The sequence below is a fragment of the Caloenas nicobarica genome, chromosome 3 (assembly GCF_036013445.1).
Source record: "Caloenas nicobarica isolate bCalNic1 chromosome 3, bCalNic1.hap1, whole genome shotgun sequence".
NCBI classification, from domain to species: domain Eukaryota; kingdom Metazoa; phylum Chordata; class Aves; order Columbiformes; family Columbidae; genus Caloenas; species Caloenas nicobarica.
Genome location: NC_088247.1, coordinates 74,283,137 through 74,355,225, shown reverse-complemented (window position 1 = coordinate 74,355,225; position 72,089 = coordinate 74,283,137). Strand labels below are relative to the sequence as shown.

The 72,089-nt window shown below is 42.1% G+C and overlaps 1 long non-coding RNA gene across 1 annotated transcript; it reads left to right on the top strand.

The window, feature by feature from the left end:
* The first annotated feature begins 33,229 nt into the window (after window positions 1–33,229).
* Window positions 33,230–34,938, top strand: LOC135986750 (uncharacterized). Its single transcript, XR_010605920.1, has 2 exons — window positions 33,230–33,397; window positions 33,560–34,938. It is a non-coding gene; the product is annotated as an uncharacterized LOC135986750 (long non-coding RNA).
* The last annotated feature ends 37,151 nt before the right edge of the window (window positions 34,939–72,089 follow it).

The following is a 72,089-nucleotide window of genomic DNA, read 5'->3' as shown; positions in this document are numbered from 1 at the left end:
AACATTGCTGATGTGAAGTACCAGTCCACTGGCTCTTTTACCTTGAGTTCTTGACTGTTGTGGAAATATCTCCTTGGAAGCTATTGTTGATTACAGACTTTCTGAAGCTGGAGCTAGCTCAGAACTGGTTTATAAAGCAATTTCTTAATTGAAATAACTGAATATCTACTCTAATATCCCAGATTGGGAAGAACTTGAGCCTAATATGTGCAGTTGGGACAAATTATGAAGTGGATTTGTAATTCCATCTTTGGGGCTTACTGCCATGAAAACAATAAAGTTGTTCTTTGGAAACTTAAGATGCTCAAATGAATTTCACGCATGAGGCTGAACGTTGTTTTCACACAAAGCATGGTAAAACTTCCTTAATTTAATTTCTCAAGTGTCCTTTATGTGGAATCCTTCCCTGGTAATGCCATTTTCAAGGCAAAATAAGCAAAGCCTCTTGCAGGCACAAGCACTGAGTCAAAGTCAAGGCAGAGGTAGAACACTATTCCAATATTGTCCTGTTGCTACTGTGGGCACTGTCCCCATTACATTACTGTGTTACACTAGACTAAGTATAAGTATCCTTAATTGTCACAGCGTAGTACAGCAGGTACAGGAAAAAGCAGCTATTGTGAATTCAGTCAGGTGGTGAAGATTCATTTCCAGCACTATAGACTTTGATGGACTTGCACATGGCAAGGTAGTGTACCAACTTCGAGACTCTAGGATAACTCGACTGCCTAGATCTGAATTTCCTACAAAATTGCATTTTTCTACTCTAGGGAGAACAAAAGGAATGCTTGTGGTTTCAAATTAGAATTGTCTTTTCTTAGCACACCTTGGCCCAGAGAGCAGATACAATCTATATTGGTTTTGGTCTCCTCTCATGTTAGTGAATGAATGGGCAAGACTGTTCCAGGTGTGACTCAACCTCAATTAACTTTAGTGATCAGGGATTATGCTGGTCCATTGAGTTTCTCTCAGGTTTGGTGGGCTGCCAAAATGAATCATGGCACTCTAAGGGCTTCTTACAAGTAAGGCTTGAACTTAAATTCATGTATTCATGTATCTTTCTTTAACTGGCAAACCACCGTTGCTTACATTGGCACCCACAAAGTGTTCCTCTCCACAGCTTTCTTGAAAAAAAAATATATCCGTCAATTTCTTATTGCTCTACTTATTGGGAGAAATGTTCAGCTTGAGTTTTCCAAGTTTACTCCTATGCTCACATTCCCCTTCCAGAATAATGACCTTCATGGTTAGCTCACTTTGTGATTTCTTTTGATAAATTCAGCCCTGGTTAAGTGTTAAGCCTAATTTATATTATAATAAATATACTCGATATTGGAAGCTAAGCAGTTTCAGACCACTGTAAGTCTTGGAGAGACACTTGAAAATCCCAGGGTCTGAAGGCACAATACGAAGTCCTGGCAAAGCACTGGTTTAGGAAGGCCAAATGACCTGGTAGAACTCATTTGGCTCTCTTGTTACTCTTGGGCTGGCACAAGGAGGAAAGGAGAAGGGGAGAACAGCAACTAAGTTAACGTCCCTGGAGGCTGAAGTCTTCCTTTGACAGAAAAAACAGTAGGTGCTGCAGCGCAAGCTTTCTTGCTTGATATGTTGCCACAAGGGCACCCTCAAACTCGCTGTCAAGGGAGCTCTCTAGAGGAGAAAATACTTGCTTCTGCACCTGTGACATTGCTGCTTACCTTGTCAGTGACGACTGCAAACTCAACCAGTTCTGAGCTGGAGGTGACTTCCTTAGTCTGAGCTGTGCACCTAATGTTGCTCCTGACATAGATATGGGCCTTGGAAAACACACTACCTCCTCATCTAACAAAAACCCAACAAGAACAACAACAAAAAATAATCCCAAACCACTGCAGATTTCCTTCTGCTGGTGGTATCTCTTCCCTAGGAAAATTGAAAACAATCTTCTGACACGGCTGTTGTTGGGGGCATGTTAATGTTTGGTTTGTATTAGTGTTTGAGCTTGGGCCAGTATTCTTATTATCCTTCCTTTGTCCTGATGTCCTAAATCTCATACTTCATTCAAGATGCACGTCACTATCTGAGTACTGGTCTCACCGCCACAGTCACAAGGTTTACTTTGTTGTGATTAGATAGTTGTAACTAGTATAATTCCTGTACTTTCTTATGTAAAACCTGTTCAGAGCTTCACAGTTCTTGTCTCTTCTTGGAGAAGTGTGTATATGGAGTTGTGTGGCCTTTGTTTATTGGGTGATGGTAGGGAACAGCTGGGCTCCAACTGCAATTTTGTATAGTTCCCCATCTGTAGAGTCAGAATTCCTGAGTGTAAAAAGTCTGGCTGCTGCTGGAGCTAGCACGTGCGTGTGTTTATGTGCACTGAGAGCAGGCGCAGGCTGAAGCCAGAAGGAGATGTACAGAGAAGCTGAAGGAACGAGCCTGCAGCCTTACTGCAATATCCTGCAGTCCCAGAGGCCATGACAACTGGCTGCAGGAGCTGGGGGTCATCCAAAATGGAGGGCACAGCTGATGTTTCAAAGCCCTCAAGTACACATGCAGCAAGTCTTCTTAGTCCTCAGACCCTCAGCTGACGGTGTGTTTAAATCTATGCTTGCAGACGTGGATGTGGTTATTCAGCAGCACTTGGTTCATGGACAGAGCTCCAAGGTACCTCCACAGAGCAGGGCACCATGCAGCCTTGCTCACTTTCTCCTCATGAGGTTGCGGGCATGACATGCTGTGTGTAGTCCCACCTTGCTGTGGAGGCTACACATTTGCTGGGCCTCTGGAGATGTAGAGGAAGGTTGGAACCGGCTCTGCTTACAATGCAAGGGAGAGCATACTGCAGTAATGACACACTGTCTCCTTTTTAGTCTTTCTAATCAGAGATGGGGTACAGCCTGAACAACGGCAATCAGGTTTATTCACACTATCTCCATCAGCACACTTTAGTCCTCTTCAGTTCTGGATCAAGGAGGTATTTTCAGCGTTGTTTTTCATTGTAATCTGCACATTCAAAGCTGTTTTTTTCAGACCATGTAACCAAACCTGCCAAAATAAAAAAGCTCTGCTAAGAAACCAAACTTAAGGAATTAAAGGAAATAAGCTTTTGTTCGGGAAGGCTCCAGAGAGAATGAGAGGAAATGTAAATAGTACATATATCCTCTCTGTCCCACTTTTATGTTCCTTCACCAGCAAGCAGGGGCTTGCTCGCTTTCTCCTGAAGTGGATATCCATAGACTCTTTCCTCAGCCAGGATTTCCTGATTCACAGATGCTGTTGGTAGACAAAAGGCAGCTAGATGTCTCCACTCCACTGCAGTTCTCACCAGATCTTTTTATGGGTATTTGTTCATTTTAATTCACTCTTTTTCCTAATCCAGCAGATGTGAGGGAGAACTGCACCAAATGAAGGTTAAGCCTCCCCCTGGAATTTATGTTGTTTTCTCTTTCTTCTTCTGTAAAACTGACGTTTTGTCCAACAACCTACAGCCTCCTTGTGACGCAAAGACATTGTATGATTTGTTAGAGTTATTTTTGAGATCTGTGTGCAAATCATATAGATGCAAATGCATGCAACAGAGGAAACGGAACTTTTCTCAAGGGAAATGTTACCTAAGAGGTGTGAGAGTAGGCTAATCTATGCTCACTGGTCAAGGTGCCCTGAATTCAGAGTTAGAGGAACCATTAGGATAACATCTGACTTCCTGAATAGTGGAACCCAGAGAATCTCAACCAGAAACTCCTGCAGCAAGATTTTAATCTCTAATAAAATATCCAACCAATCTTGAGTTAAAGACTCCAGACAGAGTGAACTGTGTGCTGGAGAAGCGGTTCCAATGTTTAATTAGTTATTCTAAAACACAGGAGATTTTGTTTAGCTTCATTTTTCAGACACTGGATCCTAGTCTGACTCTTTAATGTGTTACGCTCCTTATCGTTTATAGTGTTGCGGTGTGTTTGTGGTTTGGGTTTTTTTGTTTGTTTTGTTGTTGTTGTTTAGTTTTGAGGCTTTTGTTTTGTTTGTTTGTTTTTGTGGTTTTTTGTTGTTTTTTTGTTTGTTTGTGTGTGGGGGGGTTGTTGGTGGTTGTTGTTGTTGTTGTTTGTTTTTGGTGGGGTTTTTTGGGTTTTTTTACATCAGTGTCACATGGAAATAAGTCCAAAAGATTTATGGAAGCTAGTTACCTCAAGATGGTTCTCCTTCAACATATGCATTTTATAAACTGAAACAAAACAAAAATAAATAAAGTATTTTTTATGGGGCCTATAAGGCTGTTTCTATAAGAATATGGTAACTGGCATTGATCGTGTTACTCTCCTAAAATGTTACAGTTGTGCCAGTTGAGCTATAGTAACCATGTGTACGTGCTCTTAGTCATAGAATCGTTTCGGTTTGAAGAGACCCTCAGCATCATAGACTCCAACCATAACGCAACTCTAGCACTAAGCTGTGTCCCCAAGAATCTCATCTAAATGCTTTTTAAACACCTCCAGGGATGGTGACTCCACCATTTCCCTGGGCAGCCTGTTCCAATGCCTGACAACCCCTTCCATGAATAATTTTTTCCTAATATCCAATCTGAACCTCCCCTGGTGCAACTTGAGGCTATTTCCTCTTGTCCTATCAGTTACTACTCGGGAGAAGAGACCAACACCCTGCATGCTACAACCTCCTTTCAGGTAGTTGTAGACAGCGATAGGGTCTCCCCTCAGCCTCCTTTTCTCCAGGCTAAACAGCCCCAGTTCCCTCAACCGCTCCTCATGACACTTGTGCTCCAGACCCCTCATCAGCTTTGTCATTCTCCTCTGCACTCTCTCTAGTACCTCAATGTCCTCCTTACGATGAGGGGCCCAAAACTGAACACAGGATTCAAGGTGGGGCCTCACCAGTGCCAAGTACAGTGGCACAATCACTTCTCTCAATAGCAAATGAGAAGGTATACTGGCTATGTTGGCCTGCCATGAGAAAGAGGTAAGATAAATCCAGTTATTTTCCATTTGTTGTAGTCTCTACGTATTCACACGACAATTAAGGCAACTTCAAGGGCATATAATAATTGATGACCCTGTGTCTGCTCCTTTGATTTTCCAGTTTTGCCTAGGATCAGTGTCAAACTGAATGACCAATGGCTACATCCTGTTTATTTTTTATTATTATTATTTTTAAAAAATATTGGCTCTACAGTAGCTTTTTTCCAGTAATCTGGAACTTCCAACTGACTTTCCATTGACTTCAGTGCATTTTGGATCAGGTCTTAAAACGAACATCTGGTTGCAAATTCATTAGCCAAAGCCTTAGGGCAGCCTCTGTGAACCAAATGCCTTCAGACTTTTGCTTTGATACTCTTTGAATGTCTTACTGTAAAAAATTCGGTGGTCTTGGGAACTGGTAACGCAGAAGCTCCAGCAGCAACGTCAGTGCGGTGTTGACAACGTGCTCACCTGCTGTTCTCTGATCCTGTTATTTCCTCTTCAGAAGTACAGCTCAACATATTTCTGGCTATTCCGCCCAATACACAGGATTTACAGCTCAGCTGAGTGAATGTTGGTATTGGAAGGTTACCTTCTTAAATTCTCTCCTTTCCCTTTCCATTTAGTCAAGAAATAGTGCTGCATTTTTCTATAATGATTCCAGGCTCTCAGTAGGTGTTAGAAGGAGAGTTCCCCTACTCTCCCCCAGCCAACAGGTTAGCAGCAGGCATTGGCACCATCGTTTTTATGTAACCATTGAGTCCTCTTTTAGAACTTGGAAGGGATCTAAGTGGTATTTTAAGCTTTGAGGGCTCATTTCATCTGCAGAGGAGATATGCAGCTTTCTAAAATTCAAAATAAACAGGAGTCAACCTCAGCTATGTATGTTTGTATTTATTATAAATACATGGGCATATAAAACCAGGGAAAGTAAAACCTGACCCACTTCATCTATCCTGTTTTAATTTGCTTCCAGTAGTTTACACAAGCAGGAAAATACATGAGGACACAGGGGAAAACATGCTTCTAAAGAGGTTGCATTAGTCTGGGGAAAAAAGTATAAATAAAATCCCAATGCATATTAAGAAAGGCAAATTTGATAGTTCATTTAGCAAAGACATCAGTGCCTGTAGACACAGAATTTTTACAGCTCTGCTGGATTCCACCCTTTGAAAGTTTTTGCTGTTGTTGTTGAAACCATTAATTTATAAATGCTATTCTTGTCATTTTTTTACACTTTTTCTATTTAATCAGTTTAAAGTATATGCAGATTATCTAGATTCCTCCTGGTGTGGATTTTTCTGACTAGCAGTGCATTTATGGTTAAACAAGTGAGGCATTTGGACTGTAGTCATTTTGATTTATAGCAGCAGGAACAAAGCGAGAGAGTACAGACGTCAGTGCTGCTGCTGCTGATCTGGCAACAGAGACTTCCTAATGTACAAATTACGTCTTTCACCACACAATTCCCTCTCTACCCTAACTAGAGACAGGGAGGAATGCTTATTTAACGCAGTGCGTGCAATCTATACAAAGGTGTATGTACAGTACTGAGTGGATATTATATCACTCATTTTAGGCGTACAGCTTATATTTCACTCTGCTTTCGCATTTTAAAATGAATTTTCCATAATGGCAAGTATGTAGTAATTCAGTTTTCTTGCCTCTTATAGACAGCACAGTCATGTGTGAGTTAAAGTCACTTGTGGAGGCGGCTGTGGTGCATTACCCATACAGGCACCTGTCCATAAGATTCTGTAGTGAAATTATTAATTCATTGTCTCTAGAGCACCAAATCACCCTGGTGTTTTGTCTACATCTGGCCCTGGAGGCCTTTGAATAACTACCCCGTGGGCGAATCATAGAAGACTAGAAGGGACCTCAAGGATCATCTGGTCCAAACTTTCTCGGCAAAAGCACAGATGGCCCAGCGCTCTGTCCAGATGAATCTTAAGTGCCCAATGTTGAGGAATCCACCACCTCGCTGGGGAGATTGTTCCAATGGCTGATTGTTCTTGCTGTGAAAATTTTTTCTCGTGTCCAGTCAGAATCTCCCTGAAAGGTTCCAGATGTTCATGCTCAGTTCCCTGCATGATTGAGTGGAAAGAGGACTGTTTTAATAATTAATATTGAACATGGGTGGTGGAGGAAATCAAGACTCCAGAGAAGAATCTTGTCTCAGTGGTGGGATTTCAAACTCCAGGGCCGAGTGTAACTGTCTATACCTACTTCTCTTCTGTATGTAAAGATCCTGCCAGTTTTCCCTTCCAAAGGGCACGAAGTATTCCACTGACGAAAAAGCAGACTCGACTCATCTGGATAAAAGAAAATCTTCTGGTAGTCATCACGCCCAGGGACCAGGCTCTGGTTAATAGGTGGCTGCACTTCATTAGTGGCTGGAGTGATTCCTGTGCATATAGCACCACAGCCTGTATATCTGCTAAGCCCTTAAAGCACTTCAGGATGAAAATAGCTCAATGCAAAATAAAGGCCTCTATTTAGCACTGCAATCTGCAGCCAAAGACTTGGAGCAACTCCCAAGGCAAAGCAAAGATTGACTTGTTTCAAACCTGCTTCTCTGAAGGCAGATCCAGCAAGTGCAGTGACATACTCTGTGCCAAGGCAGGGAGCTACTCCCTGCCCATGAGGTGGACATCACTCTCCTCTGCTGCCCTGGCAGGAAAGAGCGACTGTTTCTGCACAGGCAGCAGGTCCCTTCCCACCCTGTGGGCATTGTTGCGCATTTAGTGTCGTCTGGCATAGGCTGGCAGTGGGTATCCTTGCTCTCACAAGGTCAGCTTTTAATGTGAGGAAATAAACAGTAAAGACACCCTTATTAATACGTACTAGTGCATGTATTTATCCCGTCTCCATTTAAGGTGCTTGGGTACTGAGAGCTGAATCATTCATAACACAAATAACATGCACAAATGCACCCCGAGGTCCATTTTGCTGCATTGAAATAAAATAGTAAAAAAATTTACAAGAAAGTGCAGTCACGGTGGTAGAATGTAAATGACTGTGGGTGAAAGCGGGCCCTTTGCTATCCCTGGGACTCTTTTTTTCCTCATGCGTCCTGTGACGAGGGCGGGTTGCTGAGCTGCTTGAGTTGTATCTGGTGCAGCAAGCCCAGGCTTGGGCAATTCCTGGAAAACCTCTGTCCTACGTGGCTTTGTGGCCTGTTAAATAGATATTTATTGAGGAGAATCCCCACTGACACGATGAAGTGAAATACAGGGTGTTTCAAAGAGATGGACCCAATTTCAAATGGCAACTGATTTAAAATTGGGTCCACCTTTTTGAAACACCCTGTAGAGCTGAACAAAGAGGTAATGTAAATGCAGTTTTATGCATAAGTTGGATATTAAAATGCATAAGCGCATTCCTGTTGTTCTAAGGATCCCTATTGCCATCCGGCTTTGGTTTTATGATACTGGGTTTATGTTTCCCTTCTTTGTGTAAAAAAAGAATGCAAATAACAATAAGTTCCAAATGCACAGTGAAGCCCTTGCTGTGCACAAGTTACTCAGTTGTTAGATTCCTTTTTCTCTGCAGCAACCTAGTTTGTGGTCTAATTGCTTGCCCTTTTATTTTTTTTCCTTGCATTTTGAAGCAAAATGGTTATTCAAAGTAGTTGGCGCTACAGGACTGAACTGTTTCTGAAACTGTTGCTTTTTGCATGGACAGAAGGAAAAAAAATAAAAAGATTTGCTGCCATACAATTATTAATATACCAGTCCTGAGCTGGAAGGGATCAGGGGTAGGTGCAGCTGGAGGATTTAAAGATGGCTGTGCCTCATACCACTGGGACTTGGATGGCACCAGGCTCGTTTGCAGTCTAAATTAATATAGTCTTTAGGCTGCTCTAATTTACCCAGCCAATCCCTGACCTCAATGGACCTTTATCTGCTGAGGAGTTGCCAGGAGGTGGAAGCTCGTTCCGGGTTCCTTGCATGGCGGCAGCAGGGAGGTGCCGGGTCTGTTCCAGCTGCTCAATGTCACCGAGGATTCCTGTATGGGATGGCAGCGCTGCGCTGTGCCGGCAGCACAAGCCAGCCTGCGAGCAGCTTGGCACTGCTGCAGTTAAGCTGAATTGAAAGGGGGCAGGGTTTGGCCAGAGCGTAGCTGCACGCTCTGCCAGCCAAATCCAGTGACGCTTGAATTCACTGATTCCCACTGACTTTAATAGGACCCGGGATATTGTCCTCTCTGCCGAGCTAAGCACAGAGAGATTCTGAAGTAGGGCAAGGCCTGACCCCACAAAAATCTGGGGAGCTTTGCCATCAAATTCTCTGGAGGAAAATGAGTGGAAGAAGACAGTTGAGCAGAAAATGTAAATAAATGCATTTTGGGTTTAACTGTGGCCTCAAGACTTCCCTCTGACCTTGATGAGCAGGAGAGGGACACAGATGGGAGGCTGGGGTTATGTGTGCAACTGAGGACATGCACAGAGCAACCATTTCATAAGCCACTATCCTTCAGAGTCCAGGACTTGACGATTAACGGGGTGGCGGTGGGGAACCAGCGGGAAGAGGAGAAATAACGGTGGGTGTGCAGATAATGCAAAAAATGCTGAACGAGTAGGCTATTGGAGAGGAAAAAAGAAAAAAAAAAAAGGTTGCTTTTTCTGGGAGAGAGGGAAATCCGTTATGATATAGTAAGCTGAGAGCGTGCTGGGTATGGCCTCCCGCTGCCAGCGTCCCTCAGCGCTGCGGTGGCAGGAGACGGGGTGGGCAGCACCTCAGGCGACCCACGCCCGCCTGTGACACGGGGCCCGCGTGAAATAAATTAAAAATTGCTATGCACCAAGATTGTTATTTTAAAAAATAAAAAGGGGGGAGGATGGAACACACAAAGGAACCGTTAACCGTAAACGCGCCAATGGCACCCGCCAGCCGGCCTGATTTATAAGCGGGATCATAAGGGGAAAAAAAAAAAAAATCCCATTAAGGCGTCTCATTGAGAAAAAAGAAAAAAAAAAAAGCCACGGGAGAAAGGAGGCGGGGGTGGGGGTGGGGAGCGCCGGGCCCCGGTGCGTGTCACTGAGGCAGCATTGACGCAAGCAGCTCTGACGTCAGCAGCCGCCGCGGCGGGGACGGCGCGAGGCTGAATGGGAGCGGCGGGCGCGCGCGGAGCGGGCGGGGGGGCCGCGGGGGGCGGGAGCGCCGCGCGGTGAACGCGCTCGGCTCGAGGCCCGGAGCGCGCGCGCGCGCGCGCGCGCGGGGCGGCGGTTGGTGGTTGCAGCCGCTGCTGCGGCGCTCATCGGTGTGCGCGGCACGGAGCGGCGGGCGGGCCGGGCGCTGAGCGGGGAGCGTGTGTGTGCGGAGGGGAAAGAGCCAACCCGGAGGGCCAGGCTCCGTCTCCCTGCCCTGTCCAGCGCCTCGGTGGGGTGGGTCGCCTCAGAGCTTGGTGCGGGAAGGGAATTTTTTTGCCCTCCCTCCCCCCCCCCCGCCCCTCTCCCGTCAAGGGCAGGGGCTGTGTCCTTCCCGCCTTGTCCCCGCTCTGCCTGTGTGTGTGGCCCTGTTGGCTCACGGGTTACCTCAGCATTTGCCACCATTGACCTGAACGGTGCAGGCTGACGGCTGTGGGTCAGAAGTGCTGATTTTCTAGTAGTTACTGCTTTGCAACTTAGGAAGCAGAGGTTGGCACATGGTACTGAAAATCACCCACTTGTCCCTTCAGGTTGTTTCTTGCAGATCATAGGAAGCTGGGGGACTGTGGCCCTTGGGGAGGACAAATTCATCTTTCCTGCAAATTCCTCAAGGCTTTTCGCATATGGTCTCTCTAAGATGCAAAAGAAAATGACGAGTGTACTGCTGATAATACAAACACTTAGGGTTTGCTTGTCTTTGCAGCTTTTTTTCTCAATGAAGAAAGGAGAACATGAGTCCCATTCTCAGGCTTTTCTCTGCAACTACAATGTAATCATTTGTCTTCAGGACCCCAAGACTTCTTATAAAACAGTGAAAGGTGGCAACAGTGATTTTTTTTGCCGTGATTCCCTGCCTTTGGTGTTCCAGCTGCTGTTAGGCAACCCTGAAAATATCTCCTTGTCTGCGTGACTGATACTGTGCTGTTCCCGAGCAGTACTTAGAAAGGACCTCACTTTTTAGGGTCATCAGTCCGGTAATTTCCAGCTCTGCGTTTACTACAACCTTTTTATCAAAAGGACAGTACAGGAAAGAGTTTTTCCCCTCTGTCAAGCAGGATGATTTCTGAAGGGGAGCAAAAATGTATTGCACAGGCCCTGACTGAAAGATCAGAGGCTGATACAGTGGCAGAATCTGTGGAAGGAAACTGAAAAGAAGGCTGCTGGTGGCTGTGTCCCAGCCAGTGTTAAACCATCTAGAATGTTATTTTTTCTTCAAGCAAGCAGCACATTGGTAGGAGCACCACATGAGCATATGGCATCTGGTTGTACTCTCACATCTATCAGTGCAATTTGTGGGCATCTTTTGGTCAAATAAGTGGAGAAGGAGAGGAGAATCCTTCCTTTCCTCCTCTCTGCATTCCACAGAACGGTCTCAGTCCTGTATTCTAGGTCCTCATTCTACTAAATTTGGGAAAGCAAAGTTTCTGGAAGAGAAATTCTGACTTTTGTAGAGTTTTCAAATCGGAAGTGCTATCTGTAACACCTCTGAGGCTTGTAACGATGAGTGAGGGTGTTTGTTGCTGTTCCTGGTTTATATTTTCACTGTTACACAGATGTAAGTAGTGAAGCAGTGCAAATTGCACTAGTGTAGCAGGTCCCTTAGCCAGAGATAGTTTACTTGGATGGTCATACAGAATGGTTGGGGTTGCAAGGGACCTCTGGAGATCATCTAGTCCAACCCACCTGCTAAAGCAGGTTCATCTAGAGCAGATCACATAGGAATGTGTCCAGGTGGGTTTTGAATGTCTCCAGAGAAGGAGACTCCACAACCTCTCTGGGCAGCCTGTTCCAGGGCTCTGGCACCCTCAAAGTAAAGAAGTTTCTCCTCATATTCAGATGGAACCTCCTGTGCTTCAGTCTGTGCCTGTTGCCCCTCATCCTGTCGTTGGGCACCACTGAAAGGAGTCTGGTCCCATCCTTTTGACACCCACCCTTGAGATATTTATAAACATTAATGAGATCCCCTCTCAGCCTTCTCTTCTCCAGGCTGAACAGACCCAGCTCTCTCAGTCTCTCCTCACAAGAAAGGTGCTCCAGACCCCTAATCATCTTAGAAAAATAAGTGGTGGCAAAACATTTTGATTTGAAGATAAACCACGGAACAGTATGTTTAAAAAAGCCTGAATCTGTTTCCATTAAATTCACTGGTGAATATGCAAGTGAGAAGAGCTGACAGAGCAGAATTACAGGTTCAGGTGGGCAAGGACCTCAGAAGGTGTCCAGTCCAAACTCCTGCTCAAAGCAGGGTCAATTGAGATGAGACCAGGTTGCTCAGCTCAACCTGTCCTCTTCTCTCATGTGTAGTAGTTCCAGAGTACATCTAGCACAGCTGCCACTGGTCGTAGGTTTGAACGGTAGGAGCCAGATTCTTCCTTCTCTTACACTAGTTTTACAGTTTCTGGAAGTGGATGCAGTTCCTCCTGCTCTACACTGGTACAAGGGAGAGGAGAAACCAGTGCTGTTGAGTCAAAATGCACCTTAAAGCAAAAACTCCTCTTCGTGTTGGTCACTGAATTGCATTTTAAAGACTAAAAATACTTCGTTATAACTAGTCCTTTAAAGTTACAGTGTATTTTGACACTATCCTACATTTAGTATGTATTTTGGTTTTCCTTCTGTTACCACATATATTCAGATGGAAGTATGAACAATTATTCTCTGAGAGCCAAAATAGTAAGGGTAGATGATTTGCTGTAGAGCAGAATTCATAGTAGGAGTTGCACATGTTTCTGATAGCACTTGATTTTATTGAGTTCCTTAAGTAAAGGGTTAAAAATCATTGGAAATATAGAGTAGAACATATCTTGCAGAAACAAGCAGTTAGAATTGATTTTTTTCTCCTCGCACAGAAAATGGCGAAGAAACAAAAAAACCTGTAGGTTGGACACCACGGTGGGGTTTTAGAAGCGTAGCTCCTGTGAGCCACTTGGATGTTTGAGGAGATGTAGCTTGAAAGCAGAATGAAAGCTGAATGAACAGTAACTGGAAATCGTGTGATTTTCAGAATACTGGAATTACCCATTTAGACTAAAATATTGCCCTGCCATACAATCTCAAATGAAGGGTTTTTGACTGAAAACCAAGAAGAAACTGATTTTCAGTTGCTTATGCTTATTCCTGTGAAAATTATATTTAATAAAACATGGGTTTTACCCAGATGAATTTGAGGGAGTTTTGCCCTCACCTGCTCAAAACATTTGAGTCCAAGAGACACTGAGGCAGACTCTGTGCTACAAAACATGGAGGCCAGAGGAAGAGGGGAGGCGGAGCAGGTAAACTGCCTTGGTCGTGCCCAGGTGCAACAGCTGCCCAGATAAAAAGCAGAGTCCTGCAGGCCTGGGCTGGCCTGCGCTGCCACGAGATGCCTCCCGGGCCCACCCCAGCCCACTGCCCAGCCTGCTGCTGTGCTGGGAGTGGGCAGCAGAGCCGTGCGTTGCTGGCACTGCCCGCAGGGCAGCTCCCTGTCTACCACAGACTCTGCCAGTATCCCCCAGGGGCCTAGGGCGGGCCTCCATGTCTTGTGGTGAAGTACAGGCTTTGGTCTGGAAAGGAGGCTATAAGAAAGAGGGGTGTAGAACTAAATAAATCAAGCAAATAAAACAGGTCTTGACTGGGAGAAAGTATCTTGGAAAATGGCAGGGACAAAGCCCAGAACAGCAATGTTTGAGGACATGAGACCTTTGCAGGCTCCTTTCTCCCATTCCAGCCCTTCTGGTTTCCCAAGGTACCACAAACTGTTTTTCAAGCATATAGTGTTTCCTATACCCCCATCATGGAAACTCTCAGTACTGACCTTCTTCTAATGCTATCTTTAAGTACCTAGAAACTTGTGAGCGGAAGTGTGTGTCTTTTACAAAATGTAACATAGTTACAGTTTCATATCACACTGATGCCAGGGACATTGACAACGCAGGTGCACGTTTTCTCAACTGGGTATGTAACAGTGGATTTTCCTTCCCAGGAGCAAGGGAGTTGTGAAATTCCTGCCATAGAAATAGAGGAAGAGAGAAAAGAGCTGGAGCAGAGACAGGGTAATGGGGGGAAAGTGCTGGAGAATGAGAGTTGCTGCCACTAGGAGATGGGGGAAGTTTCTGTACACTCCGCTCTCCATCTTGAGCGGCAGCTGCTGCCCTGAACACTTCCATCCTTCCCAGCAGTGAAGTGTGTGAAAATCCAATCAATAAATCTGCAGTTCTAAAAACTGGTAAAAGCTCAAACTGTGCAAAATAAGCCACCATATTTTTACAATTAAAAATGCTACTATACAGTGATAGCTAAGGTTTATGAGGAAACATGGATCAGGACTTGGCAGCCATATGTGTTGAACAAATATGAGGTGTTTGTAGAAGTGGGAAGGAAAACTGGACAAAATAACTTTATACTGGGAGGTGAGAACACCCAATTCCCTCTAACCTGATGAAGCAAATTCAGCAAGGCCTCTCTAGATTAATATACCAATCTTCATCTGTCTATGAAAATGCAAAGATGAATATTGTGAGAGTAGGCATTTCATGCTGAAAGAAAAGTACTAAAAAACCCAAAAAACAGAGACATGACTTTGTATATTGAAATTGACTTAGTACCACACCTTTCTCGTAGTGCTGAATTTCATATGAAAATTTTAAATGTGTCTTTCACCCCACTCCTTTGTATTGTTAAATTATGAGATCAAAACAGTGGTAATTTTAGTTGTATATGAAATTGGGAACTGTGTCGGTCCTCCAAGTTCTCTTTGCGCTATGTGTCAACTTGTATGTAGTGTCAGTGCAGTGGGGCTACTTGATCATTATTACTACTGCAAATTAGCTTGTGTGGTGGAAAAATGACAGATATGGTGGTAAGTTCTGGGTTTTGGTTTTAAATTGGGAAAGCGGGTGAAGAAAAAGTGTATGCGAGAGAGAGATTTCAGTTCTAAACCTGCAATAAACTGTCTCCATGGCCTTGCTTGGATCACTTAGTTGAAGACACTGTGGTTTTCAGTCATATCAAATAGTATCTTACTGTGCAAGAATTCCCACCGAAAGCAGTGGAACTAGCCGGGGATTAAGGCAGTAATCAACGTGAATAAAGATGATAGAACAGAGTCTTCACCTCTCTGCTGCTGTTTCCCAATTTATAAAATGAGGATAATAAAATTTACCAACTGTTCTGGGTGTTGTAAGGATACATTAGCTCATGCTAGCAAATCACTTTGAAGACAAAACCAAATGCTATACAAACGCTAAGTATTTTGTCAAGATGTGCAGGAGTGTATTCACAGTTCAGGGAGACATCCCAAAATAACTGCTTTGAGTGGGGAGAGGGCTTCTGGAAGAACTAGGCTTTAATGATACAAATGTCTACAATATCTGGAACACTGTGTTAAAAGTCACTTCATAAAGACATACAAAGAAAAAATTACAAACTGCTCAGGAAAATAGTATAGTACTGCATGAAAGAGAATTGATTTCCTCATTGTGCTGTTCTTTAAGTATTGGTGACATATTACGGGGTCAAATAGTTCTAAACTAAGTCAGACGTGAGAAAAAAGTAAGGGAAAGTAAACTTACAATGTATGACATCTCTTGGTGTTACAACTTTCGCATTTGGTTATTTGCTGTGTCTGTGCAGTGTGAATTGTACAGAGGTGGGTTTGTCCTAACAAGTGGTATTTCTATCTCCTCTGAACTTTTAATTTTATATCCCTTTAAAATATGCTGCATTCAGACCAACTAGTCACTGAAAACCACCACGAATGGTCCTTTGTGAACGTGATTGACAGGCTAGGCTGGTAATACTTTAAAAAATAAAGCAAAAAGTAAAGTGTTTGCAAACTGAGCTATATTTATTGAAGGTCTTTTGCCTGATGATTTCAGTTGTTGACTCATGTGAGGCAAATACCCAGTCCAAATCCATAAGCCTACAAACATTTCAAGTCCATCTCTGAGTACAACTGTGTTTAGTACGGCTTTAACTCCAGGTTGCAAAGTCAGCTTCTGGAATCCCATAGCAAGAGATCACCGAGCATGATATAAAGGTTTCTATTTACCTTCACAAGTTTTAGACCCAGAATCTTCTTTTCTTCTAATAAAAAGACTTTGGACTTGATATACTGAATACCACCCTAAGTTTGGTGACGTAAGTCCACCAAAAGAAAACAGTTCATGTAATCCTATCCCAAAGAAGTTACCAAAGTCACTGAAAGTGGGTAGCATTTAAATGAGTAACAGCACAGAAATTAGTTAATTTCAGAGCGTTAATGATGAACTAATAGCTGATTCTATTTGTATACCATATTAGACTTTTTTCCTTGAGGCCTGAGTCATTGCTGGTATGGAACATGGAAACTGGTGCTTCCTTCCCTTTTTGTCTCCCTCCTCTCCTGTTGCATGTGTCAAAGAGTTTAATTATGGAGAAGGTAGCTCCTTGAGATGGTCCAAATCTTGTTTTTTGTAGTGGGAAGGAATTTTTAAAAGAGTGCTTCGGAGTAATTAGATGGAAAGCTTTCCTTTGGCAACAGCTAATAGAGAGGATGGAATAAAATCCCAATGGCAGTTAGACTTAGAGTACAGCCTCTGAGATTATTGTTTATGGAATTATCCTGTTCACTCCTTATCCTCTCCCCAGGAGATGATCTATTCTGTGTTTTCATCCCTGATTTCCATGATACTGTAATAAAAACACAATCTGTCAGCATGGTAATAATTTAGTGGAAACTCTTGTGTAAAGGCAGATCTTGATGGGAACTTCCTAGAATGCGGATGTGTCATAATGCAGTATCTTATACTGTGATAGATGTATTGTGACTTATCTGTGCTGGATAGGTGAAAAAAATACATTTAGAAATGTAGTAGTACTTAAGATAAAATGAAATACAACATAGCATAGGATTACCCCTAAGGCTTATCTAAATTTTAAGGTATCTCTCTGAAGGAAAGGGATGTGCTACTAGGTCCTGGAAAACTCCACAAATCATTCACAAAAATAACCATCTTGCTAAATCACACTGTGTAAGAAAGCAAGCATCTTGTGCTGACGATCTGAAAATCTCCTCCTTTACTTTGCAGCTAAATCTGACCAAAGCCTTGTGTGGGAGATTATGATAACAGATATATCAAAGGCCATCACAAATGCCACACTGAACATCCATGCCAGCAAGAGAGTCTTTATGCCTCCTCTCCATGCATGGCACTCCTGTCTCCTGTCTTTCCCTTCTTACCAAGCTAAACTTTGAAAAGAGAAAGAACCCAGCACCTTGTGAGTGCTTCCAGCACACAGTGAACCTGATTTCGGCTTGCAGTGATACCACTTACATCACCAGATCTAAAATTGTTCCAGCAAGGAACTGGCTTAATGGTTTGGGCAACTAGCCACTTGCTACATGTAATCATTTGGAGGCCGAACAAGCCATGCCCCAGACCTGGCAGGATGCAGAAGGAAAAATCTGGACACTTAAGTGCAGGACTGGGGATAAAGAAAGAGGGCAGAAAGCAACATTCATGGTAGACCTCAGGGAATGCACCCAGCCACACAAGCTGGTTTGAGGTGGCCTTCTCAGCCACCCAGCACTGCAGACCCCTCTATGGCTCAACAACAGACTTAAGGCACCCTTGGGTTCCAGGCTGCTGCATCCACCTGCAGCTTTGGGATACCATGTCCTGCACAGTCCATGCCAGGGTGCTCTGCCCACTGAGGTGGGGTGGAGCTTGAGAGGGAACAGGCACTTGTTCAGAGAGCTCCTGTTTGTACCCACTGGGAAGAGCCCATGGCCAGGCCAGTGCAAGCGGCCGTGTCCCCGCTGTCCCCTTCTCCGGCAAAGGCACGGCGTGGAGAAGGGGCTGCTCGTTTTTCTCCTCGCCCGGCTGCAGCCCAGCCCGGAGGCACCGCAGCGGCAGCGCGGACACGCGTGGGCCGGAGCAGCCGGGCGAGGCGCTGCCCTCCCCCGCGGCGGGACCGGGCGCGCTGCCCGCAACGGGAGCGCGGCGCGGTGCCGGCGTGCCCGCTGCCGCCCGGGAGCCGTGTGCTGCTGGCAGGCACAGCGGGGTTATTTAACACCCGGGCTGTCATTTCTAGGACAGCGGCTCACGGGAGGGGGCGGGGAAGGGGCCCCCCCCGCCGCGTCTGCAGGGCCCGCGGGGATTGGCAGCCCCGAGGTGCGGCCACCCCCCGCCGCCTCCGCGCCCAGCAACCCCCGCCCCCGCTTGGCAGGGCTCGGGAGCGCGGCAGCGGTCCCCATATGCGGTCAAAACCTTGGCAGGGGGAGCGTGACCCCACAGGGAAAGGAGCCGACTGCTTCGCATCGGCTTTTTCTTTCTTTTTTTTTTCCCCCCTCTTTTCTTTGTAAGCACCTTCCAGTGCTGGAGAAAAAATATCGTTGCAGCCTGTACAGCCGTAAATTGTTACTTAAGAAGATCTAGCCATACACCAGAAACACTTCAGCATGTACCCGAGCCTAAATATATTTGGAAAGATGGGGGGAGGGCACTTTTACCCGGCTTTCATCAATGCCTGCTTGATGAGAGACAGAAATAATTAAGAAAAAAAAAAAATCCCTCCCCTCCCCCCGCCTGAGCAATCATAATACATTGAAATTTCCCAAAGTCTAGTCAGCTGCAAAAAATAAATGTTTCTGGAGCTAGAGGATCATGTTGCAGAAGCGTGTGACTGCAAGACCTAGATTCCTTTCCCTGCTCCCCCGTCTCTTTCCTTAGGTGTTTTTTAGCATTATTATTTGTTTTGGGAGGGGAAAAATCATCTTCGCTTCAGTCTCTTGCTAGAGGTCCAGACTGCTTACGTCTGAGCGCCCCTTATCATTTCAGTGAATGGCAATTGCAGCCTTGGTGCTGTTATAGCAATGAAGCTACAGACGTCATTGCCTCCTGTTGGACGTGAGATGTGTCCAAGCATCAGCCCCTTTTGCTTAAGAAAAACTCTTTAACTTCCACGCAGCCGACAGGCAGGCTTTTCTAAGATCCTGTGGACCCAACATTGTATTGATAGAGTTATATCTTTTTATTTATATATACATACACACATACACAGGTGTATGTGTATGTGTGTTTGTACGTACGTATATAGAGAGACAGAAATAGCTAAATTAAAGCTGCAGCTATTTTGCAAGCTCCTCTAAAAATTCCTATTCGTCAGAGTAGCTCTGTGCATCGTTTTGTTAAATACAGCCCGGCGGGAAAGCCATCATCAATCAATTTCGGGTAACAAGGAAGACTTGTTGAGCACCCTGTTCTCCAGACCCCGGGAAGATGCTGGGCTGCTGGAGCGTGGAAGAGCCAGGATTGTGCCCTGAACTTCACCCACTTGGCAGCCGCTATTCCTAAACCATTTCCCCTCTCCCCTGCCTCTTTGCCTCCCGGACTGAGAATCTGCTCTTTAAAGTTGATCTGAAGGGGAAAGCAGAGACGAGCTTGTGCATAGTTTGGAGGGTAAGTTGTGTCCTCATCCTCTCCTCCCGCCCCCTCTCCCGCGAATAAATACCCACTAGCGAGCCTTGAGATGCGCCAGGAAAGGGGGCAGGTGGCAGGGTGGGGACGGGATGGGACGGGACTCCCCGGGGGAGCGGCACACCTTGCACCCAGGACCGAAAGGGTTACAGAGCGAGCGAGAAAGACCGACCGACTGCGGGGGTACTGACTTCACAGCGGAGTTTGCGAGGTGCGAGTTATCCGTGAATATTCCCAGTCGGCTGCCGAGCCCGCAGCACCGCTCCGCCGCCGCCGCTCCCGCAGGTGCCGGGCGGGGTGGCTGCAACCCCCGCCGAACCGCCCCCGCGGGCCGCGCCGCTCCCCTGCCCGCCGCCCCCGGCCCCTCACCCGGCCGCGGCAGCCTCCGGGGAGCCGAGGATCCCCGGCTCCCAGACCACATGACCCCTGCAGGGAATTTAGCCTCCCTGCACCTGCAGGCTCTTGTCATCCCTCCTCCTCTGCTCCTGCTTTTCTTTTTCATCCGCTCATCCCCCCCCGCTCTTCCCCTCCCGACACCCCAATCCATTCAGCTTTTACCTTTTTTTTTCCTTTTTTTTTTTTTTAACCAGAAGGAATCTTAACAGGGGAAAATAATATCAATCGGCACCCTCCTTCCTCCCCCCTCCCCCCCAATAAAAATAATAATTAAAAAGCACTGCCCGCTAACATTTGTAAAAACAACAGAGGACTATCACCTCTCCCTTTAATTTTCACTCACATACTCAGATGAATGAGCAAGGAAGGGGGAGACCTCAGTAGCCCCTTTAGATGTGGGGCTGAATTGATGGGATTGTGATTTGTAGGATTTCTCCACTTAGTCCCTGCCTCCTACTTGCTCTCCAGCCACTCCAAAGTCTCTTCCCCTCTCTTTAAGCAGCGATTTCTTTCAATCTCTCTCTCTCCCTCACACTCTCCCTCTCTCTCCACATACACTCATCTCCCCGGAGAGAGAGAGAGAGAGGAGAAACTCAACTCCCAAATACCGACCAGATGTCGAAGAAACGCAAAGCCCTGGAGGGTGGTGGAGCCCGGCTCCCCCCTGAGGACCCCAGAGCCTGTTTTGGGGCCGGCGAGGAGCAAGGTAGGGCGGTGGAGGCCTGCAGGTGGCTGGGCGGTTGGCAGCTGGGAGCCCACCGCAGGGGCGCGTCAGCATGGCTGGCCTCCTGCAGCCCACCGACACTGGGGTGACTTTGGCATTTAGGCCAGGCTGCTCTCACCACCAGGCTGGAAACTGCAAGGCTGTTCCCACCGTACAGACACTGAACTTCTGACAGGGGAAGGGCTAAGGGGGGCAAGGGGAAGGGAAGAGGGAATGGGGTGTGGGAGGGTGGCCGAGGGGGGCTGCAGGGCTGCTGAGCAGTCCAGGCTCCCTTCCTCGCTGCAGTTTGTCACTGGCATGGGCATAGCCACACTGCCTCATTGATTTGTAGCTTGTGTAAATCTCTGTTCGCAGGGTGCTCCTAGCTTGGGCAGCGAAGGAGCTATAGGCACCTAATACATATGTTGTGGTTTTGCGTGGGTCCAGTTTCCTTCAGCCAGCCCCTGTCCCTGGTGCGATTTCGGTTGCGTCATGTTGAGGCTTCCAACGCTGCACTTGCAGCGCACTTTGCATCCAGCTAAAGTTGGTTTTTCCCCAGCCTTGGTGCTTTGCTGTAATTTTCAAGCTCCAAGTATTTGTGGTGAAAGCTGCTCTGTACTTTTTGACAAGATAATATCAATGTAGCAGCCGAGTGGTGTAAAATCAGCAATGCACACAAGTGTGAGGGAGTTCTGCAGCCGAATTTCTTCTTCTTGTTCAGCCAGCCCAGTGGGTTCCCTTCCTTTGTGTTTATTTTAACTAAGTGGGCCCAGATGAACCAAGCTGAGCTACAGGGCTCTGAGCTTGTGGCTGTGATGCAGAGAGGAGAGGAAAATACCGTTTGGATTCAGAGCAGTGTTACAGGCTGTTGTGAATGGATGTGGAGGCTACGGTGGGAGATGGTGGGTGTGTGGTGGGTTCGGGTAATGATATGAATATGTCTCTGTGAGTGCTCGAATTCAGAATCGTGGTGCTTTTGCCTGGGCAGGTGTACACAGAGCAGAGAGGGATGGAATGACTGTGTTCTCCAACATGGAGTCTGTGGACCTTTTTGTAGAGGATGTGAAGGATCACAATGTCACAAGTCACCCAGATCATGAAATTTGCTTGCCACCATGGATGTTTTTGCTTTTTGCAGGGAAATGTCCCCAGCACAGTGGTTAGTGTGCTCTTCTGGTTTCATTAGACAGGAGCACTCGTCATGATTCACTATCTCAAAAGATTTGGTTTAGGGTTTATGTGGTTGTTGGTTTTAAACTGCTTGATTCTCCCACAAGAAAATAAGATCCATGTTCATATTTTCTTATCATTTCTCTGCTTAAGACCAATCTTGACATGGGAGGGACATTTTCAAACCCCGTGAATGACTTTATTTGCATGACAGTATTCAATGTTTTTGCAGTGTGGAATTTTGCTATTACTAACCTGGAAAATCTTATCTCTTTGTCAGCAATGGAGGAGGATAAACACAGAAAGGGCATTCAGCACAGACCTGAAAGTTGGCTATAGATTACATGTAGTTTTAATTTAAATGTATGCCAATAGTGGGTGTAGGAGCACCTTACATGTTATTGTGATGCAGTGGTGTGTGCCTGTTTTTGGTATGTTTTTTCTATTATTATTTTTTAAATTTTTATTTTATTTTAACTCCACAATAGTATTTCCTATAACACTTCTGGTTATGTAACAAGGAACAGAAAACAAAATATAACTTTAAAACAGGATTGTTTTTTATTTATTTCAGTGTGTACAAAACAAATGAAATGGGAAGTGAAAAAAAATGGAATAAAGCATTGATGTGTATTTAAAGAGAGTAAATAAGGTATGATTTTCCTGGTAAGGGGACACAAGGTATTTTGTAAATCCAAATGATTGAAAACCTATGCTTGCACCTAGGTGATCCAGGCTTGTGTCGTCTGTGACACAGTAGATGATGAAATTGAATTTAAAATGTAGTTTTATTTCTGAGCTCAAATTTATTTTTGTGAACTTCTATTCTGTTTATTTTCTCCCTCCTATTTTACAGGAAGAAATGTTGCTTGTTAATTACATTGTCTGTGACTACGTAACTGTAGAAACCATTAAGAGTGTGCAATGTATCACAATGTTGTAGGGAGTGTATTTTTGTGTGAGATGGTGGATATGAAGCTTTCTTAAGGCATGAGATGTGCAGGTAATTTTGGGGGGTTAATCTGAAGTATTTTACTATGTAGCACTGTGCTCTTACAGCAGGTTTACCACCTCCGTGGAGAAGGCATACTTGCTAGTTTGGAGGGAGAGTGTGTAATACTTGCCCAGAAGTATGGAAAAGCCATGTAACTCCTGGGTTACAGTGTTAAAATGTGCGTGCACTGGGAGCGGGGAGGCGGGGAAGGGGAAATGGGCATTAGTAAACGAAGGGAAGAAAAATAGAGAGCTCAGATTTCTGGAGGCTGCCAAATCCTGTGTTCCTGCACAAGTCGAATGCAGAAGCCCTGCTGTCCTCAGCTAACGAGGTGACTTCTTTTGCTGACGAGCGCGAGCTGAGATCTGGGTCTACCATCTTACATCTCCGTGTCACCTGGTCAGCCGAGGGCATGCTTTGCCAACAGATGACTCTTAGACCCTTTTGAGGGTCTGCATTTCTGTTTTTAAGTCTTCAGAGAGTGCAGACTAATCCTTAGCTGCTCCAAACTGTGTTGGATATTTGGCCAACTGAAGTGTGTGCTTGCAGAGTTTCATTCAGCTCTTGTTTATCCTCACTTGGCAAAGCTGTGGGTGGACAGACACTATGTAGGCCACGATACAGATTTTTCAAACTTCGCTGGTGTGGTTTTGTTTTTTTCTCTCCTTCAAAGTATTTTATGAAGGACTCTGTAATCCATACTGGAACCTTGTATTTTATTACGGGGTCTGATGCTTTATGTTTCAAGCCTCACTGGTGTGAAGAGGAGATGAGTGATGAGAGTACTCAGCATCTCCCACCGTCTCAACAGTGAGAGCCTGAACCTGTCTGTCTAACTCAAGGCATTTCACTGCTTCACCTTATTAAGAGATGAGCTCCTTAAGTTTCTTCCCATAATCTGTGGAGACACAGTGGCCTTTCTGGGGAGAATTCAGATTTTTCCATGGGCTGAATTGCCTCTTGGAGGTGGCCCTTACTTTCCATTGACTGTGCGTGGAGTCTAGGGCTAACTACACTGGTTTACTTGTATCAGTCTGACAGAAACTTCAGCAAAACTGATAGAGTCTTACTGAAGAAACCAGATGTGGTCTTTTGGTGTGATACCCAGCAGGGAGAAGGTGGGATTTGTCTGTTGAAATGCAGCTCTCTGGACTCCCTTTATAGTCAGGAAGCGGAACACATCTGGGGAGCAATTCATATCTCTTCCTGAAGTGAAAGTCTACATTTGGTCAGCAGAATCAGATCTGAGAAGTGCTGTTTCTGCCAACTGAATATACAGGTAGTCCAAACGCCCAGCATGGTTGTAGACAACTGTATTTCAGTGGATGACTCCTGCCTTTTGACCAGATCTTTCAGGCTTCAGTGCAAGTCAAATGACAAAGATATTTTTCAGCTGCATTTGAAGCAGAGGTCTTGCCTTCTGGGGATAAGCCTTTTGCTCAAAATTGTAGCACAAAAAACCTAAAGAAGGATCCTGTTTTCTGTGAATCGCTGTTTTCTATGAATGTATTGAAAGCTAGTGTGGAAGATGTAAAAATGGAGGGTGTTGGTTTAAAAACAAACAAATAAAATGTGGACACTTCTCAGGACCAAATGCAAGATATCATTGTGCCTAAATTATTCAGTAATGCTACTTACAATTATCCAGCAGTTCCTGGATATAGTATAATACACTATTATGAAAAATTTCTTGCAGAGATTTTTGAGAATGATAGATTCAGGGAAGAAAGAATCTCTACATTCTCATTGGCCTGCTCTTTCTCTGTTTGGATTGCGTATGAAGATAAATAAATGCATTTCTTCTTCCACCTCCCCTGTGGTCCAGTTGTTCAGAGTGCGGAATGGTCTCCATTGTCACAAATATGAGTGATAGTTGAGAGTTTTCTGCGCTCTACAAAATTGGTCTCTAAAGAGAGAACTGTTGCAAAACTCTTCTAGAGGCAAAGTTGAACTTCTGTCTGCCCAAGTGTAAATTTAAGATGTGATTCTTCAAATTCAGTGGGACCGGCCACATGCATAAAAGTTAATCATGTGCATAAGGAAGTATTTGCAGGATTTTGAGGGTCTTTTAGTTATTATTAATGGAAGCCCTCTTGAGGATCACTTCTATGCAAAAGATACTTCCCTAGTAATTACTAGGGGGAGCAGTTAATACTAAACTATTCGCTCTGACTAATACTAGATGATTTGTGTGAGTGCTTAGCATTCACATGTGTCTTGAAATCTGATATTAAGATGTGATTATTATTAATTCTTAACTTGTGATCATCAGACACTGGAGAACAAGTTCTCTCCTGTTATTCAAGGCTTACATTGATGTAATGGAAATCAGAATTGAACCCAACTTCCGCATTACAGTTTTCCCCCCATACTTGGTCTTCATCAATACAATTAAAGGTACAGTCTTTGCTCCCTTTGTTTTATCATGCGAGTGACTATTGGAATTCCTTTGAGGTCTGCATACTGTTGTCGATCTTCATGTTTCACTGCTCCAGGCAGAAAAGCAAAGCAGTTCTTCCCTTGTGTGTGTGATTGGAGGCTTCATGTTCTCTCGTACTTACTTTTCTCCATCCCTTGTGTCCTGGCAGCTCTTTACTTTCCACTTGGCTTCTGATCCCCGAAACAAGCCAGCCCTTTGTCACTGGATCTTAGTTCAGAAGATCTGGCTACTGGGAGTTAAGGTGTTTAGCGACAGAGGCTCATGTGTTTGTGAGAACATGGGAAAGAGAGGGGAATTATTGTACAGCTTGGGTTTTGTGCCAATACTGTAACAGCACAGAAAAAAGTGATCCTTTTGACTCTGTTCAGAGGAAAAAGTTTGTGTCACCAAAAAAGAGAAAAAGAAATGCAGCAACAGCTTTTTAAGGGCTTTAATGGAAAAGAAACCATGCCTTCCAAAGCTGATTAGTTCAATGGTTACTGATAATTTCCTGTGTTAGATTTTGATTTTGGTTGCTTTTTCCTGGGACAGTCAAGGATCAGCCTTCCAGATGCTGTGAATGATAGATGGGGTCTAACTTTTGGTTTCAGAGGATCAAAAAAAACATGCTGAAAAGGAAAACAGTTTTACCAACCCGCTTCAATGTATGTGGAGCTGCAAACTGAGAATGCTGGAAATATGTAAAGCTAAGGAGAATTAAAAATGTTTGGGAAGAGGGAGCAGGGACAAGGTATATATGCTGTTAAATAGCATTGTAAGCGCTCCCTGTAAAAAAAAAATACCTTCCTTGGGTGTTGTTGCTGACTTGCCTTCCCATCCACTGTCTCGTAAAGACTGTTGAGGAGTTTTCTGTTCCCATTTGCTTCAGGAAGGTAGGTTAGTGTGTCTCTCAGTATAAGTTTATGAGCCTTGATTGAAGTAAAATACAAAGGCTAATGCTTGAGTATTTTGCTGAGTCAATGTTTCCAGGTAGGAGAGGACTTTTCTGTCTAGCAGTGCAGTAGGGCCTAGTACAGCTTGGTCCTGAGCTGCTGCTAGCAAGATGTGAGGTCACTATCTGCACTCTAGGGTAAAATAGCTGTCCCAGCTGACGTCATGAGGCAGGGCCATAGGGAAAGGGGTGATATTTTAAGTACTTGACATAGTTACCTTGGTTGGAAGGTGTGACTTCGGGTGAATTACTGACTTGCCCTATAAATAAATTTATCCAAACATTTTAAAAATGGAGATGACTTTTTAATTATTTGTGGGCACTTAGATATTTCAGCTATGCTGGTCACGTAGTGTGTATGGTAATGCTATAAAACTGCCTAGTGAGTCAGGAATTGAAATTTCAGCGAAAAGCAGTAGAGGAGTCTGCTGGGTGACTTTTAAAAATGGGCCTTTGGTTGAATAACCAACCTTTCCAGAAAAGGCATCTCTTAAAGCTTTGTGATAGCTGTTTGAGGCTCTGCTTTGGGCTCCATGAAGTTGTAGGATAGTTACCATGATGATGGTGATGTAGCTCTGTTTCCATCCGCTTTTGAGTGCAAGATGTTTGTTAGTCCATCCTCCTGGCTCAGCCTGCAGACAGTGATACTCCAGTGTACCAGTAAGTGTTAACTCAAGGTTGCAACTGCTGTTAAATGGAGTCAAGTTGTGCAGGTGGCCAAGTCCACGCTTGGTGTTTACTGTCTCAGTGGGGATACAGCGGCTCTCAAAAACATCTTCAATGGAGGCATCCTCCAGACTGCACAATGAGCCTGGGTAGCCTCCAGGACGAGACTAGGAGTAGTCTTTGGAGAGCCCAGCCTTCACCTGGCCTCAGGTGCTCCCTGACTGGGTAATGGAGACCCTGGCTGACAGAGAAGTAACGCTCTTGGTTTAGGATGCCTTCTAAAACTTGCAGAAAAGGTTAAATAGGGAGGACAGTCATAAAGATGAGAGGTTTATAGAGGAAGTGAAATTGAAAATATAAAAACTTTGCAGGTTTCTGTTAATTTCTGGTAGAATGAAAATCTGTGTGAATGTCCTGGATTTAACTAACAACATTTTGTATTGTTTCTGTTTGTTTTCCTTATCCACTCTCCTATTTCTGCAAATAAATAAATAAATAAAACTGTTTCCCTATTCTGGCCAGCCAAGGAATGCATATTTACCCTTACTACAAAGTGTGTAAATGTGTAAGTCCTGGCCTCCCTGTTACAGTGTCCACATTCACCTGATCACACAGTGTTGGCAGGAGGCTGCTTTTTATTGATGATACCACCTCGTCATGGTTCCTGAACATATCAGAGTCCAGTGCTTCTATATGTGAAAGAGAGAGAGTTGCACAGGCCAAGTGACATGAAAATGCAGATGTATTTATTTTTTAAAGGCATTGTGTTGTTAATATACAAAACCAGATGCTCTAATAATCTCTAACAAAGCACTTGTTTATTAATAAAGTCACTTTGTGCTTTCATCCTGTGGCCTTGAAGTTTTTGGACTATTTGGGCATAATCCTGTTTTTAAGTTACTGGTGATAATGCAGAAATCTTGGCAACTCAGCGAGCAACAGTTGTGGCTTTATGCTGGAGGGGGAGGAGAAGAGGAATGCTGTCTGGGTTTGATGGGATAGAATACAGTTGGTTTGTGTGTTTATCACTTCAGTCACAGTGTGATGGCTAATAATGTTGACATTTAAGGTGTGCCCACACATTGGGTGATTGAGCTTGTGTTCCTAAGCTCATTTGGAGTATGTCTGCTAACATGTGGAATGAGCAGCTGTATTTCGGGTGTCAAGCTGTATTAAAGCCATCCACACTGTGTTTTAGTTAGTACCGTATCTCAGCCAAGGGTCACTTGGTAATAGACTGTTTCTTACATTATTTTTCAGTTAGTGTTGGACCCAGACATAATACAAAAGAATTAAAAATGAAAACCAGTACAATACAGATCAGAGGTGGAGGAGTCATACATGACAACAGTATGAAATGATAATTATAGGAAATGAGGGAGGAAACAAAAATAGTCCTCAGATTGTACTTGCAAAGCACTAATAGATGTCCAGCCTTCAATGGAAGGCTTACTTAAGTTTAGAGATGAAGGTAGAAAAATGACAGAACGAAGATGTCATGGCACTTGGAAAAGTCAACCTCTGCAGGAGCATAGGCTAAATGTCAGAAGAACACTCTCTTTAATAATAGCCTTTTTTTCATAATAATTTTTATGCAATTGTCTTTATGTAGCTGTTAGGTTAGCAGACCAAATTAATATCTATGCAAGATAAGCAAATTGACTGTTCTGTTTGTGATCAGGTTAGCTTTCTAGACCTTGCCCATGGAAATTCAGATTTATTTTTTGCTTTTATTTTTATTGTTATTTCTCTATCATATTTCCTTTAGCATGGATACAGCCAAGATGGGCTTATGCTGTCTCATTATTATTCAGGCTTTGCAGATCTGCTCTGTGTATTGTTAATCACTTTCTAGTGTTATGTTTTGTAACTAAGGATTGCAAATGAGTAAGATCAGATGGTAGGTCTCTGTTTTAACTGCCCATGCAAGTTCTCCAGCTGTCTTGGGGAAAAAAAAATTAAATAAGTTACAAGTGGCTTCAACTTTTTGTTTGACCTTGCCAGAAATGGGACTAGGAGCACTCACACCTAGAGGCTGTCAAGAAACAATTGACTAAGTGGCCTTTCTCCTGCTTTTCAGCTGTTTTTTACCATCTGTAGAAGACTGCACGAGTGCTTCTGATCTCTTTCAAGGCCAAACCAAAAAAAAGCTCAGAGTCTCGCATCATGGCTTTTCTGGGCAGTGGTAACTAAGAGTTGAATGTGCCTGTAGGGCACGAAGAGTGTCCTCAGTTGTGTGGAGAGAGCTGTGGACAGTTCTCTCTGCCACTCTTCCTCAGCCTAAGGAAGGCTTAGCTGCTTATGAAGCTCAATACCTTCTTTGAAACGCAAGAAATGTAGCACAGGCCAATTTTTGCATTGTTTAACTCCTGGCCCTTGCCTTCAGTGTTTGGGGATGTTGGTGGATTTTTTGTTTTGTTTTGTTCTCTTTACAGTATGTGAAGAACTACAGCATTTTCTTGCAATGGAACTTCTGATGCCAGGAGACGGTGCTGTGGCCCATGTAGGGTTTTGAGGCCAACTATGTGGGTTGCATTAGGTTCTGGTCATGGTACCTGAAACAGGCTAATTCTTAAGATCCAGACACTTTTCTGCAGAAGCTCCTATTTTAATGTTGGTCGTTATTATACCACTTGTCCTTTGACTTGCAATTGCAAGAACAGCATGCTGATATTTAGACAGGGAGTTAAAGGTGCACATGAAACACAATCATTTGACTGGCTGAAAGGCCTACAGCTGACACATCAACAGTGGCAGCAGACAGCTCCACAGATTTAAAACTACACGGGAAGACAACTGTGACCTAGCCACACACCTTCCTCTGCCACATCTGGGAAAAGGAGACACCCACTGCAGTTAGTCTGCACAGGTAGGGAGAAAGCTACAGGTAGTCATCTTTTCCTCTCTGCTCTGCGAAATACAAAGCCACGGTCCTGACCAGTGCTTGCAAGGCGGGGGCTTGCAAAGAAACCTTAATGTACACCTGGGCTATTGCTGCACACGCAGCTTTGGAAAAGATTTTCATGAAGGTGTGAAGCTGCTAAATCCAAGGAAGGAGTGGATTTACACTGGGAACAGACCGATGTAGTTATACATATCTATGCTGTATGCAACATTTTAATTGTGTTTCGAAGGGCCCAAGCATCTAGATAATGCTTTGTCTAGGCCTTTATGGTCAATGATGCGAGTGGCTTCTGGTATGCAGCTTCTTACAGGCTGCTTTTGACAGATGCCATTCATTCTGTGACTACATCCTGGGCCTTGTGTGCTCCTGAGATTTTCCTTGGTAGGACTATGTCTTCCCTCCTTCCTCTTGTGTCACTCCCAGGTAAATGTAGAGTAATTAGGAATAGGCTGTGCCTAACAAATTTGTAAAGGCAGAAGATGTGTGACACTTAACCTTTTTAAAAATAATTAAAAAATGATAGCAGTAATTTTTGGCTGGGAAACTGCAGAATAAGCACTGCTAATCCTAAAGTGTTCTATAGTTTTAATTTGAGATTGTAATAGACTATAAAGGAAGGAGGAAGGAAAAAAAGTAAGCTCAATGTGAAGGAATATTTAATTTTATTCAGGAAACATTTTGGCAAAAATCCCCTGGATCTGCACAGAACCTACAGATTTAAGATGTCTTTACACAGCCAGAGGCTGAGATCATGGCTGTCTAACTACAGTTGGATATTTTCATATCTGCCAAGTATAGCCTTAAATAAATAAATGAAAAAAGGTCATGCTTCATGCTTTGTTCAAACTCTTGAAATGGTTCTCACTTAATATTCTAGGGGGTGGTCACCTCCCTTTGAATATACTGTCCTCCTGCTCAAAATCCTGCATGGAACCAAGAAAGCAGCTGTTTAAATGAAGCCATGAAATGTCTGAAGGTACTTTCTGGAATCCCTTAAAATGACCCTGGTTCAAAAATGTGCCCTACTTACTGCCAGGAGTGCAGTAAAGTTAGTCACTGGAAATCTATTAGTTGTGCGCAATTGCAAGTGCGTTACCCAACATTAACCCACAAAAAGGAAAATTAACACGGTTAAGAGTAGTTCTTGCCAGAGAAAGATGAACAAATAGGAGCAGAAGCTGAGTGGGAAGCTTCTAGCAGCAAGAGGGGGGGGACTGTAAAGATCATCTGTTCAGACGTGCTTTTTTACTTCTCCCCCCACAAGTCCCCAGGTATCTATCTATCTATCTCTCTTTCTCTCATTTTTTTAAAAACACAATTGCAAATATACCTAATAGCTACTATGAAGTTTGCAATAAGGATCAACTAGCCCAGAGGCAGTTTTCAAGGACCACTGTGATCGAGGGTAATGTTTTTACAATGAGGTCATGTCCAAAGGCAGTCTCAGCTGATGGCAAGCTTGTACTTGAGCATTGAATAAGCACCTTGTCTTGCATGGTTCCTGCTCTAAAGAGCCTGCAATCTAATAAATCTGGCACGCACATACGGGGCCATATTTTAAAAATTGCTCATTTTATGTTGGTTGGGTTTTTTTGTTTGTTTGTTTGAAGTCATTGAACTCTTCCTTTTTTATCTTCCTCTATTTACTCATCTTTTCTCCCTCTTAGTACTCAAGCAAGTCAGTTTTGTGCAAAGTTGTTTTTTTTACCTCACATAAATACTATCAAGTCCTGTGAAGACAACCACGAGATCCACAGAAGGGAAGCAGCAAACAGTGCAGAGGGTGTTTTCTGGTAAGCCTGCAAAGAGGGCAAGAAGGATGGGCAAGGGAGTTCTGTCTGATTGCTCCTACTTTCTCTTTTATTTACGGTTTTCTGATACTGTTTCCCTTTTCCTCAGAAATGCCCACCTCTGTGATAGCCAGCTGCATCTGTTCTTGTGACAACATTGCCGTTCAAATGGCAGGTTGGAATGGAGCATGTAGGTGAAAGAAATATATCCAAAGTCTAACAAACTCAAGGAGGGTTTGGCCAGAATGTTTTGCTTCAAGACTCTAAGCCAAAAAAGCTCAGAAAAAATGTCTTGCCTTGCTGTGCTATGTTCATAGTCATGGCAAACCATGTAGTGTCTTAGGTGGCATTGTGTGGCTTTTAAAGCAATGAACTCTGTTTCCAAATACATATAGACTGTTCAAGTCTTTGCAGGCTTGTCATGACTCAGCTGAATGACACTGGTTAGTTTATATGAATTAATCTGTGAAATAGGTTATGGTTCATTCTGGTACAGTAAGGTGGTCCTTTGCACTATGGTGCCATTTGAGAGTGACGGTTCTTCACTGACTTTAGTATCCCACCTCCTTTTACTAAAACCATAAGTCAGTATTTTTTAAAGTAATGATATTAGACATATAGAAATTCTTGTTTGATCATCCTTTCTTGTATCTTTTATCCTTTAAAAGAAACTAAATGTTCTTAGTATTTTATTCTGCTTTGAAATTCTCTCTTACCAAAAAAAAAAAAAAAAAAAGAGGATGAAAGAAAAGGTCATTCACTTATTAAAACACCTTGCTGGGGGTATTTAGAGACACCTTTTGCTTACCATAAGGGAGTATTGCTTTAGAATTGTTGGGCTGCTGCCCACTAAATCTAGTGGATAAGAATCAAAACCCATTTGGTGATCAGAGGGAGTGGCTTACTGGTGCTTGTGGTTTTGTTTGTTCGATCGGGTTTTTTTTAGATGGTCATGCAGGGGAATTTCCAAAAGATAATGGGCTTGGAGTAAGTGTTACTGAGGACACTGTGGAGGCTACAGTATTACAAGTTTATCGTGGAGTTTTGTTTGACCAGTGGAGCTTTTTGTTACTGGTTGTGGTGCTGGGTAAAATGAGGAGGGGTTTCAGTATGGCTCTTGGAACATAAGTTGAATTTCTTTCCTTTAAATAAAGATGCAAAGATTTTTACACAGATTTATTGAGAATGGAAATCCAGGAAAAGATTCCAAACAGAGAATGCTATGACTTTGTTTTGCAGCTCCCTCCACCGTATTTCTGGTGTTTCATGTTGGATTTTTCTTTTTTAGTTTTTCCCTCTAAAATGTTCTTCCAAATTCCCTTGCAGGACACTGTCTGTGTTTCCTCCTTTCCAAGTGTTTATGCTTAGTTCAGAAAACCTAAATATGTGCTATGATAATGTGTAAGCTAATGATTTTCCTTAAATATTTTCTTCCATCCTCCAGATGTCTCTGGAGTACCACATGGTACAGAAAGTTCATTTTGAAATGAGTGCTGGGCTGGACTATATATATGCCATAACTACTTGGATGTCAGCTGGAGGAAAAATCATGTCAGGTCATCACTGGAAACTGCTGGCACAGCTCTGCTTTTCAGTAACTTCTAGTTCTCCTAACCTTTCTCATTTTATTAGAAAATAATTAGAGACATTAAGTAACTTCTCGTATAACTTATATTCTTGCCTAAAAGGGAATGCCATGCTGGTGCTGTTGGAAGTGCTGTTGAACTGTACAGCTGTGATACTGAGGCTTATTGGAGATGGAATATGTCTGGAGCATGGCGTTTGTGAAGCTCCGAAAGTTATAATTAAAGTCCTGCATAAGTTTTTTAATTTTTGGAATGAGATGCCTACACAGTATTAATACCAGGTTAGGCTTGTGTGGGGTTTTGTTTGTTTGTTTGTTTGTGTTTGTGTTTGTTTGTTTATGGTTTGTTTTTGTTAATTTTTGTTTGGGTTTTTTTTTGTAAGTAGTTTTTTGTTCCTTAACTGTCAAGTTTTGTATCACAAGGCTCCACTTACTTTTATTTAGATTATGACCAGACATGATGGGTTTTGTGCTATCATCACCAGCCCTTCAGCGGAGGTCAGAAGCTATGAACTTCTTCAGCTGTTTCATCAGCTCGGTGGGATTGGTAAAGCAGATATTCTCTCTCATAATTCGCTGAAGAGCAGAGAGACAACAAGGCAATGCAGAACAAACCCAAATGCCTCTTTGTGCTGCCTACATGTCGTTCATCTTTGTTCATTTTGCTTTCTTCTGCTTTATTCTCCTGGTAAAAACTCTTCATGTTTCTTATCCTTTTTCTAAATTTGCTCTGCTCAGAATTTCCTTTCTAGAGCATGAATGATCACCGTCTTGTCAGATCTAGGACTTGGTAAAGACTGGGATTAGGGATGGAAGAAGGAAAAACGGATGAGTTTTGGTGTAATCTCCATCTCATTCTGCAGACTGAATTGTGGTATTTCTTATACTGCTTTGTTGTGTTTGGGCATTTGTATTTTAAAATAACTTAAACTTAGGAGTCTGTTTGTCAGGTAGCAGAAGATGAGAACCACCTACTCCAAAAAAGCCAGCTGAATTATTGACGTGGAACAGATGATACTTAGTAAGAGTTCAAGGATGTAGTGAAAGGAGGGGGAAAATGGTTACACTATAGATACATATATTTAGTAATAATAAAAATTTGCTATACTTGCTAAGTCTGAAACCTCTCTGTGAAAAAGCTGCTTTTGCCCTTTTTTCTCTCACCCCAGAATTTCTCAACTTGACTATCTGTATTGGTTAACTGCAGGCCAGAATTCTCTACCTGCCAGAAGAGATACTTTTGGTTGCAGGAATCTGTAGAATGTTTTTTTTTTTTCTTCATTAAGAAGATGACTTCTACCAGTATACTAGAACTGATTTAAAATTGGTAATTTTAGATAATATATTGATACTTAGCTTTGTTTTCCAAATCTAGGTTTTTAAGTGCGATACTTTGAATTTGAGCATAGGTAGGAAAATAATTTTATTTCTGGGATCAATGTTGTCCTTGCTGACATAGTACAGAATATGGTACATGACACTAAGCCACATCTTTACATAGGGAAAATAGTTGAAGTTGGAGGTACTGCATTGGCCAGTACAATTGGTCTCTGCTTAACTACTCTAGAGCAACAAATTGGTGCTACTTGGGAAAGGGAGATTAGGGTGAACATTCATCCACTGTTCTCACTGTCGCTTGAGCTGGTGAAGAGTCTACTATGGATATTCCTGATATGATGTTTAAAGTAATTGAATTGAACCTGGCATGAGACTCTGAGCAGCACTTATTAGAAGAAATACTCACTTTTGAATATAGTGTGTAATAAATTTTTAAAATGTTTGTTGAACAAGTTTTTCAGTAATAAACTTCTATGGCATTTGAATGTCTTCTGTTTTTTTTTTTTTTTCATGGAAGTTACATATTTCAAACACCTTGCATGTGTTATGAGAATCCTTTCACTGCAGGAGGCAAGTTATCGGGATAATTCCTATTGTCAGTGGGCTTCTTTCTTCAGCAACAGTTGCAAGCAGCCACATTCTCTATTTTGACAGTTCTACATTCACATTAGTCTGGGGGTCAATTACTGTTTGAAAGTCTGACTTTCAAGTTTTCCCAAACTTTTCTTACCTAAGGTAGGTTGTTTTTTTTTGTTTTTGCCTTTGATAGTGGATCATTTATCTTATGGTGGCTTGAACAGATGTTTTATATCAAGGTTACAGACTTCTTGTTTAAGTAACAGGCAGTTAGTATAAACAACCCCTTCCCCTTGGAAAATCCTTCGGATCGCCTTGGGGTAGAAGGGAAGGGAGAGATTTTTGGGCAGTGGGATTGTTTGTTTTTAAATAAAATGGACATTTTAGACTTTTCTACTGTTGTGTTTACTGGAACTATCCCCCAACACTAGGATCTGCTGGAGGAGGATTATCACTGATTAAAGCATGGAGCTGTGACTGCTTTAAGAGAAGAGACGGCCTATATTGGTTTTGTTCTCTTCATGTTTTCGTATGTATGTAGGGATCAAAGAGGTAGGTTCTGTCAGCGGTTCACAGCAGGACAGCATTGAAAAAGAGAAGACCAGATGCTTCTCAACTTATGTTATTTAGGTCTTTCTCTAAGAAGAGACCAAAGACAGCCTGAGAAACATTACCTGGTGTTTCCTGGCAGGCTCATTGAACACCTAAGTGCTAGGCAAGAGGGCAATCTTCCACGGTGTTCCAACAAAAAGAAAGCTGAGAGCAAAGTTTATAGTGAATTTGTAAAAGGCAAATGTTTCCCCTGCTCTTTGCTAACAATATGGCCTACTCACCTGTAACTTTTAGACTGAAGCCAAAGAGCACACACTTTCAGCAGCCTTCACAAATCATCTCTCCACCTGTAGCAATCTGCTCCATTGAAAATAGTTCCATTTTGGCCTTTTGTGTTGCAAATGTACACAATTTGTCAGTGGAAGCTGGTAATGAAGGTAGGACAGGATTTGGGGATTAGCCACTGTCTAACCATCTTTCATTTGCTGATAGCTTTCTATGGTGAAGCTCCTCTTGAAGATCTCTTTCCTTTCAGGCTTACGCACGATTCAAAATGAATATTTATTACTATAGCTTAATAAAAAAGTCCCAACTAGAGGGGCCCCAACTAGAACATCATGGAATTCTATTTCTTTCATTTGCTGCTAACAGTCCTCAGATGATTTATTTCACTGATAGTTTTAGTAGTCCTTGTTACTTGCACACGTTTTCTGTCTTGATTTAGTTTCTACTAGGGCACAAGCACCAGCTACAGTTGAGTGAGAGGTGCTGTGTAGTGTGAAATAAGAAAGAAGATTGATATCGAGGAAGAAATGGGGTCTCCAGTTTCACTGAGGTGGTCACACAGCAGACAGGTTTCTGTATCCTGGAGTCTGCTCGTGCCCCTGCATATAGCACTTGCTACATGCACTGAAGACAGGCAGTCACTTCTGGGGCTTTGCTTTCAGTGAAGTCTGACATGCAGAGCTTCTTACACTTCTTTAGGGTTTTTGCTTGCCTAAAATCTCCCTGTTTTGCAGTAATGTCTAAAGGATGCTTGCTAGTCCTGCTGGAAAGGTATGGATCCCAGGCTTCTGACTGACAGTTTCACCAGTGGGCTATTTTTCTTTCACTCATTAATAAAATGACTTAGTTGCCTGCAGAGATCTGCAATTGTGGCTCCATTTCGCAAAAGAGGGAGGTGGATGCTCTTCCCAAATCTTCTTGAGACCCCATAGTCTTTGCTGTAAGTCACAGCCCTGGTAGGTGCCATTATTCTAAGTGCCATGCAAACAGAAGTCAGCTGCATCAAAGAGTATGCAGACAAAAACCAAACAAAACCAAAACCAAACCAAACCAAAAAACCCAAACAACAAAAACCACAAACAAACCAAAACCAAACAAAACAACAAAACCAAACACAAACAGCAAAAACAAAATCCATTATAATAAAGTGAATATTTAGGTAAAGCTAGATCCTGGATATATCTAAACCTTTCTTAAAGTCCACACCAACTTAATAATCTTCAGAAGAAAGCAACAAAATACCTGCTATGAGTTGGCTCCTTTTGAGGAATGGACGCGGGTTTGGTCCACTGTATGCCAGGAAGAAACTGTGCTTTAATCCTGTATTTGGAGCCTTCTCGGTATTTGAGTTGCTGTGGTTTATGTTCTGGTTCTGTCTCCAGGTAGGAATTTGCGTCAATTCTTCAGGACTGGCAGAAGCTCCCATGTGGCAGTATCACCACCAGCAGTACTGGGGCAATCTCTCTGGTATTATACAAATTATAGATATGGACTTCTGCATCTGGGGAGAGAAAGAGAGGTGCTTTAAAGTGACATTTATCCAGGAGAGGTCTTTCATAGAGTTTAAACACCTTTGTGAGTAATACCAACATTCTGCACTGGTTGGGGGTGTGCTGTAACATTCCCTGAAATGCCAAAAGGACTTTGATCCTACTCCTTCCAAGTCCAGCATGCTGCCTGCAGCAGGACTTTTGAGGTCCATAACAACAAAACTGTCTTTCGTTTTTCTTCTATGTTTTGGCCAGCCTATCTTTTGCAAACTGGAACCAAAGCTTTCAGGTGTCTTGTAGACCCCTCTGTCCTGAGGGTGGGTTTTGAAGAGTTTGCCCCAAACATGGAAATTGTCTCTTCTTCCTTTTTTACCTATGAAATGAATGTATAGTCAGTCCAGTTAGTTTTGAAATGTAGGTCTCTTCTTCCTATGATGACTAGATATTTTTTCAAGATTATGTCTTTGTGCCCATTTGCCCAAACACGTATCAATCAAAGAACAGTGAAATGTGAAGTTATTAACAAAGAGGGAAGCCTGTGGTGCCCACTGATCTCAGTGGCTAGTTTGTGGTAACGCTGCATGGTGCAAAACACCTCCTGGCCCTGGCTATGCTGCGTACAGTGCTGGACTGCCGGAGGCCTGACTGCTGGAAAGAGCAGCAGTATAGATTCTCCTTCTACAGGCAGTGAAAGGAGAAGAGATGGGGTGGAAAACCAATTAATGTTAGGTAGGGAGTAGCTAAAAGAATGGTCTGTTCGTGATGCTATGGCTAGAAAGGCTGATTGGGGTATCTGGGGCTGAGATGGGACATATTTGGCTGACTTGGGTTGGGGTATTAAATAGTGACAGCTGGTTCACATGGTTTTCTCGTGCAGGAGAAGCTATGAAGCATGTCTGGGTTTGTGTGAGAGAGCGCCAGAGCTTGGAGGATTGATTACGTGTGAGAAGCTGAATATGTGAGCGCAGTGTTTGTGTGCAAGTGTGCAGAGGCAGAAGTGTTGGTGTCAAAGCCTGTGTGTGTGAGGGAACTTGTCTAGCTGGTGCGTGTGCCTACACAAGGGAGCTTCTCAAGTTGATGTTGTAGTAAGAGAGGACTTGTACATATATTTGTGTGGGCTGGTAAGTTTTGTTGTGAGGGGTTTTGTTTTCAATTTTTTTAAATTTTTTTTTTAAGCTGATGTAGCCTGCATCAGTGTAAAACTATAAATGCTGCAAAAGATGTATTTCTCTGCTGAAATGTTACTTCCTGCATTCTAAGTTCTTGAAACCTCATTATTTTTAATAAAGCATTCTGTCATAGGACATAAACATTTCTATTCTGATATTTTGAAGTGTGATGATGCCAAGTTTTGCAGTACATACCCAAGTCATAACATATAGGAGGCACTTAATTTGTGGACCATTACAATATACTTCAGGTCCTGTTATGGCCAAAGGCTGTGACTTAATTTACCCAAAAAGTATTGTAATCACATTGAAGTGCACTTCCTGAACTCTCTTACTGTTTTTATGGGGTATTTTTTTTTTCACAATATGAAAACAATCAAGACTCTGCATTTATTGGGCATGATGGGCAAGAATCTGGTATTGCTGACAATCTGTCAGGAAATTTTTGTTCTATCCCTTCTATCTCTTCTCCCAAGTAGCAAGTGGTAGGAAAAGAGGAAATGGCCTCAAGTTGCACCAGGGGAGGTTAAAGATTGGATATTAGGAAAAAATTCTTCACGGAAAGGGTCGTCAGGCACTGGAACAGGCTGCTCGGGGAAGTGGTGGAGTCACCATCCCTGCAGGTGTTTAAAAGGCGTTTAGACGAGGTTCTTAGGGGCATGGTTTAGTGCCAGAGTTAGGTTATGGTTGGACTCAATGATCCTGAGGGTCTCTTCCAATAGAAATGATTCTATGGTTCTATCCAGAATTTTGCAGTCATGTTATAAAGTATAGCCATATGTAGTAGTATTGCATTTAGCTATATTACTTAATGAATAAATACAAATCAAGATTTGGCCTATACTGCTATGGCTTAAAAATAATTGTGGAGAATGATCAGGATTTTACCAAAGCTTTACAACAGCCTCACAGCTGTGCTGTTCAGTCAGAATACTTTAGAAAAGCAAAAGTATCAAATTTGGACAAACTAAGAGTATGTCTTAGCAAAATCAGTGTGATGTTATTTTATTTTGCTGTAGTCATTCTTTTGTGTTTTATCATCCCTTTCAGACCTGCTGTGTTCTTTCTCCTCATTCATGGTCAACACATGGAATTCATTCTGGGAAATCTGTGCAGTCCTTAAAGTCTTCTAGGTATAACACAACCCGTCCTTCAGAATTTTTTTTTTCTGTGGTTTGGGTTGTGGTTTGTTTTTTGTGTTTGTTTTATTTTTTTTCTTATACGGCAGCCTTTTACAAATTTGCTCCTCTACAATCTGAGCTCACTGCAACAAACAAGAAATCTATGAAAAATCAAAACTCCCTCCTAGTAGTACGACTCTAGTTGCAGACATTAGTCTAGGAACAGTTGGTTGGGAGTAGGAAACTGAACATTTTTTAAGGATGGCCTCACTTTGGCTCTCAGCTTACTGAACACATTGTAAACTTTTTAATTCTAATATATATAAAAATAGCATGCCAGGAACAGCCAGAGAGAGAGAGGTGTTGAACATGATGTTAAGTTATTCTTTTTTTAACTTATTAGGTAGTCTGACATGTTTGGGTAATGCGTTCTGCCGCAGTCATACTGCTCCCCCATCAGCTTTATGCTGCTAAGCAGGGAAAAGGTTCAGTAGGAAACTGCCAAGGTGAAGTTGGGTGCTGTGGAGAAGTCAGCCAGGGGGTCTACAGCTTCCACTCCATGCCACAGGGCTGCCCTTGCACGCTGCTGGGAGCAATCAGCCACCGAAAAAATTGTGTCATGGTTGAGAGGCAGGAGGAAAAGCCTCGACTATCCAGAGATGAAAGAGCAGTCGATGTAACCCTGCTGTCCCAAGTAGTCTTGGATGCTCCCAAAGTACAGGCAAGATGTTCTTATCTGGGGAAATAGAATTAGAGTACCAGCTCGTGACATCTGTCATAGGAGACTGATTTGTACCCTGGCACAGAATAGTTGCTCCTGTGTTGTTTGAGTAATCTCACTGTTCATGTTTAGTAATTTTGATTGATACTAAACTCTTGACAATCTCAGTGCAACTGCATGTGGAATAAGCTTGTTGAATTGGCTTGTGTTGGTGGGGAAGGGAGAGGGAATTGTGAAAACTAAAAGGTTAATTAAAGAAACAATTGCTGTGTTTGGTGCTATGGCATGAGAATGGTTTTCTCAAGATGCTTCTGCCCTAAATCTTTACATCTTTACAAAAACATTTCTGCCTTTTGTTCTATCCTATCACGTCATGTGCAATAGGGGCAAAATAGACCAGGTACAAGTGCTCGTTAGTGCCCATTTTTTGAGGCATTCAGCATTTGTTGTACTGTTTTGTTACAGGTCTATCATGAAACTCCAGTGAACCTTCTGTCTCTAGAATCCTATTTTAAAAGGAGTTAGGGACACGCTACTATGTTACTTCTCTTCCTCTAAGCATTGCTTTCTTACTGTCCTTCTGGTAACCTTTTTATCCTCATGATGACAGAGACATAGCATCTGGCTTCTTGACAGAAGGTGAAGGTGATCAGAGTTGGCAATTATAGAGTGGGTGGGGGTGTTTTGGGTTTGATCTCAAAACCAACCTGATTTTAGAAGTGCTATCTGGTGTTGTAAATTACCACAGAAGGTAACCCCACGTGCACAAACAGCATTCATGTATTAGTTGGGAGCATGTGAATTCAGTGGCAACTACAGTGGCATAAGGTACATTTTTAATGAAGACTGAAAGAAGTGTCGAGATTACCAATGGTTTCAGGATGATTCTGATCTTACATTTTTAACAAGGAAGTGAATAAGAGTGTTCTTGTTTATTGCTCTCAAAACTGACTTGCTATTAGCCATCTCTCTGATAGCAACTGGTTCTTCCTGCCTCCAAAGACTCATAGACTCAAAAGGTGCAATCTTCAAAGCATGGCAGAAGTGAGTATTTTTTTTTCTTTTACTTTGGTGGGTGCTGAAACTCATCTGTGCAGGTGGGTTTAAAAAAAAAATAATGGAGAACTCTTACTGCCTTCTTCAGTAGGCTTTGAATCAAATCCTGCTTGCTTGTTTTAAGTATTTGGAAAGGAATATGTATATCGCAGAAACTATTATTTAGATGTCGAAGGGTGGGAGCAGCTGAAACATGAACTGCAATTTTTGCCAATTCTCTTGAAAAAGCCGTGGACTATCTAATGAAACATTAAGCTATTTAACTGTATGCATCCCATTCCTTATACAGCTTGCTTGTAAACACTTCAGGACTGTTTTATAGGTTTTATGGAATTTATATGATTATATTGTTGCTACAACATTTCTTTAGGGTTGTGGATCCCACTGGTGTCTGTCACTATGAAAAACTGCTTTGTCAGGCGGTGCCTGGGAAACCTGGGGCTACTCATCGCTTGAGCTGCTTGCTTGTTATGTTATGTGTTCTAACCTTGCCTGGAAGCTCAGCTGAAACCCACAAGCTGAGCCAAACAACTTCAGACTGACTCGTGTTTGGAATCTTTCATCAATGCTGAACAAAATTTTTACCCAGGGTTTTTGAGAAGATTTGACCCCCAAGCTTCAAAGCAACTGAGAGCCCATGTGAACCTGGCATGATGACATTTCCATATATCTGTGTGCGTTTGTAGTGTGCACTTGTCATATATTCCAAGCCTTCATAGGACATGGGAGATGTCAAAGAGCTGCTTTCATTTTACTCTTTCAGTGTAAAGTTACTTTGACACGTAATTGCTAAGTTATTGAAAAGCCAAACATAACTGATAGGGATACACTGGTTTTCTTTCCTTTTTTTTTTTTTTTAGTTTCATCACTAGTATGAAAGATTTTAGGTTGTTTTGTACTTTTGTTGCTTCTTTCCTCTAGCTTACAGTCTCTCTGACCATGTTTAGTTACCATGCTGTGATAAGAAGGATGTGGCCTGGGAGAGTTAAGTGATGCCTTGTTTGAATAACATTTATAATGTTTTCTGTTAGAAGATTACCTTGTAGGAGTGTGACTTGCCTCCCTTTTCCCATTAGAAAGTATGTAAGTTTCTATTATCTAAATTTTTAAGAGTGAATTTTTAAAATCAGATGCCTAAAGGTTTTATTCCAGTTACTGTGGTATTCTCTGTTGTAGCATTGTACCCCTTCATGTATCTGAAGATACACTGAAGTTCTGGTGTAGATCTGAATTTCTGTGAAGTTTGGGTGAGAGAGAGGCGACTTGCTCAGAATATCTCCAGAGCTTCTATTGAATGGCTCTGTGTCTCCATTTACTCTCTTGAGTCTGTGCCTTCCAGGTGCTTTCACTGTTTTATTATTTCTATCTCAGAAATGCTTACAAGCTGCAGCCATGAATGTCAATATGCAGTTGGACTTTACGCAGATTGGTTTAGACCCTGGTTTTGAAAATCTGGTGACTCTTTTGCTCCTGTTACCTATAAATCCTTGTTTTAAAACATTTAAGAAGGAAACTGAAGTCATCTTGACTCAAAGTATTTTTTTACATTCAAAAAATGCCTTCCTAGATTGAAGCTTGTCTTTCTGTGTTTTTGATAAATGGCAGTTGTATTTACTTAGCTATTGCTCAATAGTGTTACCTATTTTTTATGTGCCTGATAAATGAGGTTCTCCATCACTTTTATGTTCCAAAGCCTGATAAAACAAATATTTTCACTTTCAAATTGAGCCAATTCTTTTTGTCACAAGTAAAAATTGCTGAAGTAAAACAATGACGACTTTGATTTCAAGTTATATTGCAAACTTGTCCTCACTGGAGTGCAGGCACTGGGATCTTGCTAATCTTTAGCCATTAGAAGTTCTAAGGAAGTCCTAAACTAGATTTTCTATTGATCTATGAGATTATGACGGAGAAAGGTTTGAATAGCCAAGCCAGACAAAAAGAAGCTTCGTATACATTTCTTCTCCTTCTCTTCTTTTTTCACAATTATGGCTGATTTTTTTTTTCTTTTTTCCTTGGGTGGAACAGGGACTTCTCATGGAATAATATAATACATGATGATTTTACTGTAGTTACAAGAATCAATTAGAGCTTTCAAAACTTCAGTCATACAAAATAGGATGGCATTTCAGGGTAAGACACAAAATATAGTAAAGCATGAGAGCTGTCAGCACAAAGTACTATAAACAATACAGGGGAAAAAAGATTTTCCCCGGAATGTGAAATTAAAGCTGACTGCCTGAACATGCTTGAGGATATTCATAAGACTGCAACTCACTCAAAAACTGAAGACCCTGCCCCTGTAGTTTTTGATCTGGACTTGTTATAGGAAAAGCATGGGCAAACTTCTTCTAAAACCGTATGTGTTACGCATGTTCTGGCATAGGAAACAATATTACATAGTTCCCAGTTCCAAAGCAAAATAAGATCATTCAGTATTGGGTCTGTGGCAATATAGAAATCTTAATACTCTAAAATAAAACCCAGACTCTGAAATTTATTTGTTCATACTGAGTAATTACCTGTTTTACGATTAGCCAACAGAACGCCTCTGGAGTAAACAGTGGTACTTACTGAGAATAAACATGTTTGCATTGGTCTCTATTAAAGAAAGAAGTTTTCATATTGGCATAGCTGAAATGTTAAAAGTTCCAATGGTAGTTATGAAACAGCGGTCAAATGTAAAATCTTGGGTTTGATGGTTTTGTCACAGACTTCTATAGGCTTTTCTCCTTAATCAGCATTGACTGTTACTGAACCTACTAAAAGTTAACATTTTTGTGAAGATTTGATGCAGATTGTCATAATCCCAGAAACTTAAAACTAAAACGTACTTAGGACAAGCTTTTTCTTAGTGATGGCCAAGTAACAACACGGCATGAGCACCTGTCTTTGGGTACATTCCACTGCTGTGGCAGGGAAGTGGTTACAGAGAGAGGCTGGTTTCTAACCTACCATATAGGTTGCCTTGAGAAGTGATGCTTGGCTTGGGATCATTTCTCACATGCAAACATGTTCGTCAGTTGTTTCTGTGTCCTTCCATTCAGTCTTCTTGCTCAGGGACATGTAGAATGACTTCCCAGCAGACAGGGCTGGTAGGAGGACCTGTGACATAGTTTCATAGACTTTGTCAGCTGTGTGTTTGAGACCAGGATAGTCTTTTTCACAACTTACTTGCTCCCATCTTGGTGTGCCCAACAAAGCCCATCCTTGTTTCTGCTGCCAAACAAAGCATATGTAGCAGAAGCTATTTGCTGCTTCTGTTGTTCCCATCCAACCATACTTTTCCATGGTTGTGCTCTAATTTTGGGTCATTCTTTGTGGGCAAAAAACTTCCTCTCCTCTGCGCGATGTACCAAACAGCTGGATGCTGGACATCTAGTTAGGAAAAGGGGAGCTGGCTTTAGGAGAACCTCTGAGACATGGAGAAGGGAACTTTTCAACATATATAGGAAAAACGCTATTTCCCTTAGGAAAAAGTTGTGCTGACTTTATTAGACATGTAACCAATACAGTTCTTTAGGTGTTATTTGACACCATTAACTGTTTAATAGAAAATATTATTTTTATGGCTTTTCTTTTAAATTGGTCTAACAGGTTTTACAGTGAGGATAGTATTCTGTAGAAACTTTTAACATATGGGCCTTTCCTTGTAAGCATTGTCACAGTTTCTTCAACCTTTCCGTGACAAATACCTTCTCTTTCCCTCTGGGTTTGCCCTGGCAAAACTGAAGTCTGCTTAACTTTTTACTTTTTTAAAATAAGGTTAATAGCTAATTCAGAAGTGCTGGCAGGCTTTCAGATGGGGGAGTGAATGATGTTCTTTTGTATCCTGCAGTGAGCTCTTTGGAAAAGAGGAGTGCTGGACAAAGCTGCATGTGTGCCTGTAGAATCCCACTGTAGTTATCGGTCTGAACATGAAACTGATTTGTGAACAGGTTTCAATTTTGGGTTCTCTTAACTCTGCCACCTTGATCATTAGATTCAACCTGAATTTTCATCCTACATGGCAAAATAAGCACATGTGCACATACACATGCTGTTGGCTGGGATTTTGCTGTTTCCCCATAAGTGTTTACAGGAGTGCATTTTGTTAAATAAGCATCTTTTGCTGTGGTAGATCTGAAAACAAGGGTACACTGAAGTAATTTACCCTGCGAAAGAATAACTCATGTTTTTATTATGCTGTGTGGAGTGAGTGGTTTTTTATATTTGGGATAGAAATTAAAAGTCAATTGTAAGTTGGAACATACAGGCTAATCCATTGAAGAGGAAGCCATATATGACTCGAAACCTTTGGGGTGCTAATGTGAAAGATGTGATTGATAATGTAACACTTTTAATGAATACTTGACACTGCATATAGGTGTCTCTGTGTGTTTATTTCTTGGTTTCTGTAGGATGTAGACTTTCTTTTGTAAATTCGATAATGTATTTTTCTTGAGAATTTTGATGCAAAGTAAATATGCGCTTGAAAGGTTTGTATCTCTAAGCCTTTTCTGAAAGCTGTAGTTAAATATAGAAGTACAGCATGTGTTAAACCTCCTTTTCCTTAATGGAAGGCTTTGCTATGGGTCCTGGGTTCTCAAATACCTGGTAGTTAAAATCTTGTTATAGAAAATAAATGTGTACTGTGGCTACAGATATGCTGCATGTATCAAAAGTACGTTATTGTCTTTTGAGAATGAATTCTGCACTACATACATTAATATTTCTTATGCTTAGCTTGCGTTTCTCTGTGCTATCAAGTGCTCATTGTCAGTCTGATGACTACTTTCTCTACAAACTGCTATATCCTGTTTATATACCACGGCTGCTGTGTTCCAGTTCTTACAGTGACCACATAGGTATCTTTCAAAACTTACCTCCAAAAGTCCACTATTTCTTGCTGTGTGTGGTTGCTGCAGGATGTCTAACAGCACTTGCTGACCTCCTCCTCTCCACTGTGTCCTCCTGTGTCCGGAGTGCCAATGGAGGCTTGAGCATGGTGTGGTCTTCTAGAAGTCAAAAAAATCTAGAGGAATTAGTTATCTGTTGCAATGGGACATTGCTTTGTGTGTGCAAAAAAAGTTAATTAGATGGTTAATGTTTTTTGGTGTGTGTGCGTTGTTTGTTTTTTTTTTTTTAATTCCCCCAAACCAAGAATATTTGTTTATCCTGTACTGTATACCTTGTTCTGAGGAAATGCCTGCCTCACTGTCACAGAACCTGACTTGTTTTCACTGCCTTGACAAGGTTTCGTTATTAAAAAGGAAAATGTAACTGTTCATTATATACTGATGTTTATCTCAATTGTAGAGCTTGACTCAATAAAGCTTTTTTGGGCTTCAAGTTCAGGCTCAGTAGAGGAGAACCTACACAGGAAAAAAAAATACAGCCTCCACATCAAATTCACCACATGCACTGCCTAGAGACTTATTTTGATGTTGTCTTTGGAAAGCTAGAGCCTGGTATGCTCATCCTGGTTTCTGTCGCCATCTCCTAAGGAAGGACAGGGTGAACAGGGAAGTTCTGCCCACCTGCCCCCTGCCATGTGTGCTGCTGGAGGTGGGAGGTAGCCCTGGTCTCTAAGCTGACTCCAAGGTACCCAGAAAATGGATCCCTAGATGTGAACACTTGACAAGAGCATAAACACCAACGTGGGCTGGAAGGATCCAAGTAAGTTTTCGAGTGACAGGTGTAGGTTGCTATGGCCTCTTTACCATGAAACATGAAAAGAAGTAAGGCTGTGTTTCTGTGTTTCACTGTAGAGAGCTGAATGCCCAAGTCACTTTCTCAATACATGTGTTTTAAAGTTCCAGCATTCTTTGGAAGCTTTGTCATTTCAAACTGCTGTGTATAAACCCAGAGGCATTTATCAAGTGTATCTCTAAAAGTAAAAACCCTATTGAAAGAAACCCAAGGAAATTACAAGCCAAAGTTAATAAATAATATGAATGTTGACCTCAGTAAGTGTGTATATCCCACTATACATTCCCTGACCCTTTCACTTCCTTTGTAACAAAATACTTAACAGTCTAAATAAATAGTGCCTGTTTTATATTTTGTGATTTAATTCACATGGGTGGGGTCCAGGGCTCTAATACAATCTTGTTGCAGAGCACAAGAGAAAAGAGCTGGTAAAAAGAGAAGGGAAAAAATATCAGCAAACTTAAGCTGACTTTTAAAATTAATTTAATACTTTTAATTATGCTTTAGTCTTTCAGATAAAAGAAAATAGAATTGTTCTGCTTACGTGGAGGGCTGAAAAAATATTTGATTTTTCTTTTTTGTCTGCTTCCCTTTTTCTTTCCTTCCAGGTTAAAAGGAAATGTTTTCTAGCTAAAGACTGTTTTTAACAACCAAAAAACCATACAAAATTTCAAGTGTTTCTACCCATTCATGTCCAATATTTGGGTGTTCTGCCTGAAATGTTTATTGACAACTTTAAACCATGTTCTTGAAACATCTACAGTCCTTTTTTTTTTCTTTTTTGTTAGGCGACCTGAATGCTTAAACTTATTTCTCCTTTATACACTATGGCCTTAATATATAAGGCTGTCAAAATAGAATTATCCTCATGCTAGGGAAAAACATCCTATCAGCTTCTAATTAGCCAGCTGTCTTTAAAAACAAAAAAACCCCATATTATAATCTGTGTACCCAATCATAAAACTGTGTTCATATGGCAACAAACTATCTAAGTTAACAGTGTAGATCAAATTCTAAGTTATTCTATTTTTTAATTTTTAGGGGTTATATGAGGGTCTTGTCCATCTTCTCCCACAGTTAAGAGATTGGCTATTAAGAAAGTGGTTCGTGCCCTAAAAGGGTAACATGTAAACAAGGCAAGAACTTTATTGGTTTAGGGCAGAAGTGGTGATGATTCTTATCTCTTTCAGTTTACAGACATTTCACTTTAAGACATCTGATTGTACCCGGTCAACTTAGGTTGCCTTTGTATTCAGTGGAGAATATATTCAGTGAGACACAGGCATCACCAGATGGTGATTCATCTAATCTATTTTAGACACCTATTTTAAGACAAGATGAATCACCCAGTGAAGGGGCCTTTCTCATAGAATCGTAGAAAAATTTAGACTAGCAGAGCCGTCTCAAAGTCACTGGTCCAACCCCTTGCTCAGATCTGGGCTAACTTCCAAGTTAGATTGCTCAGGACCTATCCAGCTGAGGTTTGAAAATCTCCAAGGATGGAAAGTTAGGAGCCTCTCTGGGCACCTTTTTCAGTGCTGAACCACTTGTACTTGGATTCATTTTTCCTTATGTCTGATCAGAATTTCCCGCACCGTGGTTTGTGACCACTGTCTCTTGTCCTTCTGCTGTGCACCTTTGAGAAGATTTTCATGCCACCTTCTCTACAAGTCATTTTTGGGTAGTTGAACTCAGCAATTGGCTCTTAGCCTTCTCTTTTTGAAGGTAACCTAATGCAGTTCCTTTAGGCTCTCCTTGTGTATCTCCAAGTACCTCCAGCTGCTCAAGTGACAGGCTTAGCCATGTAGTGCTCCACTGCTGTAATTTCTCCAATTCGTCAGCAGCATGTTGTACTGAAGTCCCTTTTTTTTTTTTTTTTGCAGAGCTCCTAACCAGTCTTACCAGTTGGTCCTCAGCTTGTACTGTTTTTTTTGTTTGTTTGTTTTTTAATTTTTGGTTTTGTGGTTTTTTGTTTGTTTGGTGTGTTTGTGTTTGTTTGTTTCCTCCTCTTTGCTGACTATAAAGGAAGACTGTGGTGACTAGACTTAATGCTAAAGTTAAGTCACATAAATACCACCCTAAAAGCTGATTTCTATGACTAGATTAAATGTTAAATTTGGATATGCTGCTATACTTGTAGTCTTCAGCCTTGGAATCCTGTGTGCTTGTTAAATGGTCAGAGTTAGCATGTACCAGATGGATATGTTCTCAATAATATGTCTGCTTGAACTGAGTACCACAGGGATCTATCCTGAGACCTGCCAATGAACATCTTTGACAGTGACCTGGAGGAGGAGATGGAGGGCTTGCTCTTAGTTTGCAGTTGACACTGAACTGGGAGACCAGTCAATATGCTCAAGGGCAGAGCTAGAATTGAGGGACCTAGACTGGCTGGAGGGATGGCCAGTACGAGCTTTACGAAATTCAGTAAGGCCAAATGCCAAGTCTTGCACTTGAAAATAAACCCTGCCTTGGAACAGCACAGGCTGGGGAACATCTCTGCAGAAAAGAACCTGGTGGTCCTGGTAGATCACAAACTGAATGAGTCAGCAGCGTGCCCTGGCAGCAAAGGTGGCCAACAGCATCATGGGCTTTGTTAACAGAAGTATGGCATGTAGGTAGAAGGATGTGATTATCCTCCTATACTCGGCAATTTTTAGGTTGCCCCTGGAGTACTGTGTCCAGTTTTGGATCCCCAAATGCAAGAAAGACATTACTAAATTGTAGTGAGTTTAGAGGAGGACCACCAAAATGGCTGAGGCTGGAGCACTTGGCTGGTGAAGAGAGGCCGAGAGACTTGGGTTTGTTCAGCTTGGAGAAGAGGTGACTTTAGGTGGACCTAATGGCAGTCTCCCAATTTCTAGAGGAGGTTATTGAGAAGGTGGAGCCAGGCTCTTCATAGTAGTGTATGGTAGAAGGACAAGGGACAATAGGCATAAATTGAAACAAGAGGTTTAGATTGGCTACAAGGAAAAACTTTTTCATACTGAGGACAGTCAAGCAAGTGAACCAGATTGTCCAGACAGGTTGTTCAACTTTCATCCTTGGAGGTTTTCAAGATGCAACTGATCAAGTCCTGAGCAACCTGGTCTGATCTTAGCTGATCCTGCTTTGAGCAAAATGTTGGACTAGAGACCTCCAGAGAACCTTCTAATCTGAATTAGACTATGATCCTATGCATTGCATTTAGCACCTTCATCTTGACTTTTAAAATTATTTTTGTTTGTTCCCTTTGGGGTGAGGAGGCAGGTGCAGGGATTGTATTTTCTTGTTTAAAATAATGTGCAAGAAATGCGAATTCTGGGAATTGGAGAAAATATGATGTTTAGGCATGTCACATTTAATATATTTCCATATATTTGAATTTCTGTGTTCCTTTTTTTTCTATACAGTAACGGAGCCTTTTAAAAAAAAATCTCTCTAGAAAACAGTAGTTACTAAAGGAAACTCCAGATGAACTGGTTAAGATGCTCTCCATACGTTTACTAGATATAGATAGAAATACTGCTTTTCAGCCTAATGAGTTTGTCCTTCATGCAGTCCAAAACCACTTCTGACTACAGTATTTCTTCATTCTCTGCTTTTCCTTTAAACAAAAATACCACTGGGCTAAATTCAGCTCTGCAGTTGCTCTGGTCTCGGACATCTCTCTGCAATCTTGTTGATCCAGCTATAGCGGGGTATAAAAAGAGAAGCAGTTGAGTAGGTTATTAGGATATTAGTGGCTAAGGCTAGCAGGTTTTTTCCAGAACTAAGCTTTAAATACTTGCATGTGGAATTAGACAAGTATTATGCTTTAAAATGAAGGTTCAGATTAACATATTTCCATGTTCAATCTTGTTCCAAAGAGGGGACCTTGATATCTGTGGATCTTCATTGCAATGCTATCCAGCATCTCATAATCAAAGCTGGGCTAGAATGAGTGGGAGGGAGGAGTAAAAGGGCTGTTTCTAGGCTTTTAAGCAACCTGAATCTTTTACGTCACTCAATGGATCTGTAAACCTGTCTTAAAGGGCTAAAATCAGCCCCAGAAGGAATGTTTTGCACGAACCATTGCCTGGGGCTCTTGGCAGACCTTGTTAAGCCATAACAGTGCTAAAAGAATGCTCATGACCCAGACAACAGATTTCAGAAGTGGGAGACAGTTTCTTTAGTTAGGTTCTCTTCAGTCTCAGTTGGTTAGTACTGGATATCATTGACTCCTTTCAAACTGGCTGGAAATTGGAGGATCTCTTGCCTTCCACAAAGCTGTGTAGCTTGTATGACATGACTTGGCTTGCTGAGGCTGTAAGGCAAGCTGGCTGAAAATCCACATTCTGCAAAATTGTGCCTGTATGCCTGCGCGCTTGCTAGCATGTGTCAAGTCTACCTGCCTTAGTGGTATCTGCATTGTTTATGCCCTGCAAAGCTCTATTTTCATCATCTTCAAAAGTGTCAACATGGCTGCATCTAGGCTATGGGTCAGGCATGTTAGGAGCCTTCTGATTGCCCAGGCTGAGGATGTGTCCCGCTGTGGCTCCTTATATGCCTGCATTCTGGAGTTCCTTTCCTTGGGGAACCAAGGTGGAGCGGGGGGATGCATGCCCAGGTCTTGCACTGAGATAGGGATCAGGACTGGCCTGGGCTGTATGCTTGCCTCCAAGAGGTGGGAGAGTACCTTGTAGGTGAGGTTTAGCTGAAGTTAACATTTTGAGGGCAATTATGTTTGCATGATGCTGCCCATTAGGAAAATAAATGGCTTCTCTAGAATGAAAACTTATTTTGCTATATATTAATTATAGCAGGAAATACCTTTGCTTGAACAGCAAATCATTTGCTGGGGTTTTGAGCAGGGAAAAAGGATTGTCGCTGTGCCTGAGGACAGTATACAGGTATCTCATGGGGACTGCTCTCTCCTGGCAGTATAGGAGAATGATTTTACCACATTCAAAAAAATTCCCTTTCACACAACACAAGGTAGCTTTTCTAGCTGGTGGCTTTGACTTTTCCACCTGTGTTAAGTAAAAGTACCAGAACAGCCCTGCAAGGCCTTATGTGACTTTCTGCCTTCCTGATGCAGAACCTCCTGTGCCACATGAGCATGTTGGCTGCGGATGCCTTCTGTGTATTTGTCAGGTTTCCTCATAGGCACACTTGAGCTTCGTCCTGTGCCATCTTACGTGAGTAACCTTATATATTTTGAAATTCCTCCTGCATAGTTTTTGCATGCTGACTGTGGTTCACAGCACGCTGTTCCTTAATTCCATACCTGACATACCTGAATGTAGCCTAACTGTCATGGCTCATGCTAACTGGCGCCATCTGACAAGGTCCTCTGTATCTCAGAGGACGCATTTTATCTGTCATCCCTCCCCCCGCTTTTTTTTTTGGCATGACAGTTTGCCAAAAACTCTTTGAGGTAGGATCATCATCTGTTGTTTTGTGTTTGCATAGCATCTAACAAAAAATTAAAATCCTTGAGCAAAAGGCGCAAGTGTGAAATGCTAAAATGCTTGTTTTGCCTAGTTTGAGGGATTTCCTTGAATCAAGCTTACAGAAGCCCAAGCATATAGAAACCCTCTGTATGTTGACATATATGAATTGATTGGAGTTGGATGGTGAGCAAATGCTGTTTCTAGACACATCCTTTCTAGATACATCTAGTTACTTTGCTTTCCTGATAAGGTAAGCCTACAATAGTGAAGGTTGCATAATTTCACTTAAAAATAGTGTGTTTCCCTCCTTCAAGAGTTTGATTATTGATTACACTTAACTAGTATTCTGATAGCTAAACCACATTAAGATCTGTTTCATGGAAAGATTTTAAGACCCCTTTTTTTTGCAATTGAGCCATAAATAAAGTACATTAGTAAAAAAAAAAAAAATAAAAAAATATATATATATAGACCATGAGTCAGCAAGGTGCCCTTGTGGCCAAGAAGGCCAACGGTATCCTGGGGTGCATTAGGAAAAGTGTGACCAGCAGGTCAAGGGAGGTCTAATCTCCCCCTCTACTCTGCCCTGGTGAGGCCGCATCTGGAGCAGTGCATCTAGTTCTGGGCTCTCCAGTTTAAGAAGGACAAGGAATTACTGGAGGGAGTCCAGCATGGAACTACAAAGATGATTAGGGGTCTGAAGCATCTTTCTTATGAGGAGAGACTGAGAGAGCTGGGTCTGTTCAGCCTGGAGAAGAGAAGGCTGAGAGGGGATCTCATTAATGTTTATTAACATCTCAAGGGTGGGTGTCAAGAGGATGGGACCAGACTCCTTTCAGTGGTGCCCAATGACAGGATGAGGGGCAACGGGCACAGACTGAAGCACAGGAGGTTCCCTCTGAATATGAGGAGAAACTTCTTTACTTTGAGGGTGCCAGAGCCCTGGAACAGACTGCCCAGAGAGGTTGTGGAGTCTCCTTCTCTGGAGACATTCAAAACCCACCTGGACACATTCCTGTGTGATCTGCTCTGGGTGAACCTGCTTTAGCAGGTGGGTTGGACTAGGTGATCTCCAGAGGCCTCTTCCAACCACAACCATTCTGTGATATACTGTTTTTCCCTTAAAACAGATGGATTTAGTCAACAGCTAACCTATGAAAAAAAATCAGTATGTAGTGTTTTGTTTTGTTTTTGTGTTTTTTTTCTGAGAAAAAAATAAATTCTTCAGTGAGTTCGAATTTAAAAGTCATGTTCTTTTTAAGAATTATATATATTTTTTTAACCTGAATTCTTTTTTACCAGTAAGATAATTCTTTTTGTCAATCAATAAATTTCACTGGCGCTTTGTGCACAGACTATACCCAAGGCTTCAAACCAGCTGGCATATGTAGGTAGTCATACCTGTGCTTCTCTGAAACTAAGATCAAGTTCTTCAAGCATCTGTTTTGATTAAAAAACACCTTTGAGGTGTATTCATGATGAAGAGCACATAAAAACTGTGAGGTGAACGTAACCAGAGCAGTGAGGGATTGCCACGCGACCCGCAACATCACTACATGAGGTGTGAATTAATGCAAGTTGTGGATCTTCTAAAATGCCTATTTTCCACAGGCAACTCCACACCATATGAAGTGTAAGGCTGTCCTAGAAGTGTTTCAGCTTTGAGCTTTCGCTGAAACCCGTGTTTCTTGCTGGTTTGCTGTCTGCACGGCAGGCTCTAGGGCCTCCACACTCTGCAGACTGGGCAGCTGCTCCGTGGATTCTTCTCCAGGCTGGGGGACTCCCTCACGCTTCCAGCTGTGGCAGCTGCTAGGAAACTCATAGATCATGAGATCAACATCTTGATATCAGGAGCTGGCGGCTTCCTGCCAGCTGCTTGCAAACTCTGGCGGCAGCCAGAGCACTTGGGCTTTGGGAGGCTTGTTCCTCCCTCCAAGAGGAGGGTGTATTACAGAGTTTTTGTAGCAAATTCTGAGTCCTGTCCAGCTCTCCTAGGAACTACCGCGTTCAGCCAAGTGAGTTGGATACCCTGGAAAAAACTGTTCAGATGTCGACATGTGTTGACATGAACCATTCATTGCCATGTGCCATTACTTGTGAGCAGCTTCTCATTTTCATGCCTGTTAGTGGGGTATATTTCACAGTGCTTTTTTCCCCATTTCTGCAGCCGGGAGGTAGGAAACCTGGGAACGTGACTTGACCTTGTGCCACGCTCTGCGGTGGGAAGTCTTGGGAGCCTCGTTAACCCGAGGTGACAGCATTTGAAACAAGTGACGACCAGATGTAAACAGCCACATGTGATGGTGGCTCGCGTGAAAAAGAGTGCTCATCTTGTGTCTACTGCATTTTCTACCATGTCTGTTTTCTCTGGCAGGGCTTCTCCTGCCCTTGAAGAAACAGGGGTGCTGGGCACTACTTGCAGTCCTACCTTGCTATGAGGGTCTGTGAGGAGCTGGCAGGGGTGGTTCAGTGCTTCAGCCCCTGACCACCTTCTACCTGCAAGTCAGGTCAATGTGCTGCAGGCCCTTGGAGAAGTTTGGGCTTATTTATAAGCACAGTTGAAAACAAAACAAACAAACCCAAAGAAACAGGAATAACAAAACCAAACCCCACAGATCTTCTCCAAGAACTGTAAAAGAAACGAACTGCAGCAGCAGCTTTCCATGTAAACGTGATATCTGTGAGCGTTCTTTGCAATAGATGGCTGTGTGGCAGGAAGAAAGTGCTTTAACAGTATCCTTCTGGACCAATTTAAACAAAAAGTGAAGGCTTTTTAGCAGCAAAAATGTGTTGTAGAAGGGACGAGAAGACTTCTGGCATTCATCATGCAGTCAAATGGAAAATAAAGGTATGTTCTGCTTTTATGGAAAGCTGTCCTATTGCTCTATAGAGAGTGGTCAGTTTTGCAAAAGCTTCAGAAAGATTTTTAATGTATAATTTTGAATCGTGAAATCTTTTGAGGCATTAAAGTGGGGGAATAGTGATCTATATACCCCTGAAGATAATTGTTCTAGACAAAACAATTAAAAATATCCCTATAGTTCTAAAGCTTTTTAAAAAAATTTTTTACAAACATGCATTTCAAAGTCAACTTTTCACTCTGTGTGTGTATATCATTGCCCTCTACTGGACAGATTTAGAATAATTTTTTGAGCGATCCTGCTTGTTTGCTTGGAGTCTATGATTATTACTTCAGCGTAATCGGAAGAGGGATGCCTTCACACTCTAAGTATTAAACAAACATATGGAAATATCTCTGTAAGGTGGGTAGGTTTGTCTTTGTGTTCTGTGTCATTAGCCAGTAGTTTTCTGTTTTTAATTTGTAATGAAAATCTCTTAAAAAACTGATGTTTTGAGACCTTTGTTTATTTTGTGGAAAGTTATGCAAGGTAAGACTGTTTATCCTTATTATGAGCAATCACTTATATGGGATGGATGTGGAAAATTCTCTTTTGGCTTGGTAAAATCTCCCAAACGTTTCATAAAATAACAGCATTCTGAAAATTACATTGACAGTGAAAATGTTAACTGTAATGGGCAATGTACTCGTGTTGTAGTTCATGGCTAGGTCAATGTCATATATGTCATAATCCTTAAAATGTTTTTAATGAACAGGATTAGAATGGGTGAATAACCAAAACCAATTGTCTCACTGTTTTTGTGTTGCAGTTTGGGGGCTTGATCCTGCCTTTTGCCCAAAGAGCTGAAAGCAAGCCCCTGTTTACTGACAGCTCTGGCAGGATCAGCTCATTTTTGATTAGATGTTTTTGCTTTATTGTTGGCTGGCTTTCTGCTGTTAATTGAACCTTGCCGGGAGCTGGTGTCTTTTCATACCGAGCAAGGGCAAGACTTGACTCTCTGCTGCTTTGCACGTTTGGGTTCTGTTTTTTTTTTGGGAGGAGACGTGGGAAACAATCACACATTGCACCTCTCATTTAGTGAGGGCTGCTGCGCCATGCAGCTTTCCGTGCAGGACGGGAAGAGCGGGTTTGCAGAGAGTGGGAGGAAGGTGGCAGCTGTCACTAGCAAGTGGTCTTTGGCTGGATACCTTGCTTGAGGATGCTTTCCCCCCCCATCTGCTCACCCACTTGATAGCTGTCCCCTTCTGTGGCAAGATGGATATCTAAATACACTAAGTGGAGAGGAAAATACTGCTGCTCTCTCCAAAGACGGTAAAGCTGAACTTGTAGTACAGTACCACATAGAGAATGTTTGCTTAAACAAAAGGAAAGGGGAAGAAGCAGGTATTATATGTTACATAAGGATCTAAATGAAGTTGGGAGGGTGACAGGCAGAGATGAAGAAGGAAGCACCAGGCTTGCTGAGTGAGGATCTACTAGTGGAACTCCTTGAGGGCTGGTCTCAGGCCTCCTGCATGTAGTGTTTTGATGTTGACCTTGGGCACAAAAGTTGGGAGTAATGATGAAATTGGATGGTGGTGGAAAGTTGAGAAGTGCTGTAAATGCAGAGCGGGGTTAGGCTATCACACAGAGAAAAGCAGACTATCTTGAGGGCTTCAATAGTGGTAGAAATGGGGTAAGATTTAATAATGCAGAGAGCAAGGTCATATTTGAAGTTTCTTTCTGGCCCTCTTCTCATCAAGTAGATATTAACAGATACAGGTCTGCAGACCTAGCTGTCTGAGATATGATAGTCAGCACAGTTCATTTTAGAGCAGAAATTGATTGTAATAAATTTAATGGTATGCTGCTGCCAAACTGCCATGACTTGGTTTGTAGCAGATTTTAGGACTGACTTGGGTCAGCAGTGGTGTATCATCTTTTGAGTTGTGTGGTTTTATGCATGTCTTCTGTATTTAATTACAGTTTTACATTCATAAGCACTGAATGCAATAGTAAAGGAACATGGGAAAGCTAATTTTGTTCTTGGGACAGTGTACGCAAGAAACATGGAATAACTTTTAGGTGGCAGAAAGCATCTTGAAGGTCTTCAGTGTTCCTTTTCCTTTACCTCTTTGGAGCTTGGGAAGAGACTTGGATACCAGATGTTAATGAGGCTACACTGCGTGTCTTGGTGATTCTCTGTTGACTGAAAGTCTGAGTGAGTTAAGAGCCTTCAGGGATTGTTTCCAGTTGTATGCTGCATTTTGAAGTTTGCTGGCTGATACAAAAGTAGATCAGGAGGCAAAGAAACATGACTCCTGTGTTTGCCATCTGTGGCATTGGCAACAAAAGGAGGCTCAACATCTCAGCGATAGAAGAGGCATACAGTTAAATGATACGCAGAATGGAAACTTCACCTGGGACTTTGAACAGTCCTTGCTGGTTTTGCTAAAGTATTTTAGAACAGCAATATGCTATTATGGTGGGAGTGCTAAGAAGCAATATGGAATCAGACCCAAAGGGAAACAGACCTGCACTGAGTCACCTATAAAGTGACATGCAGATGTTTCCAGTTTGCCAATGTTCATCAGAAGTTGTGTATTTTAAGATATGTATCAATGTGCACTTAGTACTGTCTAAACAGAAACATCTATTCAGAGCTTAATCTCATTGACATTTCAGAAACAACTTTTTTTACTAACATTTTGGAGTGTGATGAATTTGGATATTCAATAAAACAAATTAGCATAATGGTTTGCATACAGGAGATGTAGCTTTTAGACAAGACATCACGTTATAGATGAAACTCATCTGCGTCTAGCCAGGAAGCACTATGTTTGCATATATAATCTGACTCATTCACTACCAGTGCTCTAGCCCTTACTATGTTATGCCATTGAGAGGGAAAATAGCTTGAAACAGTCATGAAGTATTTTTAGCTTGCATTTAGTAAGGGATAGGATTGAAAGGAAAAATAAAACTAAGGGCAAGAGAAAAAAATTGTGTCGTTTCTCTGCATTAAATGTTTGAATGCTGTATAACAGTGTCATATATAGGACAGAAGCTGGTGCTTGATTAGTGCTGGAACCTGGAAGAGATTTACCACATAATCTTGAGTGCGGTTTGTTGTGGTGTTTTTGTTTTGGTTTGGTTTTTTAAGCCAAGAGTAAGTCATACCAGCACTGAATGATTTTGGACCTCTACACCTTCCAGAGTATGTCAGACAGCAGAGAACTGGAAAGTGCCTCTGAGAATGGAGTAGTAGTGGAGATCAGGAGGGCAGGTAATGGCTGAAAACACATTGGAACAGCAGAAGGGGATTCCATAGGCAGCATGATAAAATTTTAACAAACTCATGGGTATCGTCATATGGACACAAAGTGCGTGGAAGGATCTTCTTTGTGGATGACTCCCATTGCTGTCCAAGCTAAGTATTTCCTGCCTGTCATAAACGTGAGACTGTAAGTCCAGGGATGTTCCAAATACATCAGAATTAAGTTCATGAGGTGGGGAAGCATTTGTTCAAGAATTTACCACCCACATGCCTGAAAAAGTTAAGATCTATTGATGAACAAAAGGTAACTTAAATAACTTAAAGATAGCTTTAAGTTATTTACCAGCTTCACTAGCAAATGTGATGCCTTTTCTTCTTACTCCATGGACTGAGTGAAAAAAACACTGGACTTCATCACAAATGATGTAACCTCTGAAGGAAAAGAATTGAGATGCAACAGTACAACTTCTGAGGATGTTGGGGTTAGCCATGTAAGAGAAGCAGTTAGGTATGGAGCTGTCTCAGGAGGGAATCGAAGAGCAACAGAATCACAGAATCACACAGAATCACAGAATGTTAGGGATTGGAAGGGACCTCAAAAGATCATCTAGTCCAATCCCCCTGCCAGAGCAGGAAAACTTAGGTGAGGTTACACAGGAAGGCGTCCAGGCGGGTTTTGAATGTCTCCAGAGAAGGAGAATCCACAACCCCCCTGGGCAGCCTGTTCCAGTGTTCTGTCACCCTCACTGAGAAGAAGTTTCTTCTCACATTTAAGTGGAACCTCTTGTGTTCCAGCTTGAACCCATTACCCCTTGTCTTACTGTTGGTTGTCACCGAGAAGAGCCTAGCTCCATCCTCGTGACACCCACCCTTTATATATTTATAAACATTAATGAGGTCACCCCTCAGTCTCCTCTTCTCCAAGCTAAAGAGACCCAGCTCCCTCAGCCTTTCCTCATAAGGGAGATGCTCCACTCCCTTAATCATCTTTGTGGCCCTGCGCTGGACTCTCTCCAGAAGTTCCCTGTCCTTCTTGAACTGAGGGGCCCAGAACTGGACACAATATTCCAGATGAGGTCTCACCAGGGCAGAGTAGAGGGGAAGGAGAACCTCTCTGGACCTACTAACCACCCCCCTTCTAATACACCCCAGGATGCCATTGGCCTTCTTGGCCACAAGGGCACAGTGCTGGCTCATGGTCATCCTGCTGTCCACCAGGACCCCCAGGTCTCTTTCCCCTACACTGCTCTCTAATAGGTCATTCCCCAACCTATACTGGAACCTGGGGTTGTTCCTGCCCAGATGCAAGACTCTACATTTCCCCTTGTTATATTTCATTAAATTTTTCCCCGCCCAACTCTCTAGCCTGTCCAGATCTCGCTGGATGGCAGCACAGCCCTCTGGCGTGTCAGCCACTCCTCCCAGCTTGGTGTCATCAGCAAACTTGCTGATGGTACACTCAATTCCCTCATCCAAGTCATTGATGAATATATTGAACAGTATTGGTCCCAGAACTGACCCTTGAGGCACTCCACTAGATAACAGGGGCTGTCCAGATAAATGTATCCTTCATGTTGTGAGGCTGTGTTGGGGTAAAGGCCAGCAGAGACAGTGAGGGTGCTGGTTAGAGCAAAAGAGTGATTCTGGGATACTAGACATAGTGATATTGAGGTTGAAATGTGTGTAGGCTACCATGTATGAGGGATGACTAAATACAGAAGACAGATGGTTATCAAAGGACTTTGCAATTCACTGAAGGGTAACTGCAAACATCTTGAAATGGCAAGGGCTTCAAATAAACCCATGCTTTCTCAGGCAACCTCCTAAGTACAGTTTGAGAATACAATTCTCCTATCTAAGCCTTGTGTTTCACAGGCTCCATTTGTAGCAGCCTTGCTTCTGCCAGTCCAGAAAATCCAATACTCTGCCTGGAGGATTTGGAGGAAGACCATGGGCTCTTCCAACATAAGAAGCACATGGACCTGTTGGAGCGAGTCCAGAGGAGGGCTGGAAAGATGATTGGGGGCTGGAGAAACTCTCCTATGAAGACAAGGTGAGAGGGTTGGGGTGGTTCAGCCTGGAGAAGTGAAGGCTCCAGGGAGGTCTGATGTAATGGCAGCCTTCCAGTACCTAAATGGGACCTACAAGCAAGTTGGAGAGGTAATTTTTACAAGGGCATGTAGTGATAGAACAAGGGCTGATGGCTTTCAACTGAAAGAGAGTAGATTTAGATTTGGTATAAGGAAGAAATTTCTCACCATGAGGGTGGAACAGGCTGCCCAGAGAAGCTGTGGATGCCCCATCCCTGGAAGTGTTCAAGTCCAGGTTGGATGGGGCTTTGAGCAACCTGGTCTAGTGGGAGGTGTCCCTGCCCATGGCAGGGGGGCTGGAACTAGATGGTGCTTGAGGTCCCTTCCAACCCAAACCATTCCATGAACATAAGGAGTCAGTGTTTTTGGTATAAAGGAGTATAAATGTTTCTGTTTTGAACATATAATAAAGTGGCTGTTGCTGTGCTAAATTCAGTCATGCATGTACTGGGCAAAATTCTCTGTCTCTCATTTACTAGTGAGGGATGTCACTACCTATTTTAAACATTTATCTCTTTTTTTTTTTAAAGGCAGCACTCTTCTGACCAGTGTTAGCTTGATTTCTTTTTTCTGAATCAGTCTAGGGAAACGAAAGTTTGTGGCCTGAGTAAAATCTTAATGATACACAGAAAACATGTTCAAGTGACATGCCCATGTGTAAAGTCTATGCTATAAATGCCAAAAAATCAGGGTCACCTCAAATGATTAAGATTATAATCTCTTTGAACTGTGTGGCTTGTTTCAGAGCCAATATCCTGCTTTTCTTATGAGCAAGGAAATCCTGCTGATGTCAGTATAATTCCAGGCGTGCATGCCGGGATAGCAGAGAGAAAATTTGTTGTGTTGATTTGGATTGGAGGACACTATTCATCTTGCCTCTGCAGTTCCAGGACTTTGGAACTTGCCCTCTTTGTTGGTTAAAAATATTTAGTGATCTTGCAGTCACTCTGGGGAAGAAACTTGTTCAACAGGATTTTGGATGGGACTAACCGTATACACCACACAGCAACAAACGGTGGAGTGGTAGAAAGCAGCTTTTATTTTGGTTTTCTTTCCATAGATGGCAAGTTGGCAGAATTCTTTGCAAAGCCATTCTTTTAGATGCTGCTGGAATTCTGTTCAAATACTGTAAAAAGACTGCCTTGCAGATTTTGTTGTTGTTTTAAACGCTTAGTTAAAGCACTGGACCTGTGCATAAAAAGAAAGGTGAGTGTCATTATTCCTAATTCACAGCTCAAGGAACTGAAGCATAGGGAAATGAGCCTGGCTTGCTCAAGATCATGAAGCACAGAGAATCAGGTAGAGTGGTAGAACCAGGAGCAGAATGCTGCTTTTTTACTCTGAAGTAACACTCAGTCCACTAGAGAGTAAGGCCTCGGTAGCAGCCCTACTGTCACTAGGTTCATTTAAAGATATGGAAACTTCTGTCCCAAAGACCTGCTCATATCGAACTTTTTTGAAATGAACACTTTGGGTTTAGTTAGCATAATATGAGAGAGACAATCCAGGGTTGCTGCTACTGCATAAATGTATACTAGAGCACAGCTTAATTTTTTTTTGTTTTCCCTAAATTGAAATGTACTGGAAAAGACTAAAGCCAATAGCAAATTTACAGTCGTTTCTTCCAAAATATTTAATGTATGAAACATCTGAGAGGAAAAGAAGGAAGGGTGATAGCTGTTCATGGCCTTCTTTTTTACCTCTGTAGTAATTTCTGGAATGACTTTGCATACTGTTTGACTGTAAATTCAAATTTGAAGTAAAGTTACAGCAGCAGTGTCAGCCATGTTTATGGGTCTGACACCCAGTGTTCTTAGTGATGTTTTTTTTATGTATTTGGATTGCTGAGGCTTTAGAGTCCTTACGCTCTGCATCAACAGATTGCAGATGAGGAATTGGCTGTGGTCTTTTCCAGCAAAATCTGTAATGATTATTTCTTTTATATGTTTTTTATTTTGGTAGAATGCTTATCTATTCAAAAGTTAAGGTTCCCATAGCAATGTTAACATGGCCACATTGCACATATGCAGCATTTTCAATAACTGTTAATTTATGCTCTGCTATATATCTTAAATGTGGCTGAATTACAGTTGCTGTGGGAACCTAAACTTTTGAGCCTCCTGACTTCTTTGCCTAGCTTGAAGCCCAATTATAAAATTTTGCACTGTAAAAATGGTGCTAGCATTGAACTCCCTTCTAAGTCTCCTGAGAGGTGGATATGTTAGAAAACAGTGGGCAAAGCTGAAAGAGATTCTGAATGTATTCTCAAGTAGTTTTAAATTCTACTTCTGTCTAAGCTACTTACTCTAGAGCAGATAGCACAATAGCTGCACAGTCCAGGATATGCCCTCAGTTCCTGCAGAAATCAAGTGCTGGTACAGCAGCTACATACATCTGCCAACATTCACCTCTGCAGGCAGGGCTTTTTATGGTGTGGGTCAGGACCATCCTTGGCAGCAATTTCTGACCATGTGAGTGTAGAGGAGAAGGCATTCAATGGCATGGGTAGTATTTTCATATCCTGTGATGAGGTATATCTAGCAGCAGTAATATTTGTAGCATGCTCTGGAAAACCCTTGATGTACTTGTGATTTCCTTGATGGACTTCTGTATAGATGATTCAAGGGAACTGTTAGCCATAGTTCTTATAAGTGAATGCAGATTCTTCTTGAAGCTAAACAGTAGAGGTCTCTGGTTGTGCAATGAGATCTTCTGCACTGTTCCTTCCAGTAGCACTGTGGTTTAAGGATTCGCCTGTATGAGGAAAATTGATTGGCAGGACTGTTCTATTTTAGCTATTAGGGTATAATTTAGCTGTTCCAGAATAACTCCCACATATGGATGAAATATTCCAAAATAAAAATGATTTTATTCTATAACGATTATTTCACTTTGGAAATGGAGTAATTATCCCAGAATAAAATAATCACTCTACTTCCAAAGCAGAATAATTATTATAGAATCAGAGTTGCTTATTTTGGACTAGCTCATGAGCATCGGGGGGCTGTTATGGAGAAGTTATTCTACTTTACTGGCCCTCTCTAGTGTTACAAGTGAATCCTGCTGGTCACACTGTGCAGCTGGTGGTCTTGACATTGCGTTGGAGAACATATGTACTGCAAAGAGGGGTTTTCAGTCACATAACCAAAGGCTTCAGGTTAAAAAACCATCTTAGTGTAGCAAGTCATTAAGCTCTATGGGTATTTTTAGTGGTTGGTTATTAGTACAGTGATTCAGAAATAGTTGATGTAAATAATGTGTCTGTTGCTAGCATGACAAAAGGCTTCTTGGGGTTTTTAATACAGAGAAGCCCTGCTGGTGGGGCTTGTCCAGGGCCAAAGGGTCAGAAATTGAAGCTGTGCTCAAGTGAGAATGAAACTATGCCTGTAGGAGGTTGGTCAGGCAATAGAAGAGGCTACAGAGTGGACAGAGCGGGTGTCACGTCCCACCCAGAGGTATGGGTGGCGGGACAGGTGACTCAGGTTCGTCGTTTGCCTTGGTTGGAAAACAGTAGGCCCAATACTTAAGGTCAGTAAACAAAAGGCTTTTATTTTTGCAGATTGGCCTAGCTGGCAAATGATTTGGTGGCAGAAGCATTTATGTGATTTAAGTTCAGTTGGTAAACAGAAAAAGTTTGCAGCACATGTGGGGCAGTAAATCTTATGCTACTATATTATTTATAAAAAAGAAAGCAAAACAATAGAAGTATAGGAAAGCAAGAAAAGAGAGAGAGAAAGAGATATCACCATTCTTCTGGCTCCACTTTGTGTATGATGGTGTTCATTGTCTGGGATCCAGCAATGCGCAGTGTCCTCCAGTGTCTTGTTCAGTGAGTGCTGGGTGGAGTGGTCCTCAGGATGGTGGGTGTGCACCAGTGCAGTGATTGCACGGGTAGGCTTCTTTTAGTGCTCTGGATTGCCTGCTTGCACAATCTTTGGTCTTTTGTGCATGTGTCACTGGGGGGTGATTGTGAAAGATGGAAAAGTCCTGAAGGGTCTTGGGCCACCTTGAAGGGTCTCGGCAGTCTGGAGTCTTTCCCTTAATGCCATGCCGGGCCTATCAGAAGATGGGGCCGCATGCCCTTCAACACGTCCCCCACCTCCTGCATCAGCCAGTCGGACTTTGTCTGTGGCTTGTTAGCTTGTCGGTATGTAAATCACAATTCACCTTATCCTGAATGCCCCATCTCCTGCAGCTGGATGAGCTGGTTTTGTCACAACGTTTGAGACACTACCCTTTCAGCCTCTGACAGGGGGGTTTGCTCTTTATTAGGGTCTTCGAATCAAGGTGTCCAGGAGCCTACCCCAGGTGTAACCAAGCCAGGCTGCCCTTCCCAGGAGAGGAAGGGTGGCCAGGTCCCATGGGGGCTCTGGCAGGCACTGGCCCCAGCTCAGACGGGTGTGTGGCTGGGGCGGGAGCAGGAAGCCTCGGGATGCCGACATCTGAAGGAAACTTGACATATTTCCAGAGTTGGTGCGGTTCACTGGTGACGTCACACGATCACTGTCACCTAGGAAATGAAACACGTTCCCATGGCAACCCCAAGGCTCCGTTATTACTCAGCTTCAAAATGTTGACAGTTGGAAAAAGGCCTCTTCAGATACCACCCCCCACCCCAAGGGTTTGGGTTTTTTTTTCCCCCCTTCATAAATGCGATTTGTCGTTTAATCTGAAACAGTCAGGGGAAAGGCATATATTTAACTCAAAATGCTTAGTGGAAATAAACCTTTGGGAGAAAACAAACAAACAAACAAAAGCAACAAAAAACCCCCAACAGGATGTTTTACTCACTGAAATACTCCGCTGCCTCCTAAAATAGTTCCAGATCCTGTGAAGGTAATTTTAATGAAGTGTGTGGCACTTCAGTTGGCTTAAATCATCAGACAGCTCCTGAAATTATGTTGCTGGATCCTTTTACATAGTTTGAATCACTCTGAAAGTCTCCAGCTGTAAACTGTTGCTTTGTTTTGTAACCATATAAATAACTGGGAAATGAAACCTTCATTTTATGATAGCACGAATGAAGACAGGCTTGCTATTTGCTGCCTTCAGCATTTCTTCAGTATTTATTTCCCATGCTCTTTTTCCTTCTGTTACCTGGCCAGATCTTCTTGTAGGTCCTACTGGCAGCACCTGTGCACACATGGATGCTTCTGCTCCTCAAAGCAATAGGTATGGACTGGTAAATGCTGAAATCAGTTATTTGTGGCAAAAAGGACCATGCTTCTTGCTGAGAAACTCACTGACAGCAATGAGGGCTCCTGACCCCAGAACCTGCTGCTGTTTCTGTGGGGATATGTCCCACACCTGCGTGACCTTAGTGAGGTTGCATGGGAGGGAGGAATCTGACACAGGCATTCTCAGCCTGTTCAGGTGTCTTTTTCTTGTTATCTCAAGTCTTGTCAGTGTTGACAGTGCCTCTGAAATTCATGTTTACTGCACATTTTCATCAGGATTCCTTGCTTCTTTATACTGAATTCTTTAGTGAAAATACTAGGACCAACCAATGAGGAACGTAATTTCTCTCTTATAGATAGTAGTGCTTTTCAGTACTACTTGCTGCCAGCTATTTCTCCACCTTTTTAATACCTCCAGCAGTCGTTTTCTTCCATTGATGAATTATTTCTGATGTATTGCATCAAACACTTTTCAAGTAGACAAGAAGTACAACCTCTGTGATTTTGTTTAGTTGTTTGTTGTTTTGGTTTTTTTTCCTAGAAGATTACTTTTAAAAGGGTCTGTCAAGTTAGATGAGCAGTCTATCCTTATCCCATTTTCTTTTCAGCTTCATGTCTTCTTTTATACTTCGTTTTGAGATCTGTTGTAAATCCTTGTATGTAACATTCCAAGGCTTCTTGGATCCTTCCTTCTTGCCCCCCTTAAATAGAGATCCTATGTCCTCTGTTCTCCATTTGATGTCTCCCTGTGTGTAAATTCACTAGGAAGATACAGAGCTGAACCAGCAGTTTTAGCCTTTGGATCTTTCAGAGTCCTAGCATGGTTACCTGTGCCTTTCCTCTATGTGTGTGACACATCTGTGGGTACACTGAGGTTTTGGCTTGCTTGCAAAGTTTGTTTCCATACCTTCATTCTCTTTAGTCATCCTGGCATAACAGACATCCTCATTATCATACTTATTGGTAACTCAGAAACGTTCACTTAGACTTGAGACCATACCTGTGTTAGTTTTTGCACTGTGCCAACTGCAAAATGCCCCTTATTTTTCTGTCTTTATTCTCTTAGTAATATGTAGCAAAATAACCTTGTGCCGTCCCTATCCCGCCCCACCCCGCACATAGCAAAGTACATCTTGGATTGATTTTTTTGATATTTTTCACTTATCCTTTCACTTCCTGATCTCTGGTATTAAGAAGATCACATTCCTTGCCATTTCACCCTATTTTCCACTACTTGGTAGGCTTTCTACCTATTCTTAGTATCCTCCTTCAGGTAGTTATTCATCTGCTAGATCTGATACCACTTAACACATGTTGTCCTAATTATGGAAAATATAATTTCAGTATTTATACCCTGGTTACCTCTGACTTGGAGAAGTTCCAGACCTGCTTCACAGTCAAGTCCCCAACATCCTCAATCCATCTGATTGTGCTAATGGAGTTTATCAAAGCTTTCTGTCTTCCTTGTAGAAATCTGTTGTGGACTTGCTTTCTTTGTATGTTTAGTTAATTTAAACAGGGACCTTTTGTGATCCTTCTGTCCAAGGTCATATTCTACATCTAGTTTTTCTATAAAGTCCTTACTGCTCACCAAAAGCAAATCTGAATTTGCTTTTGTTATTGCATTGAATAGCTGAGGAGGTCAGAGTAGTTGATTGTATCTGTCATCTTTAGCTCCTTAATTGTATGAGAAAAAGGTTTATTATTGTTAATATTATTACTCCTTGCTAATGCTGTTGAATAAAACCTATCATTTTACTGTGAGATGTTGTGTTTATTTCACTGTAAAATGCTGAAATTAAACTTCTGATGTAGTCTGAAAGAAAGCAATCTGGAATACCTCATGATTTTCCATTCAGTGAAATTTTGTGTGCTCATTATAAGTATTAAATTTTACATGTAGTATCACTTCATTCTGGATCAACTAAGATTCAGTAATATATGAACAAAACCAGATGGTGATGACTGTACATTGAGAAGCTGTGGACTGTTGCAGTGTTTCACTCTGTGCTAAATCTACTGCTACCTTCAAAGGGCATCAGGATTTCTCCCTTGATGTTTTACATATGTTTTTCTGAGGAATCTTTCATCTGAAAGCGTAAAGGTATTTCAGTACCTACCTCACTGTTAACTTTGTTCGTAAGGTTGATATTGGCAACACACCCATCAACTGCTGATTCAGAAGGTGCTGACTAACCTAACCACTGTCAGGTAATCGCTTGGCTATGATCTCAAGTCAATTGAGATGTAAAGTTATAGAGAAGTGGAATGACAGTTTTGTCACAAGGCCCACTGAAAAGTATTAAACCTTCGCAAAGAAAGTAGAAGATCTTATCCGAGAATTTAGTTGTGTTTATGTAGCGCAATGCTCAGAGATGGCTTGAAATAGATCTTAGGTTTCTAATTACCTTGGGAGATCTCAAGCACCAGTAGATCAGGACAAGCTTTCTCTTGGACACTCATCAAATCTTTGTGGGAAGGTGGAGTTGTAATGTAACAAAAAATAAGAACAGCAGAGCTGCAAGGTGTATTCCTCCTTCATCAGGTACTTAAATGCAGATATCCAAGGTAATGTTAAACATTGATTCCAGGAGGGATTTTTTTTTCCCCCAGCATTCATTAAAAACTATAAATGTTAAACTATTTGAACAGAAGTCAGATATATGAGGAGTGATTCAGGGACCAAAGCACAGGCATGCATATAATGTGGTTTTAGATCTCCTGTGGTACCTGAGACACTGACAAAGAGATGGCCGATACAATGCAGTGTTTATGGGAGACCCACCCTCTTCTAGGGCACCAGCTGAAAGGCAGACTGAATACCTTATGACTTCTAAAATGTTCATGCATACCTAAGTTTAAGCACTTGAGTCCCTCTCCAAATAGCTCTGTGGATCTAGGCTTTACCCTTTGGTGTCACTGCTCTGTTGGATGCTCATTGGTTGTCCATTCACACAAATGACTACGTGTGCAAAAGCTGTGCTTGCAAGTTTCATTTTTCTGTCATTTCCTCAAACAATAAGCTTTTCAGGTGCTATGAGAGCTATGAGTCCTTCCTGTTCTGCCTGACAATCCTTATTCTTCTTCCAAAGGAAAAACCTTCTCCAGAGCTCATCAAGGAAAAGGAGAAACTGTGATAAGGTCATTGGTTCCTCTTTCCTGACCTTGACAGAAGGGGAAGGGATTAGGGATCTAATTTCTGTTTGATTTTTGTAAGCTTCTCCAAGATAGAAGACCACTTTTTTTTTCTTCACTTCAACTTCTCCCTGTCTCACATGTTTTTCATTAGCCTTTTATTTTATTTTTTTTTTCTTTCCCCTGGGTCAACACCCTGTCTCTGGTTACTCTATAAGGTGTATCTCCCTAAGCCTATGTAATCACTGGAGGGCAGAATGTCCTGCAAGCTTAGCAGACAGTGCTGTTTCTGAGTAGTGAGTCATAGTTTGCAGACTGATGCCGGAGAAGACCAATAAGATATTAGAGAACAGGGAGATTAAAGGGAGAAAAAAAAGGTTGCTGAGCAACAACATGACATAAGCATGGTTACAATCTATTTTTACAGCAAGAAGGTTGCAGAAGACTATAGAAAACATTTATTTTCCAGATCCTTATTCATATCTGTGGGATGACAGTAGCCTGAAGGGAAGAAATACTGTACTGACTTGGCTAGTAGCTTCACCCTTATAATTGCCTCACTGTCTGGCCAGGAGCTGGCAGCAGATTAGAAGAGAATAGTCATGTACAATGGTCATTCCACAGTTTTTGAGGAAAAAGGCTATGGCTATAGCACAAGTAGATATAATAGAGAAGCACAAATGCTAGGAACATCCAGAACTCACTTTTTCCACATGCATAAGATATATTAAATGTTTGTAGTTTTTAAAAAGTCCAAAATATGTTAGCATAAATTTTCTTTGGTCAGCCAAGATGTCTGCCACATATCTTGTTCTGTGCTCGAGATGAGGGATTGAGCATCTTTTCCAACTTTTCTTTTCACATACCTTCCTGATCCTCTAGGAACAATTGTGCCCTCCGCCCCGAATTTTATGTCCAGAATGGGCTAACTGTAATCATGCAATTTGTCACCCTTTTCTGTGGGGACATTCAGGAGCAGTCAGGAGGGAGAGTCACATCCAGCCGTCACAGTGTGAAGATCACAAGTTTGATTAGCTGGAGTCCTGAAATCAGAGCCGTGCCAGTTATGGCTTCTTCAAAGGAGATTGGTTGACCTTTTTGGCAAGAGATGCATTGCAAACAATTGACATATCCTACAGTTTCAAAATATTGATGATTTACCAACTATGCTAGAATGTCTCTTGGTTAGTTTGGCATTGGACAGAGAAGCAAAGTCATAAGGTAGGAAGAAAGTGGAAAAATTTACAAGCAGAAGCAGATATGGCATGAATTAAAAACAAGTACTTAATCTAAATTTACTATAAAAAAATTAAACTCTTTGGAGGCTAAGAGAGAACAACCTTGCACAGTGTCAGTATTCCTTTATAAAGCTTTTCATCACTAGAAACTTATGAAGTAGTTTCACAGGAACTTGTTCATAAAGTTTCAGTCAAAGGTGGCTCTGCAAAAACGACATTAAAACCTTACCCTGTCCCATTCTAAAAGTGTTCCTATTGGCTTATGAGGGTTTTTTAAAAATTGTTTCTTATTCTTTAATAATAAAGATAAATATAAACTTTCAAATTCCAGGTTTTGAAGTCTACAGCTCTCATGAAAAGCTGAAAAAGCCACTATCAGGTTATTTGTTGCTTTTCCTGCATACTTCTCCTTTCCCTTGTCTTCCATTTGAGCTCCTCATTAATGAGAAGGCTTTAAAAAATGGTGAGGTATCAGTTGTGAACTCCACGCAAGATATATGCACAGTTTACTTCATTTGTAAACAAGCAATGTCTTTTAGTTTGTCTGTGGCAAGTGCCCTCAATCAAGTGAACCCATCTGTGTAAAACATTTTTCATAAATGTTTAATGTACCTGAAACAGGAAGAGTATATCTCTCTTGAGATGAATTTTGAATGTGTTTTGTTTTTCCTCTAGTTTAATTTTTATGGATGCCTTTTCAATATTAACACACTTAAGCAGTATAGTCCTTCTCAATTATGATTTACTGTCATTCCACACAAATTTGTTTTCCTCAGTTTTGCTGATTATTTCTGACTTTGGATCAAACAAAATACTCTAAGTCCAGAGTTACTTTTTGTAATGGCATCTCATATAATTTGTTTCCTTTAAAAAATAATTTTTAAAATGCCATTGACCTGCTGTTGTGTGGATTCCCGCATTACTCTGTTTATGTGCCTGAGGACGTGTCTTTGCTTCTGCATTTGGGAATTTGGATCACAGTTTAATAACTAGTCCTTTTGTTTCAAGTAACAATCATATACATATAAATCAATTGTAATACTCTTTGTTTTGTCTCTCTCGCAGCTGTTTTCTTTATATTCTAACATTTGCTGCCATCCTGTGGTACATGGAGAGAGGCACACATACACTATGGTTGGTAGAGTAACATACGTGGAGAATGTTTAAGCATACAGGGTCAAGGAAGCTGTACAGGTGTTGAGAAGAGAAAATACAGGCAGACAGTCTTCACTTGTTGCTAGTTTGAGCAGTGTAGTGTGCATCTTTTTCTCATAGATACCAAAAGGAAGGCTTATGTGTCACTGCAAGAATGGAGAAGAGTTTTGTGTAGCTCCACTGAAGATGCTGAGGAAATCTGAGGTTTGGGGTGGGTTTTTTTGTTTTGGTTTGGGTTTCGTTTGTTTGTTTTTCCAGAAGTCTTCTTTAAAAAAAAAAATTCTCAAACACTTTCCCTCCTCACTGCTTAGCTGTTACAGTACTAAATGCTTTTAGAGCTGTCAAGTGGTGGACTCTTGGGGGAAAAAAAAAAAAATCCAGGGCTACAAATAAGGGGACCTTCATGGAAAGGCTGCTAAGCAGGAAATCCAGGGTCTTATACTGGTTTGATTTGCAATGATGGGGCAAACTTATGGCCAGATTTTGTGACAAACTAAGAAAGGAGGTAATAATACTTTAGATTAGCTGGTATCTTACTGGCTCACGTACTTACATTGATTGTGCAAGATTCAACAGGTCTGTCAGAGACTTGCCTGGATCTTTTCTGTCTTATAGGATTGTTACCTTTGAGAGGAGGATAAGATAGAGA